Raw genomic sequence first — 72089 nt, 5'->3', positions numbered from 1 at the left:
TTATTTTTTCGCGAAATGCGCACGACTTAATCGTTCTATTCTCTGTCGCTTGCCGCTTCAATTTCCGGTCTTAACTTTTATTAAACCAAGCTTTTCAAGCGTTTTGTGACGATTTTCGTCCTAATAAATCTGTCGATTTGTGTATAATCCGATCAGATGGGTAAGTTTAAAAGATTTTCGAGAATATACAAATACTTGGTAACATTTTTAAATAGGCTTAAATGTGTTTTGTACCGTTATTATACTTTAACTAATCTACAAAACGATGGTTAAATTTGTTGATGAAATTTTATTACAAGGGTTCGTCTCATTGTTGAATAATTTTCGTAAGTTGTGTGCACATGCATTTATCATAAAAATTCCCAAACTTCGCATCAGCTCGTTTGGTCGTGGGATCATAAAAATTTTATTTAAAAACAATAAATTATAGTTGATAATTTATTGAAAGTTTTTTGAAAGGAAATTTTATTTTTTAAACAAACACTTTATATGGTTATTAATAACTATATTATTTACTTAAAAACACCCATTAAGCGTTATGCTAATGAAATGTTGTTATGTTACAATATGGTTGACTAATCTACTGAATAGACATTCCTGAATGATGATGAGAGGTCATTCTATACCTAGATTAACATGAGAAACTCACTTATCAGTTCATAACTGAAATAAAACCTTACATTAGCTGTACACTTTCTGTGAGATGCTGGTAAATCCAGTGATAGTACTAAAAAATTTGTGTATTTTATTTTTATTATATTTACAGTTTTTGTGAAATATTTTATCAAATTCAATGATAGTGCTCAGAAATTTGTGTAGTTCATTTGTTGTTGTTTCTTAGTATTATCTTTATTTTGTGATTAAATATGCAATACTAAACAGCAAGACAGCTCTAAATAATAGTAAAAACTGGATTGTTTTAGTTTTTCTACGTCTATGCATAATGTTTTACTCTACATCATGCACTTTCACCTTCCCAGCATTATTTTTCAATAAAATTGATATTAACACTTGAATAGTTGGTGGAATTACAGAGTTTGGAAATGTGGCCCACGGAAAGCCAACAGACATGCACAGATTATATAAAAGCACAGCAGCATTTGCAGTTAACGGAGGAGTAAGGAATTTTTGTGACTTTGCAAGGTCAAGAACTTCTAAGGATTGGTGGACAGTTAATTTGCAACGACTTTACAACATTCGAAGAATTAAGTTTTACATTTCAAATGATGCAAGTATGTGGAAATAACGGTTATGTTTAGATACTATGGTTTCTAGAGAGAATATCACATAGGTTTGTTTTGAGTGCAAAAACATTCAAAAACTTTTTGATTAATTCTGCTTGTGTTCAAGTGCAGTTATTTATTCCTTGCTAGCTACATGTATAACCTATATTTGAAAGGCACATTAAACAACAGGAAGTTTTGATTTACTGGTTTCTATTGACGAGAAGAGGAAATAACTAAAACTTGAAAATTAATTTTTGTTAGAAAACATTTATATTGCTTTTAAAATTAATTTTAAAAAATTTTAAATTTTTTTTTAATTATTAAATAACAGGAAGTTTTGATTTACTGCTTTCTATTGACGAGAAAAGGAAATAACTAAAATTAAAAAATTAATTTTTGTTAGAAAACATTTATATTGAATTTTAAAATTTAAATTTAAAAACTTAAAATTAAATAAAACTTTAATTTTAAAATTAATTTAAAATTAAAGTTTTGATTAACAGATTTCTAATAATAAGAAATAGCAAAAGATAAAACTTGAAAACTAATTTTTGCTACAAAACCTTTAAGGTGCTTTTAAAAATAAAATTCCCTTTATAATTTCACTAATTTTAGAAACTTGTGTTAGTTTCAAGTGGCCTTTTGAAAATACTGCTCTTATGACTCACCCGGAAGTAAACTGGCCAATCATTAGGCAGTTTGAACAAAGATCTTTATTGACTAAAAAATCTTTTTTCAATTTTATCTTTATTCATCTGAAATATCACATAAAATGGGCTGAAATGATCAAAACCAAACCGACAGCAAACTGAGTGCAGTTGAATTCTACACACACAACAAACTGGCATGGACTAGCAACCAATAAGAATGGCGAGTCTGTTTGCGCCTGTAGTATGAACTTAAGTGTACACTTGTACTTAGGATCATGTGCAGAGAAAACTGGTAGTCAGAAAATTGGCTAAAATAACAACAACTAGAAAGCAACAAAGAACTGTACACTTACAATTGTCTTTGGTCAGTTTGTATCTGCGTAAGGTTGCAGCTCAGAACTGTTTGTTGCAACAGTTATTAAATGTTTACTGTAATAACTCATATCTGTTTACTGTGATAACTCATATCTGTTTACTGTAATAGCTCATATCTGTTTACTGTAATAACTCATATTTGTTTACTGTAATAACTCATATCTGTTTACTGTAATAACTCATATTTGTTTACTGTAATAGTTCATATTTGTAGCGGCCACTGACTTTTCGGTCATGAGCCACTATTGGCATGTACACGGGAGTGGAGGCCCCGGAGGTCAAAGAGGACGATTCCTTACTGTGTGACACCGGTCCGACCTCAATCAATGGAGTGCCCGCTCACCTTGAGGAATTGTTCAGGTCGGCCCGGCCGAACTGTGAGGACAGGGACAAACGTCCAGGCTGGCAGCCTTGCTGCGTCGGTATGTCACCGTATTTAGTGCGGGTGATGACGACGTAGAAAGGACCTCGGATGTGGAACATTTTATTCCACTTAAGGAGGGTACTCGGCCAATCCGACAACCCCCTCACAGACTCGGACCAGAAAAGAAGGCAGAGGCCGAGAGGCAGGTCCAGGACCTGCTCAAACGAGGACTAATCGAGCCCGCCAGAGGAGCTTGGAGCTCCTCCGTAGTGTTGGTCCGAAAGAAGGATGAGAAATGGCGCTTCTGTATTGATTACCGGCGTCTCAACGCCGTCACGGAGCAGGATGCCTACCCGCTGCCCAGGATCGATGACAGCCTGGACGCCCTGTCCGGCAGTCGCTATTTTAGCACGCTCGATCTGGTGAACGGGTACTGGCAGGTGCCCCTGGATGCAGAGGCGCAGGAGAAGTCAGTCTTCTCGACACAGTCCGGACTGTGGAAGTGGAAGGTGTTGCCTTTCAGACTGACGTCCTCCCCCGCCACCTTCCAAAGGATCATGGAACGCGTCCTACATGACCTCCACTGGAGAACGCTACTGCTATATCTAGATGATATTATCGTCATCGCATCAGATTTTGATACGCATCTACATCGGCTGGAGGAAGTCTTCCAGAGACTCCACAAGGCCAGACTAAAGCTGAAGCCCTTCAAGTGCAAGCTACTACAACCTCAGGTTTGCTACCTGGGGCACATAGTAAGCCAGAACGGAGTCTCTACATACCCCGATAAAGTTCGCACGGGATAAGGAAACTCCAAGGATTCCTCGGGACGATCGGTTATTACCGACAATACATCCCGGAGTTCGCCACTATAGCACACCCCTTGCACCGACTGACTGCAAAGAGCCCTGGAGATGGACGGAAGGAGAGCAGGCCGCCTTCGACATGCTGAAGGAAAGCATCAGCACCACCCCAATCTTGGGCTATCCGGATCCTCGAGGCAGTATATCCTGGACACGGACGCCAGCAGATGTGGAGTAGGGGCCGTGCGGTCTCAAGTACGAGAGGGCTGCGAGCGGGTCATTGCCTACTACAGCAAGACCCTCACCCCTTCGGAAAGCAATTACTGTGTTACTCGACGGCAGCTACTTGCAGTAGTGAAGGCGGTCAAGCACTTCCGGCCATATTTTTATGGCCAGGAGTTCCTCCTGCCGACGGATCACGCGTCACTCCAATGGCTATGCAGGATGAGGGAACTCTCAAACCAAGTAGCTCGATGGCTTGAGATCTTGGCGGAGTTCCGCTACATCTTGGAGCACCGGTCAAAGACTCGCCTCGAGAATGCGGATAGATGGAGCAGGCAGACCTGCGAGGACTGCCGGCATTGCGCGAGCATTGAACAGAGGGACGCAGGCCCCTCACGGAAGGAGCTAGCAAAGGAACAAGGGCCATTAGCCGCGTGGGTACCGACCAGTTACCTGAATGGCACTCTTGCCCTTGATAGAGCGAGATCGACCTTGGGCAACATTGCATACCCCGAGGGGCTGGTCGACAACTCGCATGGGACTCCCGCCCCAACAGTGGCGGGATTGAACCTGGGTGCCGGAGGTTCTCCCGAGGGGCTATCAGACCCGCCAGGGTGACAGGACCAAAAGGCGAACTGGCGAGGACACAGGCTACCAGACAAGGACCAGTGGCCATCATGTACTGCGCCATCACCACAGGAGAGGAGGTGCCATCAGAACACCTGGAGGTCAGGAGCAGAGAGCTGGACATCCTGCATCGCATGCGGGGCTTTCGGCGCATACAACAGGACAGCATGCTGGAAGCACGCGTGACCCCGCAGAGCCACGCCAGATGGTGCGCCATCTGCCCTTTGGTCATGCGGGAAACCATGGTGTGGCAAACGCACGCCCTAGCTCACTCTGAGGTGAGAAGGACGATAAGTCGCCTCCAACTGACATGGTACTGGCCCGGACTGATGTCCACAGTCAGACGGCTCATCAAGAATTGCGAGGTGTGCCGGGCCGCAAAGCATGGAGGGACAAAGGCGGCCGAAGGAAAAAGGAGGCTCTAGGCAGGACGACCCTGGCAGAAGGTGGCTGTGGATCTGGTGGAGCCATTTCCTGTCACGCCAAGGGGGAACAGTCGGGTGCTGGTTCTCACCGACCACTTCATCCGGTGGCAGGACGCCTTGGCACTACCTGACGCCACGGCCCCGGTGTTGCCAACGCACTGGATGAGCGGGTCTTCTGCTACCTGGGATTGCTTGAACAGATCCACACGGACCACGGGGCGCAGTTCAAGAGCCAACTGATGGCCAAACTGTGCCAACTCTGGAACGTAGAGAAGACCCACACGACACCGTATCATCCACAGGCAAATGGAATCGTGGAGCGGAATAACCGGGGACTCAGAGACTCATTGAGGGCGCTGCTCCTGGCTCGGGGACAAGACAAGTAGAACCTACTGCTTTCCCAGCTGATGAGGGCATACAGAGGCACCCCCACTCCGCGATTGGAGAAACGTCCAACATGCTAATGTTGGGACGGGAGCTGAGGTTGCCAGACCAGCTGGAAAGTTACCTTCTACCGACCGATTTCTTTCCTATCCACGAGCACGCTCTGGAGGTGCAGCGGAGACTGCAGACAGTGCATGAGGCACTACGGCAAAGCCAGATGGAGGTGTAGCAAGAAGACAGGAAAGAGCCTCCACTGTACGCCCCAGGCGACTGGGTATGGCTCACGAACAAATGCCGGAGATGGGGAAAAAATCCCAAGCTGCAGGCAAAAGTTTGTGGGACCATACCAGGTCCTGAAAGCCTGGGAGAACCACACATATCTGGTGGAATGGCAGGGCCAGTCTTCCATCCAGAGTGAAGGAAGGCTACAACCCTATCATGCTTGCCCAGAGAGGTTGGGACAGGCCCCAGCCACTCTGGAGCTAAGGAGGTGTCCCAACATGAAGGTAGCTCGACACAGCAGGCCCGAGAACAGGCAGGAAGAGGCCAGAGTGGACCCTGTGCCAATAATGCAGCCCCCAACTAGGAAAAGTTGCTGCTGGAGGCTGCTGAAAAACAAGAACAGGAAGTAACTCCAGAAGAAAACCTAGCCGGACCGGAGGAAAGAGAACACCAGGGACGCCAAGGACGCTCTCCAAGTTTGGTAGAAGCCAATCCGGTCCCACTAGAAGAAGTTCCGGGAGAACCGAAATCAAACCTAGAGAAAACTGGAACGGTTCCGACACCAGAGACTCCATCGGAACCTATCTGTCACAACCCAAGGCCGGCTCAGACTACTAGAAGGCTGGACCAGTACGGGAACGGGGTGTGCTACTCGATGGAGTCACTGGAAAATGACCCGGAGTTGGGGTAAGAGGACAACCAGGCAGTTCTCACGGCCGCTACCAGGGCCTTTCTGTTGGAGCATTCGCTCATCCCGGACGCCCTCGGTTTGTGGGAGAACTTGGATGACGCATGTTATGAGTCTTTGCCTGAACTATTGGCTTCAGTCACCAAGAGCTTGAAAGAAGCTGAGGAAGCCCTAAGTGCACCGAAGCCAGTCGATATGGCAGCAGACCAGGGAGATCGGGAGTGGGAGAAGGCAGCCGCCGAGGCTGGCACGAGCTGCCCCGGGGCAGCTGCCTCAGACACGGATGTAGAGAACCTGGGCAGAACCCTGACAGGAGAGAAGGAGGTATGCTGAGTGGCTACCATAAGCTCTCTCCCAAGGTCTTGATTAGAGACCGTGGTCACCAATGGAGGGGAGAGTGTTGTGGAACGTGATCCACTGAGAGCTGTGTGTAGGGCTGAGCTAAGCCAGGGCTGTGCTCATTTAGGCAGAATAATGAGTTGAGAGTTAAGCCAGTCAGAGCCAAGCCGAGTAGAGCCAAGCCGAGCCGAGTTGAGTAGAGCCTAGTCATAGCCGAGTTGGGACAAGCCTAGCCAAGCAGAACAAGAAGCGGAGCCTACCAGCTATATAAGCATGACTATTTGCAGTTGAGAACAGAGCTGTTCTGGGCCTGTTCATTGCTTGTCACTTGATTCATTTCTTGTACACCTTGATCAACAAAGCAAAAATATATGTATTATACTCATGCACGAGTCTTGTGCTAGTGGAAGAAATTGAAGGTTGCACAAAATCCTTACAATAATTCATATCTGTTCACTGTAATAACTCATACCTGCTTACTGTAACAACTCATATCTGTTTACTGTAGCAACTCGTATCTGTTTACTGTAATACCTCATATCTGTTTACGGAAATAGCTCACATCTGTTTACAGTAATAACTCATATTTGTTTACTGTAATAATTCATATCTGTGTACTGTAAAAACTCATATATGTTTACTGTAACAACTCATATCTCTTTACTGTAAGAACTCATATCTGTTCACAGTAATAACTCATATCTGTTTACTGTAATAATTCAGATCTGTTTACTGTAATAACTCAAATATGTTTACTGTAACAAATCATGCCTATTTACTGTAATAATTCATATCTGTTTACTAAAATAACTCATATCTGTTTACTGTAACAACTCATATCTGTTTACAGTAATAACTCATATCTGTTTACTGTAATAATTCATATCTATTTACTGTAATAACTCATATCTATTTACTATAATAACTCATATCTGTTTACTGTAACAACTCATATCTGTTTACTGTAATAACTTATATCTATTTACTGTAATAACTCTTATCTATTTACTGTAATAGCTCATATCTATTTACTGTAATAACTCATATCTGTTTACTGTAATAATTCATATCTGTTTACTGTAATAACTCATATATGTTTACTGTAACAACTCATACCTGTTTACTGTAATAACTCATATCTGTTTACTGTAATAACTCATATCTGTTTACTGTAATAACTCATATATGTTTACTGTAACAACTCATATCTGTTTACTGTATTAACTCATATCTGTTTACTGTAATAACTCATATCTATTTACCGTAATATCTCATATATGTTTACTGTAACAACTCATACCTGTTTACTGTAACAACTCATACCTGTTTACTGTAATAACTCATATCTGTTTACTGTAATAACTCATATATGTTTACTGTAACAACTCATATCTGTTTACTGTAATAACTCAAATCTGTTTACTGTAATAACTCATATCTGTTTACTGTAATAACTCATATATGTTTACTGTAACAACTCATATCTGTTTACTGTAATAACTCATATCTGTTTACTGTAATAACTCATATCTATTTACCGTAATATCTCATACCTGTTTACTGTAGTAACTCATTTCTATTTACTGTAATAACTCATATATATTTACTGTTATAACTTTTATCTGTTTACTGTAATAACTCATACCTATTTACTGTAATAACTCATATCTATTTACTGTTATAACTCATATCTATTTACTGTAATATCTCATACCTGTTTACGGTAATAACTCATAACTTATAATTTATATCTATTTACTGTAATAACTCTTATCCATAGATATATAAACCTAGATTGGCCAATAGGGAAAAAGCCTGTCAGACTTAACGTCTTTGTATTGTACCTCATGCTTGACCGCACTCTTATTAACAATGGAGCTCATCAGGAAAAGTTGACAAAATCACATTTATTTTCACATTAAAACCTTCTTGGATACAAAATCCAGTAAACTAAAGCGATTCTGTGATAATATCTGAAAACCACCATAGATTAAAAGTATACAAGCTATGAAATGTTGCACACAAATCAAGAGCCATCAGGGCTTTATTTGCCTTCTCCTATCCCCATTCTCTCATTTCCCTTTCCCAAAGAAGAGGTGAGAAGGGGAAAAGAGAGAAGGGGGAAAGGAGAGGGGGGCAAATAGCCCGCCCACCCGAAGCGCCAGACCCTGGCTAGGTGAATAGACTAATATCATGCTGAACTAAACATTACTAAATAAGATGAGCCTGTGAAGTTTTGATCTGATCAGGGAAATGGAATCAATGGCTTTCTTAGCTAAAGCTGGAACGAGATCAAGGAATGCAGGGTCAGACCAGACTCAGGCTCAGCAATGAGGGCCAAGATCGGGTCGGACCGGGTCAGCACGGCACGCGATTTTTTATTCATTTAAGGTTAAGAAATAGTTATATTACAGCCTAATGTTGTTACATCAATATACTAAGATAAAAAAAACCATTATCACACCAATCATTATATTTTGTGGCTTGGTTTATAGATGCATTCTACAATTTATGGTTAGACATTGGTGGATCAATGCTATTCAATAGGTGATAGATTAATGGCATGATTTGGCTAGTTTTTTTTACAGATTTTATTTTCAACTGCTATTATAATCAACAAGAGATTAGTTAAGAAATACTTTCCAAATATAGAAATAGATAACCCAGCATAGTAGAAAGCAAAAATCCATCACTTCCCTAAAACTTCTGGTATTAGTGAAAGAACCTAAAAATAAAATGAATTTGCTGGATTGAAGGTTCTTAGGCGCGCTTTTAAGTTCCTCAGGATGCCCTCTTTGTAAATGCCTCAATAGTATTGAGGTGGACCCTTCTTTGTAGCTTAAAGGTTGACTTGCAACAAAATTCACATTACAGTTATTTGGTATCAAAAGATTCACCATGTTTTACTCTGTTGTGTTGTAGGTGCCAAATATGTGGAAATGTGATTACAAGCTCTTAAAAGCTCAAAAACGAAAAGCCGCCGTAGATTGGAATCTGTTTATTTATCTGACGTAGTCATTAGAGTTTGGTTATCGTCTTGTCACGTGATGTTCTCACATGAATTGAAAAGCGAACAAAAAGCTCAATATGAAACTTATCATAGCACTAGTTTATGACAAACACTTCGGGTTTCACCGAATACCCCGTATCAAATATAGATGTTCGCTACTTTACAGTTTTGTTTTGGCATTATTCAATCGTCAATTCGTAATCTGATCAAGTGACCCAATACTTCGAAAATAATTTTTGCAGCATTTTTCGATTATCATAGGTGACCAACAGGCTCGTCATAATTATTAGACAATGATATGTACTCCTTCGAGCTAAGGTTAAAAAGTTTAACGATTTTTTACGGTAAGTTATAAGATATCAGTGCTAAAAGTGACAGCATTACGATGACGATAAAACTGACGCGTAAGAACAATAGACATGGTTTTATTGAATGTGTGAAGTATATTTGTGAAAATTTTTTGACGAATGAGGTTGCATGAAAGTGTAAACAGAAACCATCCTGTAACAACTACAGCCCATTTGAGCCATTTTGGAAAGCGAATCCAAACTACGGCGGTCTCGTGTGGCTGCGATTAACAGTTCGTTTTTTAGCTTTTAAGAGCTTGTAATCACATTCCCATATATTTCACACCTAGAACACAACAGAGTAAGACATGGTGAATCTTATGATACCAAATAACTGTAATGTGAATTTTGTTGCAAGTCAACCTTTAACTTGTTTTTGCATATTGTACAAATAACTTGGTATTTTCCTTTCGTGACTGGCTTCTTCATGAACTCCCAGACCACCGACATGTTGATTATTTCTTGCCGAAATCTGTTGTGAAATCTATAGTTCAAAGATTATTGTCACAGACGTAAAAATATAGTCTTGACTCACCTTGTTTTATTTCGCCTGGTCCTTCCACTCTAGGACTATACGCGACTCAATTTCAATCGCACTTAAATAGTGATATACAACCACTGTTGTTTAGCCATAAACCTACCTGTGTCTTTATATAGGAAGACCCGAGGATCAGGTGGCCCGACCCGGGCACCTCTGACCTGGTGGGTCAAGACCAGACGAGCTACCCGTGCCAGCTCTATTCTTAGCTTCATAATGCGCCCTAATCAAAATATATCTCTTTGCTATCTCACGAGCTAGGCTACTAGCTTGATGATTACACATAAACATTAGCATGATGTTGAATCTCAGCAACTTTTCCATGGTGGCAATTAGTGCTAGTCTTGCAAAGTTTTTCACCAATCCAGCACTACTAAGCAACACTCTCAGTCGCTTTCTCACTAGTTGCAAACCTCAATCACGGCCGGCGAAGACAAAGTCAAGCCACCAAGATTCTTAACTGTGATTAGGGAATTCGTTGCTTGGTTTACATCATAGTTAGTAACATCCACGATGCTAGTGAAACAATCATTACACTTCAGCTTTGGTGACCTAGCCAGCTACATAGCCAGCTGTAAAATAATAATTCTGTCTCATTTTTGACTTAAGACATACTTGCATACTCATCATATTTAGTCATGTTTAGTTCAGCAATATTGTAGTCTATTTACTTAGCCAGGGTCTGGCTCTTTGAGTGGGTGGGCTATTTGCCCCGCCTCTCCTTCCCCCTTCTCCCTTTTCCCCTTCTCACTTCTTCTTTGGAGAAGGGGAAAAGGGAGAATAGGGATAGGAGAGGGTGGCAAATAAAGCCCTGATGGCTCACGATTTGTGTGCTACAATTCATAGCTTTTTTAGTTTTAATCTATGGTGGTTATCAGATATTATCACATAATTGCTTTAGTTTATTGGATTATGTATCCAAGAAGTTTTTTATGTAGAAATAAATGGGATTTTGTCAACTTTTCCTGATGAGCTCTATTGTTAATAAGAGTGCAGTCAAGCGTGAGGTACAATACAATGATGTTACGTCGTGCTATTTAAGCCTGACAAGGCAACCGATGGGAATAGCTATTATTGGCCAATCTAGGTATATATATCTATGCTTTTATCTATTTACTGTAATAGCTCATATCTATTTACTGTAATAGCTCATATCTGTTTACTGTAATTTATTACATCGATTTGCTACAAAAACTCAATGCTCTTTACTGAATCCTTTGAGGATTGCGCAGCAACAAAATTCAATTTTTTTACTTCAAATTCTTACATTCGTGTTTTTTAACCACACATTCATTTCTGTTGCCTTCATATTTAGCTTAACTTGGTACTCATTGAAGTTTACACCTCAGTTTAAACTTGTCTTTTGAAAATTATGTTTGTCATTATATTCATGTACAAGTAGCATCAGTATTGCATAGTTAATAGAATAATTCCCTAATGGATTTGAGTAACTTAGCTGGAAACTAGAGCTTTACTAAAATCTTTACAAAAGCAATACCTGCATTCACAAGTGCTAGTTATTAACCCAAGGCAAGTTTTTTAAGCTTGAGTATCTTACCCAATGTAATTACTGTTTGCCTAATGAACTGATTGTATTCTGTGTAGATAAATTGTTTAGTTCATCGCATCTACATAAGAAGGCCCCGAGAGTAAATTCAGTGCTGCGCAGATTTTTCATTGCCTGATTTTAATTGCTTCAACTGCATGGATACAGGATTAAACAAAAAGACAAACTCTGAGATTTATATATATAGATGCACATATATAATAAACACTATTACGTATATACTATATTATCAAGTATATGTTACATAATACTGATTAATCTAATATAATCTAATGTATAAAATATATAATATGCATCATATACTCTGTATTATATATTGTTTCTCCATTTTTATTGCTTTCTCTTAGACTGCCGCACAAGCGTTATTTCTTTATTAGCCTAACTTTACATCTCTTGTCAGTTCTGTTCAAATCAGTCAATTTTCTCATCTGTTAATTCTTTTGTCATTAATCATCACTCATCTATTTCTACTGCAGCAACTTAATTGTCTCTGCTGTAACAGTTCATGCGTTTACATAACAGCATCGGTAATTCCCGTCATATTTCTTTTGTTGTAACTTTTTAACTAAATTTTGTATTGAAGGACCTCAACACCAATGGACCAATGGAAAACTGCTAAAAAGCGAAGTTGGGTCACCCAATAAAGTTCCATCACCATCAAATCAAGGATGGATCAGTGTGCGACAGTTTACTCTGCCAGTTGTATCAGTTCGAACAGAGAATTTCAATCCTTTCTTGAGAGCACAACACCTCGGTGTTACCGGGAGAGTAATAATCTTTGAAGAAGTAATGGTGTTCAGTAAGTTGGTATTGTTTCTTTCAGTTAATACTCAAGGTCTTACAAAAAAGGTTTCATTAAAAGCGTGAGACAAAAGAAATATGAACAGTAATATCATTTCTGTGACTTAAACGCATGAACTGTTGCTGCAGAAGTATTTAAGCAGCTAACATAAGTGATAGTTAATAAAAAGCCTTGAGAGATGACAAAAAACTTAGCTAATATTTTATCAACATTGTCTTTAAAGTACTTGACTATAATTATGCAAAATTTAATAGGTTGCAACAGTTGTTTTTCTATTTGCGGCCTCATAAAAACTTTCTAGCAATTTTTGAAGATGTCTCATTAAAATTTAAATTTAAATTCATTATTTATGCTGTTATTTTTGATAGAGGTTAATTGGACTCGCGCTCCTTCAGTTCACGGCGTCTAAAGATGTCAGTACTTTTTTGACCCTTTACCTATAAAGGTATTAGTATACATTTGAGCCTGGTCATCAAATGGTCTCTGTACTTTCATCTACATGCATATGCAACTACATGTAGATGTGTATGTATAACTACATGTATGTGTTTGTATAAATCAAAGCACTAAAACTTAAGAAAACTTCCGATGCCATGTTTATTTCTATTAGCTTTGTTAGGAATACTTTCGTAGAGCCAACTATTAAAAAATTGAAAGATTTTGCAAACTCTGTTACATAATTTTCTTATAGTTTGTTAGTTTTGTTCAACTTCTAACTTAAGAACTGCTTAGTGTGTCGCTCATCCCTGGAGCTTTCTGACTAAATGTTTTATTTTTGAATGACTATTTGGTTGGTGCATTTCTGACCACTTGGTTGAAAGAGATAAGACTTGACTCATATAGAGTTGAATCTGCTCTTTACTGTTTATAAAGTCACAAGAGACTGATATTTTACACACCCAACATACATAACTCTCACTGGAACTACCTGAACTTTTCTAAAAATCCGTTTTTTAACTTCAGTTACTTCTTAAACCATCTGTTTCAATTTAAGTTCAACATATTCCACAAATGTTGTTCATTGTTCACCAACAATATCATTTTACTTTAATTGGTCTTTTCAAAACTGACCCGCTTCAGCCATTCAAAAGCATTTCTGGTAAGGTATGGTTTCTGGTCAAGAATAAGAAGTTACTTGAGTTATTAATATTCAAACATTCGTAAAACAAAATGAAACAATATTACTTCAGAGAGATATTACTTCACTTTGAAAGGTCACCAATCTTATCAACAAGGTTATACTGTTGTTTTATCCCATTAGTATAATATGACTGTTTTACATGTTTCATGGCCCAATGTTGGCACAATTTAATTTTAATCTGTAGTGCCAGATAAATCTTTTACAAGTATTAAACTCATATTACTTTTAAAAAAATATCTTTATTGCTTCTTGCAGAAGCTTCTATTGCCTCAAAGCTCATTTCACCATTCTCAAACTAGAGTTAGCAGCCAGACCGATTAACTAAGCAACATTTGTAGCAGTAAACAAAAAGTTTGCTTATGGACGTTTGTATGACTGGTTCTACCAACTGCTATAAATGTGATTGGTTTAAAATTGGGTCTTGTCTTACCACAGCTGGTAGGTTTAGTTGGGTCCATTGCCTTTCTGTGTTTATAAAATACCAGAAATATAAATGATTAATAAAAGCTTTAACATCTAGCCGTTTTTGTAAACCTGCTAGCTGTCCTAACAGTCCAAAATTATTCTATGGCACGATTGCATAATACATGATCTTGTTTTCATATCTGAGCTAAGAGATTGGGTAAGCTGAGCTTACTCAGTACCAACCATAAAGGGCTCATCAATTTCAACTGTTTTATTCTTATGAAAACAGAATTTATATTTCTCAAATTTGCTTACGTCCGCAAGCAGAGCAAATTTTTGGCAATCCTGAATTAAATGTTTAGGGTTTTTACATTTGAAGCACTAAGCTGGCTTGCTATAATTCTATTGAAAATACCAGTCATAATGGACCAAGTTTCATTTACTCAGCATGCAAAACTGCAACAGTTACAACTCAAGTTACTATTTTACTGTGTATCAGAGGCCACTGAGAACAATCAGCTCATGATTGGACTTCATCTGATATCTTTCCTAAAAACACTCAATTCATTCAACGTATGTCCTTTCTCGAACGATAAGAAACCTTAATTAAAACCTAAACCAACGGCTCACTCATTCAATATTATTTTCAGTGTCTTTCAACTGCTGTAATCAAAAAACCATGCAAAAGTGATTTATTCATGGTTATGCAGGGTTATGAAACATAGGTTATGCAGAAACCATTTTGTGACCTTAAGTTGACGGTCAACAAAACTCTGTTCTGTATTCTGTAGAGACATGGCAAACTTTAATACTATCACTGTTAACATGGCATTCTATAATATAACTGTCACACTCTCTTACTGCAGAACTATTCATCTTTATTTAACTGCATATAAGAAGCGCTCCTAAGCATGCACAAAAATGAGTCACTCTCATCAACTTGCTCATTGATGTAAAATATTCAGCATTAAGTACAATACCTTTATTGATGTGTCAACAACAGCAAAGGCCTTCATCTGTTGGCTAATTAAATCTAAAGGAGACTCAGTCCAAGCCTTTAACCAAATAACAGACATGAAATTTTTGGTTGAGTTAAGTGCACAATCAGTCAGTTATCAAAAATCAATTATCTTATTTATGGCCAGATATATTTAAAACTCTTAGTTTTTCTAATGTTGTAAACACAACAAAACCAGTTACAGCTGTAATAAGTGCTTTTATCCTTGTATAGTGCACCAGCTAACTTGACACCAAGACCGCTTGTATTCGAATGACACAATAATATGTATAACATAACGAATGACATAACGAATGGCGTAACCACTAGGTAGGAAACACAGAGACAGCAATCCATGAGACAGTAATTACTTGTACACAGAATAAGTAATAGTATTACATGCAGTAGCAAGAGTAAATGATATAGGCTTATAAAATAATACATGCATGCATAGGTTACTATATATACATAGACTACACTTCCCCCTGATCTCCAAGATCAATTAAAACCAGCTACTTAAAAATCTGGGGGTTTCCTAGCCCTAGCTGGTCTAGTGGCATTGTTAGCTGCAGTTGAATAATTGTTGTGACTGTCTTTAGTTACAGGTGGAGTTTCAACGTTTATTAAACCCTCAGTTGACTCGTTAGTATTAGTATTAGCTATGTCTAACTCACAGTTTAAAGTAGCTGGCTGTTTATCAACTCTCCAACAAAATCTTAGGTCTCCTATATGGCGAGTCATGTCATCCACTTTAACCGCTGTGTTGGAGACCAAGGAAGTAACCTTACCAGTTTTCCACACTGATGTGCACTTGGCGTTACCTGGTTTTACATACACCTGGTCACCCACTTTGTAAGGGTTTAAATTAATGTCCCATTTAGCCGATATTCTAGTAGTTTCTTGTTTCTGAGGATTGTAATTACACAATCTCCTAAATGGCACAACACCATTGGCATTAGGAGAATTGTTGTACCAATATAGCATGTCATTGACAGTACCACCAGAGCGGGCAAGCATGCGTTTAATAGTACGATGATTGCACTCTATCATTCCATTGCCAGAAGCTCTATAAGCACAGCTGTAGATATGATTTACACCCCATTTGTCAAGAAGAGGCTTGAACAATCTATAGCAAGGTCCATTATCTGACAATATTTCTACTGGAGACCCGCGCTCACAAAATATGTGGTCTAACTGTTCCATGACAGCGGGAGAAGTTTCGTTTCTTAACTTTCTCCAAATTGCAAACCTGCTCGATCCACAGTCAATAATAGTCAAGTACGGGATTCCCTGGTAGTGTGTTATATCAGTTGCTAAACGATACCAATCACTTTCCACGTCTACTTGACCAGTTTCCCAATGAGCTGGTGCAGGATCGACTCGTTTGCACACATGACAGTGGTTCACTACTTCTTCAATGTCTTTTTTTTACAGTAGGCCCTCACCTTTCTATGGCTAGATACCATGTACGATCAACGCCTAGGTGATGAGCTTCATGTAGATTACGCAGTTTCCCTTCTATACTGTCAGAAGTCGTTAGATTGACAGCACATACTCGTTTCTCTAACCATCTGCGGGGAGCTCTAGTCAGTTCATCAGCTTTATTGTCTTCAGACTTTACAAGAGTTATTTGTAAGACCAACTGATACTCACTGATTAGATCATTTAGTAGATTGAGGCGTCGTTTCACCAGCATTTCACTGAGGCCGCTCACCTTTGGTCTTTTACAGTCCTGTAATACAGATTTCACCCATCCAAATACTGTGGCAGAGTCTGTCAAAATTGTCACATTTTTGAGATTCCATTTCATAGCCATATTGATTGCTTTGATAACTCCTTCTAACTCTGCCATATTGATATGGGCCCCATCATTGACACCTCTCAACCAACTTGCATCCTCTACTATCTGATTATCAATCTCGACACATGCTCCTATTGCCAAGCTGCTAGCATCGCACCACATTTTACCACTCTCAGATGCAGGTACTTTCCATTGACCAGTTACAGGGTCATGGCGGTGTATGCTGTTATCAATCTCATCTAATTTTTTCTTGACATTACCGGGTACCTGTCCCACCCATAAGCGTTAATTTCTCTTTTGAGATAGCTACATGCTACTCGCAACCACCTTGCAACTGGATAGTGACCAATATACTTGCCACATATTGAGTACAGTTCTCGTTTGGTCACAGTGGAATGCACTTCTGGCAGCTCAGAGTCTCTACTCCACTTGAGAGTACCGCTGTTGGAAGCCTTTACTCTCAAACCCAGTACTCGTGCGCTTGACAGACTTTCTGGTTTTTTTGACAGTAAGCCGTACTTCTGCAGATGATCCTTCACTTTCAACGCTGACACAACATCTTCATTTACCACAATATCATCTATGTAATGATCTTTGCCTTTGGCTATCTTCTCATCCATTGACAGAACCTTCGCTAAGATACGAGACATTATCTTAGGTGCCACATTCAAGCCAAGCCCTAACCTTGTCATCACATATAACTGACCATTAAATCGAACAGCTTGAAACCGTTGTAGTGAACTGTCCACATGAAGTTGTAGGTATGCCTTTGTCAGATCTAACATACACACATTGTTCCCTAATGTTCTCCACTGCCTCAGTTTTTCTTGACATATAGCTACGTCATTTCCAGGATTGCTGTTCACATGCTTGTTTAACTCCCTGCTATAGTCCATCACTGGTCTCACCTTTCTACCTTTATTTGGCTGAAAAACTGCCATCAGTGGAATTATGCCACTTACGTCGCCATGAATCTTCACATCATGTGGCTCCAGCCAGCCATTAGAGATCCACTGCTCAATCTCACAGCTGTATTGTTCTTTATAGTCGGAGTTTATAGCATACTCAGCGCATTGATTTTTCAACTCTGGTTCGTAGCTTTTCCATTTTCATACTACAGTCTACTTAGTTCCATCAAATACAGCTTTGAAGTCAGTATCTTCGATAGTCAAACAGTCTGTCTCAGGCTTTTTCAACTCGGAGTTATATTCATATAACATAGCAACCACAGGTTGTGATGCACATCCAAATGTTACCCTGTCTCTTGCACGTATTGTCACACCTTTAAGTTTGTAGATTCCGTCTACACCAAGAATCAACTCGCACCCACATACTAACTCAGGTACTACCAAGCAACGTAACTGAATAGTGTCACAATGGTCTATAGCTACATTGATGTCAGCTTCTCCACAGCATTGCGTGCTATTTCCATTTAACATCTTTACTGTCCTTTGTTGCCCTCTTATGCCAAGACCTAATTTACGAACAACACTAACTGAGATTACCGACTGCTCACATCCACTATCAATTAGAGTTTTTATGAACAGTCTATGAAGCCTCACAAATATAATTGGCAGCATCGTTTCTAGTGTTGGTTGTTGGGAAGAGCATGCGATGCTGAGGCTCCCCATTCTCATTTCCCTGCTGCTCCTTAGCTGTCCAGTTTCTGCTTATATAACCGATGTTATTGCGGTTGTAACCACAAATTGGCTTAGTAGAAAAACTTTTTGTTCTTCTTCCTGTAGGACAATGTCTTGAAATATGTCCAAAACCTGAGCAAGCATAGCATTGAACACCCTTTGCTGGTTGATTACGTGTGTCATGTGTAGCAGCCCAGCATTCATAAGATGACGCACCTGAATTTGAAGAAAGAATTGCTCGAGCTCTAGTTACAATTTCCCTTAACTCCATCTCCTCTACGGCAGCCGTAGCTTTAAGCTGGCATGCTATCTCAGATGGCAGCCCTGACATAAAAGCACATTTGAGAAGCGGTTCTAGATTAGTCTGTCCCATAGATTCTACAAGCTTTCTCAAATCTGCTAGGTAAACGTCTACTGTTTCGTTATCTTGCAAAGCTCGCTCACGTAGTTGACTGTAGGCACTGTATATATTTATGCTGAATGCCGTCAGTAGTTCTTTCTTCAGCTTAACATAGTCACCCTTCACATCCTCAGACAGCTGCTCATACAAAGCATTATTATTATTATTATACTGATATTATTGTCCTCGTAAGATTTGATTAAATCAGATAGTTTTACTGCCATTGCTTCATATTGCCGAAATAGCTTGTAATAAGTGCTTTTATCCTTGTATAGTGCACCAGCTAACTTGACACCAAGACCGCTTGTATTCGAATGACACAATAATATGTATAACATAACGAATGACATAACGAATGGCGTAACCATTAGGTAGGAAACACAGAGACAGCAATCCATGAGACAGTAATTACTTGTACGCAGAATAAGTAATAGTATTACATGCAGTAGCAAGAGTAAATGATATAGGCTTATAAAATAATACATGCACGCATAGGTTACTATATATACATAATCAGTTACAGCATAATGATTTAGTCAAGCAAGATTCATTAGAGATAGTTATAAAGAATAAAAACACTTGAAAATAAAACTTTTGAAAGCTTAGTACATTGTTTGAAAGTAAGTACATAACGACTACTATATATCTTCAAACAAATGATAGTAATAATATGGTTGTCTGTCGGAAATTGACAACAATTTGCATCTTAGCGATGGATACTTAGGTCGAGCAGTATAATAGAAAAGAAGTGACCTGGTTGTCAGTATCTACCACTGCCAAAACTATCAGATTAACCTGAAAGGATGCCAGTGCAACATGCTCAGTCTGACAGAGCCAGATAGCTATTTCACTTGCCCAATGTGCGAAGGAAAGAGGTGGATCTTTAACATGCCCACATTATGGCCTAGATCCGAATGATCCAGCAATTTAGGATTGAACACCTGCTGAGAGCTTTTCGTCAGTTTGACATTAGGCAGAACTCGAACCACCAACCTCATGGTTGACAGTCAAAAGCATTACAACTAAACCACCCTGACATCCTTAAAACAAATGACAAATATGTATAAAAACATAAAGCAAGAGCATGATTCATTAACCAAGCCAAGAGTTAAAACAGATATGAGAAGTCAAAAACATTTTTTCATGGTCTTTGTGATGTCCAAACATTCTAAACTTGACATTCCATTCTTGTTTGCCAGTTTCACTATTAAAAATTCATCATTCTTCTATTTGTTGAATTTATGATTCATTTTACCTACTGAACACTTTGATTTTTTTGCTGCATTTGCCATTGATCACTTGCCAAAACTCACTGCCGCAGAATTGCTGAATATTCTGTTGTAGAAGAGAACCGTTGGAAAGGGTTTCACATGCAAAAAGAGATTTCATTTTTCTGCAGTACAAGCACTGTGATAATCCACTAGTGCTGCAATATTCTATCATTTAAAGAGAAGCAACTTCTTTATTAAGCTACCTTGACAATCGATATTTGCAGTGATCAATCTGACTGATCAATTAGATTAAAAAATACATACTTTTTTTGTGTTTATCCAGCAACCAAAAAGCTGCATTGAAGCAGCTAAGAGGCTAAAGTGGCCTAAAGGCCGCACATTTATCATACCTGGTTCAAATTATTTTCACATTTTACTACCTCCTACAACCATTTTTGGTTATATGGATTAAAATATTTGTAGCATTTATTTCATTTAAAGTTCTGTTCATTTTTGCACGAAGCTTAGCTTCAAAACAACAGATGAGGTTTCAAAATGTAAAAACTCAACAATTGGTTTAAAGAGCCATGTTTCAACATATCAACAACAATAATTGTCTATAGACTAAAATATATAAACCACTCAAAAGCAATAGTCATGATAGTTTACCAAAAACTAAAGATCATCTGATTTGATCAATATTCATTACAGAAGTTGTTGTTATTCTGATATGCCATGAGACTTTGGGAGACCCTAATTGTTTACATTTTAAAACATCGCTAGATATTAAAGGATTAATAGAGTGTATGAAAAATGGCTTCTCAAAAATCGAGTTCAACTGTCACTGCAACACTTTAGGCAGTTTGTGGTAATCTGGATTGACAACGGCAATTGCTGGGAACTGTTCCCTTTTCTTCAAAGGTGGTTATTCAATTTGGGAAGGATTTTCTAGAAGTCAGCGCAAAAACTCAGCAAGATTAACAAGATCATGGTGATCAGGTTATTCTAATCCTAAACAGTAGTAAATTAATTACAAGCAAGTTTTTGTATACAGTACATTAGCTCACAACAAAAATTTCAAGAATGAGTATCTTTAGCCGAAAAGCCAAGTATAAACTTCAAGGTGTCTCAAGTTTTTAGATAAAACTATCAGCACCCAAAGCATCAAAAGCTAGTTGCTCAATGCACTATTAAACTCTCAGAATAATTTCTTCAAGTTCTGTAGCATATAGGAACATTAATTTTACATGTCAACCCTTTTTACAGCAGACCACACACTGATTGAGCATAATGGAAAACTTATTGCTCAGTGTCCAGTGCTCAGTGGAATATTGATACCTGGACTAACCTATGAAGTAAAAGCCAAGGCAAAATCAGCAACTGTTTTAAGCATACAAAGTGCATTTAGCTCTGGATCATTTATAGGCATTGGTAGGTTCAATAGCTTTTATATTATATTTAAGAGTTTTGTTATGTTTTTCTGTAATTACAGTACATTGTTTTAAAACTATCATAATGTATTAAATTGGTTTCACAGTTAGCATGATTATTCTCTCTTAGCTCCCGATGATCCCAGAGTAACAAATATTACATTAAGTCCTTATTCAAGTGGAGACTTGAGATTTCAAGTAAATGTACTCTTAAGGTTCAAGGCTAACTCATTTCACAACACAGTACACCTGAGTTGCTACTCTGTATCTCAGAATCTCTCTTGCGCTACAAATGATTTCCGGATTCAACTACCACGTGCCAATTTTCAGTCTGCTGGTAAGCTTGTTTACTTATTCCCTGCAAAACTGTTGAGCAGTTATATGTTCTTGATCAAGTGACACTAAAGAACTGGTACCGTGCATACAATAAAATTATATTTCTTCTTTTACCTTAAAAAATCTTTGAAACATAAAAAAACGTTATTTATTCCTTTTTTTATTTCTGTGTATAAATATGTAATGGAGTCAAGTCTTTCATATTAATTTGTGAGTCATAATTATTAAACTAGAATAAACATAAAGATGTTGAGTCAAGTCTTTTTTATTTATTCCAGAAAACTACACAGCAGTCTATGATATTCAAGGATCTGAAGGCAATAGTTACACAATAGCAGTAAGAGTCAGCACTAGTGATGTTGTTTCACCTGGTGATGACACTAGAAGACGCTACTCCGGATTCACATCACAGAGTATATTTATACCCCGTAAGTTCTGATAAAAAATATCATTGTATGTGTAGAGCTTTTGTTTAACATGTGGGTATCACAGATCAGCAGCTTCATATTAGAAACCTACTTATTTAAAATGTGCAATCTTTGCTCATCATAAAGGCATTATAGCTAAAATGTTCAGCTCATTAATGTCACCTCACTTTATTCTACTTTTTGGTTATTACCTTTGAAATAAAAATATGCGTATTTCAAAAAGATCCCAATTTGCTGTTTTAAAATTCAATGAAAATCAGTAGCAACTGCAAAACAGTTTTTTCTCTGCGCTCAAGCAAGCAAAACTGAAGAACTGTAAAAAATGTTGTTATGCCACGAGCAGGTTATTTATCCACAGCAAAGTTTTACATGGCAAACAGTACATACAAAATGATAGGGCGTAGTGGACTGACTACAGTGTTTCGCATCTCTGCTTGGCGGTTTTTCCTATTCTACCATTAATTTGCCGCCATCGCCAGTTCAAACTTTTGTAGATGTGTAGATGTTATTGTACAGTTTCTTGAAAAAAATAAAGATTATTTACTGTATTTTTCCTGGCTATTTGTTAACTATAACAATAAAATTTCAAAACCAATAATGAACATGATTAAATAAAGTGACTTGGAGAGAAGAATAACTAAAAAGGCTTATTTAAATAGCACTGTTACTGAATCTATATGGTACAGCCATGAGGTGTGAAATACATATTTAAATTTTACAAAAAGTGCAGAACTGTTATGTACGTATGGATACAAAGCATTGATACAATTAAATATAAATGATATATTATCAAGAGTAATATGTATTAATTTAGCTAGTACAGAATAGCACAATACACCAACAACCTTTGTAAACCAAACCTAGAATAGTGATGAAAATAATAAGTCTCAACTGGTACAGCTTTTCAATTTATTTTATTTTATTCAATTATACAAATAATATAAAAGTTAACAATACTAAATATGCATGAGAATTAGTCGCAACACCATTTGCTATTTTTCTACCCATATGTTACTTTTAGTTGATTGATGAGCTGTTACTATTTCAAACTACATGTATGTCAAAATTATTTTCTAGTATCCTAATGTTTTAATAAGCACCATAAAGCAGTAATTTACCATCTCAGAAATTAAATAACACATTACCTGTTTTTGTTACAAAAGCATTTTATTATTACAGGTACTTTATAAAAACAGCTTAAACAAATCTTTAGTATTCTCTGCCTACAATTACCATCATCAGCTCACTGTAATTTAATAATAAATGATTTATAAGCTGTTTAAACAAAACCGCATTGTGACCCAGTTTTACATTCAGAAACAAAACAGCAACATAGTTTGAACAGCTTTCAAAAAAGCAATTTTTATACATCACTTCAATAGCTGCTAAAGATATTCAGCCATGAATTCTAATCTGAAATGGCAACTCAACTGTTTCCAGCTTATAAAAATTTGATTTTTTCCAAAACCTTGTGTACGACAACACTTACTGTACAATTTTGTATGATGTATGTAATGAAGAGAGGTTATATTTTTTTCTACACATTAAATAATTAAATTTTACATACTTGCTGTAAATATTAGTACACCATTATCTTCTCACAGCTTTCATGACACCACAACTGTTGTTACCTCAGCCATCAATGTCGCTTGGGCTTCTCAAGCCAGCTTAACATGCCCGTTTTGTTCTTCTGTTTAAAGCAATCAAAAAATGATTCACTTCACATGTCCATGTTTCGTGGCTTCATTAGGCTTCCTCTATGATTAGTTCATCTCGCTTGTCAAATATTGTGCCAACTGCAAAACCACCTTCCTCTCTACAACCATCAGTGCAACTATCACCACCGGTACTTCTCATACAACTACCACTATCATGACCGCAGTTATCTGTATCACCAACAACACCTTCTTGACTACCATCCTTAGTGCTATGATCACTTTCATTACTGCAGCCTAATTAAAAGACTGAAGGTTTGATCAATGAAGAATCCTCAACATCAGCTACTTTCTCTTTTTTTTCATTAACTCTCTTTCCCTAAGAGAATTGGGCATCATGTGAGAACATATCTCTTGTGTCATGGCATACTGTGTAAAAGCTGGCACCACAGATCTGGGCATTGTAGTAAGCCAACTCGAACTTGTCCTAACTTGATTCTGACCGAAATATTCTGATTCTGACCTATTAGTCCAACTCATAGTGATCCTCCTCTGAACCTTAGCCCAACTGCTCTCTAGCAAAAGAGGCAAAAGAGAGAAGGGAGATAGGAGGGAGGTGGCAAATAAAGACCTGATGGCTCATGATTTGTGTGCAACATTTCATAACTTTTATAGTTTTAATCTATGGTGGTTATTAGATATTATCATAGAATCGCATTGCACCATGTGAGGACATACCTCTTGTGTCATGGCACACTGTGTAAAAGCTGGCACCACATATCTGGGTATTGTAGTAAGCCAACTCATAGCAACCCTCTTCTAAACTTTAGCCCAACTGGTCGATAGAGACTTTGAATTCCTCAGTATTCTCTAGCTCAGTGGCGGCTGCTTCACGCTCGATTTTCACCCTCATTCTTTTCAAGCATGCTTTTTTCTTTGTTTCCTTGATTTCAGCTATTCTCCTTTGCTCAGGTTGCCCTCATTAAACACCTAAGCTAAAGAATGCTTACTTTATCTGTAAAACTTGTTGGTTCAGCTACATTGTTAGCACTCTGATTGTCTCGGTATAACTTTTTCCACTGAAGATACTTAGTGAATATAAACTTTTTGCATGGCTTGAATGGCACTTCCTTGACTTTCAACTTTTGTAATAGTTGATTCGCCATCTTCTTTTGGTTCTTGTTACATATTCTCAATGTACTTCCTTCATTACTTTTTACCCTATCTCCAGCAGTTCTATCAATCTACAACTCTTTATCTGTAAAGCTTTTTCCACTACCTTTCTTTTTGCCAGACATATTTGTCAAGTTTTTCAACTTGACCAATACAAAACATCACGATGTAACCAAACAGAAATAGTGTTTATTGGAAACAACCTGACACGTTTAAACTTTTTAACAGGCTCAAGTTCAAAATCGCATTATGAAATTGAAACAGCTAACGATTTCAGCTGTTTTAAATCAGTTCTGCCCAAACATTTTATTCTCAATCTTTTCAACACAAGCACCTTAACTTCCATTCAATATTTAACTAATTGTTTCTATGCCAACTACATGTATGTCAAACTCACTATAAAATGAGCACTTTTTGAATCTGTTTATAGTTTCTTGAACTGCAATTCTAACCTATTGACTGTTTTTTTCAACCCCAGTATTAAACTTAAATTCAACACTCTCCCATTGACTTTCAAAATACTAGACAGTTTTTTGGCCTGCTAATTGGTTTCTACGAGATATCTCTAAAATCTCTAATTGACCGCCACCTCTACTTGAACGTCATTTCTTTTTGACTGCCACTTTGGGAGAAAGGTTAAAAAATACAGCGCCACTCTCTAAATGAACACTTTTGTTTGACCACCACATTAAAGGTTGACTTGCAACAAAATTCACATTACAGTTATTTGATATGAAAAGATTCACAATGTTTTACTCTGTTGTGTTGTAGGTGCAAAATATGTAGGAATGTGATTACAAGCTCTTAAAAGCTAAAAAAGGAACAGTTAATTGCAGCTACACGAGACCGCCGTAGTTTGGATTTTCTTTCCAAAACGGCTCATATGCGACGTAGTTGTGGTAGATGGTTTCTGTTTACACTTTTATGCAACCTTATTCGTCGAAATATTTTCACAAATATACATGTACTTTACGCATTCAATAAAACTATGTCTATTGTTCTTACGCGTCTGTTTTATCGTCATTGTAATGCTGTCACTTTTAGCAGTGATATCTTATAACTTACCGTAAAAAAATCATTTAATTTTTTAACCTTACCTCGAAGGAGTACATATCGTTGTCTGATAATCATGATGAGCCTGTTGGTCACCTGTGATAATCGAAAAGCGCTGCAAAAATTACTTTCAAAGTATTGGGTCACATGATCAGATTACGACTTGACGATTAGTTCAAGCCGAAACAAAGCTGTAAAGTAGCGAGCATCTATATTGGATACGGTGTCTTCGGTAAAACCCAAAGTGTTTGTCATAAACTAGTGCTACGATAAGTTTATATTGAGCTTTTTATTGGCCTTTCAATTCACGTGAGAACATCACATGACAAGACAATAACCAAACTGTCATGGCTACGTGAGAGAAATAAACGGATTCCAATCTACGGCGGCTTTTTGTTTTTGAGCATTTAAGAGCTTGTAATCACATGTCCACACATTGGCACCTACAACACAACAGAGTAAGGCATGGTGAATTTTTTGATACCAAATAGCTGTAATGTGATATTTGTTGCATGTCAACCTTTAACAATATTTGATCTTTACCAACCAATAGTATTAATGGGTGTCCTACCACACAAAGTTGTCATGAGAATAGTCACTTTTAAAATCACTGTCGTCACTTTTAACATCACTGTCACCTTTTTCAAGTTGGTAACCAAAACAACCTCTTTTTTCACATTCGTTATTTTAATACAAATATCCATTCTGGTGGCACTGGATTGCGTTAAAAACCTGAAACTTGCTCAGTTTGAACTTCTGCTAACCAAAAGCATGGCTCAACCAGCGACCTTCACAAACTTATTAGTGATGTTTGGGAGCGTTGCTGATTACTCCGCGAAAAGTGACAGCCATCTTAGGTTTTTAGGGCTACATTTCTTGAACTGAAAATAGACCGAGATTGTCTTTAATAATCACTGTCAGTCACAGAATTGGAAACGGATTTGCTGTCAATGTCGTGGCATTTCATTGCTGTTTACTCTAGTTATTTGGCAGTCTATAAATGCTGAGCTAAATGCTTCAAACCAAAACTAGTGAGGTTTGGTTGAACGTGTTGATTTATGGACAAATAATAAGTTAGTAAAAGTACGGCTACACGTAACAAATTTTTCTTTGGTTTTAACCGAAATCACGAAATGATTGAAACACAGAATTATGCTGCGCTGCTAGAATCGTGCTAGCGAGCACGATTCCAGCAGATTTTGCAATTAGTATAGTCCAAGAAACGTATAATGACACACAATAAAAGTATAAGTGCAATTCAACATAGTACACACAATGCAACTGCTTAGATTGCGTTATTGTATGTATTTATTGTTTGGACGCTATAGCTACAAATTGTTTATTTTTTAGTTATATTTCCTTTTTAGCAGCAGAGGTTGCATCGTATTTACTATGGTGAATTTCCTTAATATTTTCCTTAATAAATTCTTTTCGAATTTTATTTTCGGACTACATATATCTTAAAATTTGCTAGAGTCGTGCTCGCTAACCAACAATAGTGCAACTTAAACAGTTACATCGTGTGTTCTATGTTGAATTGCTTTCGTACTTTTATTGTGTGCCGCGATACATGTCTTGGACTATACTAATTTCTAAAGCTGCTAGAATCGTGCTCGCTAATAATTTGTTTAATCTGTTAAAAGTGTTTCGTCGATGAACTCCGTGAGCATGCACAGCTCATATAATTCTGCTCTAATAATTTCGACTGATTAATTCTGTGTTTTTCGTGATTTCGGTCAGAACTCAGAACCAACGAAAAACTCGTTACGTGTAGCCGTACTTTTAGTAATCCTACTTACACAATCATCGTCACCTACATTGATAAATGGTCGTCTCGTCTGTCAATTTTTAAATATCCCTTTCGTCGGGCCGTCAGAATCGTCACAAAACATGGGAGGACCCCCATTAATTGACCAGTAGAAAAGTGTCCACAAAATCGTATTAATAATAAATCGATTACACCAATACCAATCAATTTTCTTGTTGTTTAGCTCAAAAGAATTTTTGCATCTTTTTTGTTGAAGCTTTGAAAGCAACACCGTAGAAGTAATTATTATCTGTTTCAGGCTAATAGAAGTTCTTTGTTTAGGTCTTGATACTTTAAAGTACACGTATATGAAAACGGTTTGCATTTACATTTACGCGATGCATTTGCGCTAAATGCACTGAATGAAAGTTTTGGAATGCCAAAAAATTGTTTGGAGGCGAATATTGACTAGTTATGCAGCACAGAATAGAGTTGAGGTCCGAAGGCATTGTGGAGAGTATTAGACAACCAAAAAACATTTGTTCTATCAAAAGAACCAACCAGAACACAGCTGTCCAAGCAAAGGATGCACATATTTTTGTTTTAAAACGTTAACTTTTGTTTCTGCATGTGATATAAGTATGATTTGTTTATGTCACTTGTTCATGAATGTGTATTTGTAGCATTTATGTGAATTTATGTGAATTCACGTATGGATTTATGTGAAATTATATTAATTTATGTGAAAACAATGTGAACAATGCAACAATGTGACATATACATATGAAGTAAAAATACATGTCTCCAAATTTAGAATGAAATAAAAATTGAAAACTTCAACGACTTCTGAAGCAGTACAAAGGCTATAATGTGATCGCAGGCTATTTGCAAGCAATAGATATTTACTGGAAAAGGTATTTCTCGGTTGCTCAATGCATATTTAAAAAAGACCTTTGACAAGTTGTAGTTATGTTGGCAGAGTTATTGCATTCAACAGGTTTAACATCGCTCTTCCAGAAAGAGAGGGCAAAATATAGGTGACATTCGCTTTGCCAGTAAAAGGGCTAAATTTATCGCTCCGAAATTCTGATGAGGCATTTGAAAAATACAATGCCAACCTCTATTTGAACCCTGTCTCAAATCTACTGCCACTATAAAGGAAGGGTTAAAAATAGAGTTCCATGGCATTCAATTAAAGGTTTTACGGTATATATCTAAAGCTAAACAATTCAACATTTTTGCTCATACTACTACATGCATCTTCACTATTAATCTGGTTTTTGGAAAGGAATTCCTAATACTTCCATAGCCAAAAAATCTCTTTTCACTTCTACTCATGCTTCCTTCTTTATATCAACTGCTGTTCTCTATTCTAGAACACCACTACACCATTAGGACACTTCACTTCTACATGTGCCTTCATTATTGTCACTCAATCTCTTACATTTGTCTCTCATATCATTAGGATTGTCTCTGGCCCTATATCTTTCATGCTAATAATTCATACCTTTTTCTACTGCATACACTGCAGACATATTTTTTACAAGAGCTATCACGGCTACTCCATTGACCATTACTTTCATGCCCTCTGTTATAACTCACATCTGCATACCTATCCATGCAGTCTCCAAAGATATGACCCGTCTGGCCACAAAGAAAGCATTTAATAATGAGACAAATGTTCATTTAATGAACATTATTTTGTAATTGCAGCAAATTCTTTTTTGCTATGTCCCCTATTTTCTGCTTTACATCTAGAGGCAATGATTTCATCTCTACTATCTCTTTACCTTCTTTTTTCCTCTGCCTCTTCCTTGCCTTTTACTTGTTACTTCGTTCCTAAAAACGCTTCTCTCATTAATATTATCTCTTCACCTTCTTTCACTGTCTCTTACTTACCTTTTACTTGTTATTCCTTTCCTAGAAACATTTCTCTCATTAATATTATCTCTTCACCTTCTTTCACTGTCTCTTCCTTATTTTTACTTGTTACTCCATACCTAAAAACATTTCTCCCATTAATATTATCTCTTCTCCTTTTTTTACTGTCTCTTCCTTACCTTTTACTTGTTACTCCGTACCTAAAAACATTTCTCTCATTAATATTATCTCTTCTCCTTTTTTCACTGTCTCTTCCTTACCTTTTACTTGTTACTCCGTACCTAAAAACATTTCTCTTATTAATATTATTTCTTCACCTTCTTTCACTGTCTCTTCCTTACCTTTTACTTGCTACTCCGTACCTAAAAACATTTCTCTCATTAATATTATCTCTTCTCCTTTTTTCACTGTCTCTTCCTTACCTTTTACTTGTTACTCCGTACCTAAAAACATTTCTCTTATTAATATTATCTCTTCACCTTCTTTCACTGTCTCTTCCTTACCTTTTACTTGTTACTCCGTACCTAAAAACATTTCTCTCATTAATATTATTGCTTCACCTTCTTTCACTGTCTCTTCCTTACCTTTTACTTGTTACTCTGTACCTAAAAACATTTATCTCATTAATATTATCTCGTCACCTTCTTTCACTGTTTCTTCCTTACCTTTTACTTGTTACTCCGTACCTAAAAACATTTCTCTTATTAATATTATCTCTTCATCTTCTTTCACTGTCATCTTCCTTACCTTTTACTTGTTACTCCGTACCTAAAAACATTTCTCTCATTAATATTATCTCTTCACCTTCTTTCACTGCCCCTTCCTAACCTTTTACTTGTTATTCCTTACCTAAAAACATTTCTCCCATTAATATTATCTCTTCACATTTTTTCATTGTCTCTTCCTTACCTTTTACTTGTTACTCCGTACCTAAAAACATTTCTCTTATTAATATTATCTTTTCATCTTCTTTCACAGTCTCTTCCTTACCTTTTACTTGTTACTCCGTACCTAAAAACATTTCTCTCATTAATATTATCGCTTCACCTTCTTTCACTGTCTCTTCCTTACCTTTTACTTGTTACTCTGTACCTAAAAACATTTATCTCATTAATATTATCTCGTCACCTTCTTTCACTGTCTCTTCCTTACCTTTTACTTGTTACTCCGTACCTAAAAACATTTCTCTTATTAATATTATCTCTTCATCTTTTTTCACAGTCCCTTCCTTACCTTTTACTTGTTACTCCGTACGTAAAAACATTTCTCTCATTAATATTATCTCTTCATCTTCTTTCACAGTCCCTTCTTTACCTTTTACTTGATACTCCGTACCTAAAAACATTTCTCTCAATAATATTATCTCTTCACCTTCTTTCACTGTCTCTTCCTTACCTTTTACTTGCTACTCCGTACCTAAAAACATTTCTCTCATTAATATTATCTCTTCACCTTCTTTCACTGTCTCTTCCTTACCTTTTACTTGCTACTCCGTACCTAAAAACATTTCTCTCATTAATATTATCTCTTCATCTTCTTTCACAGTCCCTTCCTTACCTTTTACTTGCTACTCCGTACCTAAAAACATTTCTCTCATTAATATTATCTCTTCACCTTCTTTCACAGTCCCTTCCTTGCCTTTTACTTGTTACTCCGTACCTAAAAACATTTCTCTTATTAATATTATCTCTTCACCTTTTTTCACTGTCTCTTCCTTACCTTTTACTTGTTACTCCGTACCTAAAAACATTTCTCTCATTAATATTATCGCTTCACCTTCTTTCACTGTCTCTTCCTTACCTTTTACTTGTTACTCTGTACCTAAAAACATTTATCTCATTAATATTATCTCGTCACCTTCTTTCACTGTCTCTTCCTTACCTTTTACTTGTTACTCCGTACCTAAAAACATTTCTCTTATTAATATTATCTCTTCATCTTCTTTCACTGTCATCTTCCTTACCTTTTACTTGTTACTCCGTACGTAAAAACATTTCTCTCATTAATATTATCTCTTCATCTTCTTTCACAGTCCCTTCTTTACCTTTTACTTGATACTCCGTACCTAAAAACATTTCTCTCAATAATATTATCTCTTCACCTTCTTTCACTGTCTCTTCCTTACCTTTTACTTGCTACTCCGTACCTAAAAACATTTCTCTCATTAATATTATCTCTTCACCTTCTTTCACTGTCTCTTCCTTACCTTTTACTTGTTACTCCGTACCTAAAAACATTTCTCTCATTAATATTATCTCTTCACCTTCTTTCACTGCCCCTTCCTAACCTTTTACTTGTTATTCCTTACCTAAAAACATTTCTCCCATTAATATTATCTCTTCACATTTTTTCATTGTCTCTTCCTTACCTTTTACTTGTTACTCTGTACCTAAAAACATTTATCTCATTAATATTATCTCGTCACCTTCTTTCACTGTCTCTTCCTTACCTTTTACTTGTTACTCCGTACCTAAAAACATTTCTCTTATTAATATTATCTTTTCATCTTCTTTCACTGTCTCTTCCTTACCTTTTACTTGTTACTCCGTACCTAAAAACATTTCTCTCATTAATATTATCTCTTCACCTTCTTTCACTGTCATCTTCCTTACCTTTTACTTGTTACTCCTTACCTAAAAACATTTCTCTCATTAATATTATCTCTATAAATTACTTATACTTTTTTGCACTATATGTTGAAAAACACTGCATTCATAATTATACATTCTATCATCACTTTTAGGGTACTGTGTATAACTAACCTTTTTTATCACCCTAGCTATCTCCGTCTCAATTTCCCTTCTCATTTCGTTTTCAGTAATTTCTGCTCTCATCAATTGTTCCAAGTTATTTTCCATCCCATTTACCCTCAATTCATCATTCAACATATTCCATGTTAAATTAACATTCTTTATCACATTTTTAATTATTTTTTTTCTTTTAAACTATTAACAGCTTTAAATAAAGTAGATCTTATTTTCTCACAATTATTTGTAGCTCTAGTATGTCTACTCAGACTCTTAAAAATACTCTATAATTTCATCAACTGCGTGTTTAGCTGTAAATGTTTTTTTATTCACAACTAGGTTTGCCTTCCTAACATAATACTCTAGTAAAACCTCTATAGCACTATCATAAATAGAATGCTTTTTATCTACATGTAAATCGAACCTTTTCTACCCCTACCAATGACTATCATCAATATCGAACTCTGCACCTCTTGACACTTCTGTACTACTACACCCAACAGCTCTCAGTAGTGACACCAACTGACCTTTAACCTTTATAATAAGTCATCTATTAACGCATACACTTTCATAGCAGTCTCTCTTAAGTTCACTCTTGATGCACAATAATTGTGCATCAAGAGTGAACTCAGGTGAACAATTATTGATCTCTTCTACTAACCCTTTTTTACAAACCAATGCCATGCTGCCTAAAAACAAGGTCTGGATAGCTAAATTGTATTACACTTGCTGGCAGGTGCCATTTTTCGTAACAACCCAAACTAATCTACACTCCCTCCAAATTATCTTCTTTTTTTCTTACTTTTTTACAATTATTACACAAATCCAAATATTTCGCTTCACCCACCCTTCCTTACACAACATCTACACCTTACATCACCTCATGTTCATGTCTCTGCTTCATCTCAAGTCATCTCTTTTTAACGGTCATGAAAAGTTGCCAAAAGCTTTAAATGAGATATTTAGTGTTGATAATAACTAATCAAAAGTTTCAATAAAACTTCAAGGCAAAATAGTTTACCTAAAAAGTTAAAAATTAATGGGAATTATTTTTCTGTACTGTCACTGCATTATACCAATGACGGAACAGGCAGTTGAGCCTGAGGCACCTACTGTTAATTTTTAAAACATTAATGAAGAGGATAACAACAACATCAATAACGTACCATATTGATGCTTTTGTATACAATATTGTACTTAAAAATATTTTAAATAGAAAAAATGTGTTTGACAAATGTTGAAAAACTCATAGTCTTGTGTTCTAAAGAGCCTGATCAAGAAAACACAAGTTAACTACTATTGCGATTGGACATCTGATCGTAAACACTAAACAGCTCTCTCAGTAGATTCATGAGAACGATTAGTTTATCGAAGCTACCTTGAAGATGGGCTATTGAAAGGTCTTTTGCATCAAAAGGGTGTGAGATAATCTAGCAACGTAAAGAGCAGACAACTCATAAACTCTGGCACTCAACTCTTCTACATAGGCTTACATGTATGCTGCAGTACTATAAACTGAGCATTTCTACATTTAAATCTCCTAATTTTCACAGGTTGTTAGTTTAAAGTTCAACTTGAACAGCATTTTAGTAAATTTTGTCATAAAGTATCAGTATTTTTTTATCATTTGCAACTGTTTCTGATGTCTGAGGTTATCTGACTGCTAAGATGTTTAAAGATTAAAACTGGCAAAATTTGATTGGTTGAAACGCTCAGAAGAAAAGTACATGTGAAATGATGTCACTAGTTGCTATTATTGGTATAATTGATATCAGCTATTGCAACTACTGTGGCTATATAAAACTATAGACATCATAGTTGCACTTTTGCTTGATCTGAACATTTAAACTGCAATTAAGCTCTGTCAATTTTAATTAACGAAACTCGAAACAGTCTAGTAGTCAGATTGTTTCAGACATCAAAAAATGTTGTGAATGATAGAAACGTATTGAAACTTTCTGATAAAATCTACCAAAATTTTGTGTAGGTTCATTTTCAAAGTAGACACATGATAAAAAGTTAGAAAAATTGGAAGTAGGATATTGGTCTTGTTATTCAGCCTCTTCATTGGTCTATTTTTGAAATGAAAGCATCATTTCGTTTTACATAATTCTCACTACTTCGCTGTATGCGGTTTATTGATTGTATTATTTTATAACAAATACACATGATATGGTTAGTATATATTTGGTATATAGTAAAGGATTTAAACAGTTGTAAAAGGTTTAGGCTCTCCTCTAGTAAAACTACAGACAAGAGCGTTGTCTTTGAAGTTTAGTTTGCGTTTCTCTAACAAATATCAAAAAAATCGTTGCTTTTTCTGCCACCTACTAAAAGATAATCCTAAAACTGTAAGTTTGTATTTAAATATGTTACAAAAGTCCTGCTGCAAAAGCTCTTGTTAGAAATCTTGTCAAGAATTTACTTCAATTTTGTACAAAATAAAACTTTTAACTATAAAGCTGAAGTTTATAGTGATATTAATTTTAATGATATTAATTGAACAATTTGAAATTTTAATGATTGGCAACCGTATGTATTGAAAGAGGCAAAGTGATTCTGTCAAGTGTTGAATTGAATGTGTGAAATAGTGAAACTAATCAATGTGTGAACGTGTGAAGCCTCTAGCTGCAAAGTAATGTTGAAGTTTATAATGATAAAACGCATTCTAAAATTTATATTCAAGTTTTTAACCAAGTAATGTCTTATTATTTATTTGCAAGTAAACATACCTACAACAGTAAAAAATTAGATAAAGTATTTGAAGTAAAAAATATTTTAGATGAATTATACTAAAAATACTTTTCTAATATATTTCTGAGCAATCTGTCCTTCTGTAGCTATTGGGCCCTAACTTCTAGCAAAAACCCTGAGTTGCCCTGACAATTAACTTTCTATTTTACTGTTAATAGTTTTACTGTTTAAGGCAAGCCTACCACAACACCTACCACAACACCTACTACAACGCCTACCACAACGCCTACCACAACGCCTACCACAACGCCAACCACAACGCCAACCACAACGCCAACCACAACGCCAACCACAACGCCAACCACAACGCCAACCACAACGCCAACCACAACGCCAACCACAATGCCTACCACAACGCCAACTACAACGCCTACCACTACGCCCACCACAACACCCACCACAACACCCACCACAACGCCGACCACAACACCCATCACAACGCCGACCACAACGCCGACCACAACGCCTACCACAACGCCAACCTCAACGCCTACCACAACGCCCACTACAACGCCCACCACAACGCCTACCACAACGCCTACCACAACGCCTACCACAACGCCCACTACAACACCCACCACAACGCTTACTACATCATCTACCACAGCGTCTACCTCAATGCCTACCACAATGCCTACCACAACGCTTACCACAACGTCTACCACAAAACCCACCTCAACACTTACCGCTACACCTACTTTTACACCAACCACTTTCGTAATAAAATTTACATCAGGTACGTGCTATGAACGGTAAAAATTGGCGTTATCTGTAAAAGCAGTTTTGATAAATAGATACTATCTCTTTCCTGACTAATATTCTATTACTTTATTAAGTATAATCAAGTACTCAAATGTTCACCTGTTTTCACCCAATTTCATTCTAGAGTCATATACTTTGTTTGTACAGAACCATTCTGCTCAGAAGTGTGAAATGGTTAAATGCGACAGCATTGTCTTTAGAGTTTGTTATGCGTTTTAAATGTTTGTTAACTTATTTTTCAAAATTTTTGAACTATATAAAGCAGCATTTTAAAGTTGATGATTTAAAATTGAAATAGTTTTGCTGTTTAAGGTAAGCCTACCATAACACAAACCATAATGCCTACCACAACGCTTCCCACAGCATCCACCGCAACACTTACCAATACGCCAACCCCTACCATAATAACATTTACATCAGGTACGTATTATGATCGGAAAGAACTGACATCTGTGCAATTAGTTTTTATAAACAGATACCGTCTCTTTCCTGACTAATATTTTAACAATGCATTGAATAGAGCCAAGAACATTTATATTTACTAGTTTTCACTCAAATTCATTCGAGAGTCATGAACTTTCTTTATACAAAACCATTCCGACTAGAAGCGTGGTATGGTTAAGTGCTACATTGTTGTCCCTAAAGTGTGCCGTGTGTTTTAACTGTTTTTAGCTTATTTTTCACAACTTTTTGTTATATAGTGCAGCAATTTAAAGTAAGTATAGAGCAATCTTACATTTTAAGCTAGCTTTAGAGTATTTAGTTTAAAATACATGATAGTAGAATTAAATTAAAACTACAAAGTTTAGAGTTGTTAAGCTGTTAAAAATAGAGAATATATTAAAACTAAAAAGTAAGACTAAAATAGGTTAATACATATAGATCTAGTGAAATTTCTACAGTGTTAAACTTACCATAGCAACATCACAGAAAGCTGTGATGACTCTCCAGAAACTATGTTCATCCTTCTCAAAGATACTGTAAGATCTGTTCAACCTTCCTTGTGAAAAAGCTCTTAATATACTTGTTTATCTTATCAGTTGTCTCTAGAGTGTGTTATGTGTTTGAACTGTTTGCTCACTTATTCTTTACAATTTCTTTGTTATTTAGTGTAGCGATTAAGTAAAGTAAGTATGGAGCAATATTACATTGGAGGCTACTCTTGAAATATTCAGTCTAAAGTACATGATAGTAGAACTAAATTAAAACTACAAAGTTTACAGTTTTTAATCTGTTAAAAATGGAAAACATATTAAAAGTGAGAAATAAGACAAAATTAGGTTAATAAATTTAGTGAAATGTCTTCGGTGTTGAACTTACCATAGCATCAGCACTGAATGCTGTGATGGCTCTTCAGAAACTATGTACATGTAGTTCCTACTCTAAGATACTGCAAGATCTGCTCTACTTTCCGTGTGAAAAAGTGATCAAGCTGTTATTGTACTTGTTTGTCTTATTATTAGTTATATTTATCCTCAATACAATGTACAGGTATGTATATAAGTATATATAAGTACACTACAATGTACGGTGACTATAAAAATTATCCTAGTTACATTTTACTTCAAATATATAATTGTATATCAGAAGTTGTATTTGAAAAGTTTAATTTTCAAGTTTCAATTATCACATCGAATATAAGCTGGCTAAGCTTCCAGGGCTGAAGTTTTTGCCAGGATCAATCTTGAAAGCTATATCGGTCGGATTTGTGTTCATACTTTGAGAGTAGATCAGCAAGTTTACAATATTTTTACGTTTAGCTCATATAACTCAAAATAAAATGTAATCACTTCTTGAAAGTGTTGCTAACCTTTTAGAGCAAAACTACTACCATAATAATGTTGGTTGTAATAATCACTAACCTTTTTAAAGTCGTTAGTTTTTAGCTTGATACTGTTTTGAAATCTTGGCTTTAATTTTATGTTTGAAGATTTTTGAGATATATTGTTTTATGATTAATTAATTAGCTGTCGAAAAACAATAGTTACGTTACATTCTTATAAATTCTTTGTTGTTGCTGATTTATTTTTTGTATTAAATTTACATTAACCCATAGTTACCACACTTTGAACAATATTTTCATCAATTTTGAAAGTTTACGTATATTTAGTATTGAATCAAGATCATTCTAATGTCTACCTGCAATGTATACCCCTCACATGCCAACAGCAGCAGAACAAAGGCAGGCTGAGGCCTGCCTTTGTTCTGCTGATTTTGGCTTTTTTAAGGGCTTGCGCGACATTGGCTGGGCTACAGGGCACCTATGGCTCCATCATCATTATCTCATGCTCAAGTTGAATGAATTTTGCTATACTTTTTTCATTTTTTCACTAATTTGTATTTAACCTGATATATTTACTAATATGCAGATTATTTTTCTGTATTGTTTCTGTTGATGAAAATAAATAAATAACACACACGCACGCACACACATAAAATATGATTATTGAGTACAACAAAAAGGTCATGTAAAAGTTTCAATTCATTTACAAATTAGCCTATATTTGTACTGAAACTTTGTTTAATGCTACATAAAATACCGTATTTTGTTTATAGATTCTTATAAAACATTGTAGATTCTTCAGTGGAAGCGAGAGTGAGGTTGGATGGTTCTACTCGAGGTAAATTATGCTGCTTAAAATCTTACATGAAGGAACTAAATGGTTCCACCACTTGTTATCATTGGACTAGTACTTTGGTAAATCAGTGTGCTGCGAGAGATCATCAGGCTACTTAAAATATTAAATGCTGGTATGGGCATAACCAGTTAATATTATTGTAGTTATTATATTAACTATTTGCTACAGAAAAATCTGGAAAAAAATTGGGACTTTCTTACCAAGAAATATTCTATTGAAGAAAAAAGTCAAAACTTTACTTTGAGCCACAATCAAATATGTGAAATGGACTTTAAGATTTTCATTTTTAGTATTCAAAAATTTTCAATGATTTTTTTTGCTATAATATATAAGGTACTTTACTATTTGTCACAGATCAAGGAAACTATTTAACCATCATTTCACTAGCTACTGCCATACTGACTTGAGGCACCTCAAGTCATGAGTTCTCATCTTTTTAGCTAGGAAAATTGACTTGAGAATTCTTTATTGTTATGTAAGTTGAATGAGATGCACAAATCTCTTTAAAACTAGATATTGCTAAACACATATATGTATATAACATTACTTGAAGTGTTAAAGCTTACAATGAGCTAAAATGAGCATGCCCTTTTGGGGCGATAGACGGCTGCCTTAAAGATCTGACACTGACAACCAGCCTGTTTTACTTAGGCCAGACGGTCAGGTGGTTGTGCCAGAACCTCACGGAATAACTCCCGACCTTGAAAAAGTCTAGTTTTACCATTGGAACGTACACAGGCATAGAAAGCCAGCAGGTAGACAAAAAACGCCTCTGCAACGAGGACTTATGAAAAACCTGCATCAAATGGAAAAGTGTCCACACACCTGAAGGCCCTGTTCTAGACAACAGTACTAAACTGCCAGAAACGGGCCAGGAAGAAAGGCTAGTCGACCTGCTGACTTGATACATTACTTTAGTAATGTACATATATATATACATTACTTTTCATACATTCATCTTTAGTACTGGTAAAGGCAATACGGGTCAGACCTTTAAGCTCAAGCACTCTATCTAGCTGAAGGAAGAAAACAGACTCATCCAGCAACTTGTCCATTGGCTAGAACCCAAGAGGACTGTAGAAGATGAGCAACAGGTTTGGTGCCTCCTAAAAAAGCTCGTAGAAAGCTATTAAGAGCTTGATCCAATTGGATGAGCGTGCTGCTCAGAAGTGGTGCTGGTCTGGAAGAAGGACGAGAAGGCATTTTTGCGATTTACCGACATCTGAAAGTAGTTACCAAACGGGACGAGTGCCTCTCCCATCAAATAGATGACAGTCTGGATGCCCTGTTCAGCAGCAAGTCTTTCAGCAAACTCGACCTAGTCAGCGGGTACTGGCAGTTGCGCTTAAATAAAAATGCTCAAGAGATATCACTCTTCTTTACCTTCTCCAGTCTTGCGGCCTTTCAACGATCTTTGGAGAGAGTCTTGGATGGCTTGCACTGCAGCACTCACTTGTTGTATCTAAATGGCATTGTTGTATTTGCTTTAAAATTCGAGACACATTTACTCTATTTTGAAGAAGCAACCCAAGTCTAGTTTTGGACCACAAGGTAGAGGTAATGATGAAGTGGTCTGTGCCTCAGAGAATCAGAGGAGTTCAAGGACTTTTGTGTGTCGTTGGCTACTACTGCCAGTATATCTCCAAGTTCACTTTCATGACAGCCCGTATACAAGTTGCCAGCCAAAGGAGAGACATGATGACGGTCCAAGAAGGAGCAAACAGGTGTCAAGCATCGTTTTGGAGTACTTCAATCAGCAACCACAATATATCCCAGACACCACTATTTGAAGACACAGCTTAGGGAGGATACTGTTCAAGACATAAGAAGGGGAAAGATCGCATACAGCATCAAAAATCTGGCACCTTTAGAGTAAAACTATCATGTCACTAGGAAGAAATTGCTATCACTAATTGAAACCATAAAACACTTTAGGTCATTTCTATATGGTCAGGAATTTTTCTGACAAATAGATCACATCTTTTTTTAATGGTTACTCCAGAAAATTCAGCCATGCAATCAAATAGTTTGATGGCTGGAGATTCAGGCCAAATTTTGGTATACTTTAGAACACAGAATTGGTCAAAAACATAAAAATGCACATGGTTCAAACAGATATACCTGTGAAAGCTGCCATCAATGTAAACTCATCAAGCTAAGGAACGAAAAGCCCTCCAAGCAAAATTGGTGACCAGGCACAATTTAGGAGGACCAACGCACATGGACTCATTCTCGAAGGCACTGATCGGCTGTCTAGAAGTTTCTCCTACCTTGAAAGTGGCTTAATTGACCTTGGACCCTGCCAGAGGTCTGTTGTCAACCACCAGGGGCCAAAATGAGAAGTTTCAAACCAAGTGTTCAAAAATGTCTGCCATCCATGTCCGGCTGAGGGCCACAGACCCAAGGCAATCATGTACTGAGCCGTAACTGACGGGAAAGAAATGTCCTCAGAACAACTAGAGCTAGGAGATAAGGAGCTAGAAATTCTGAAAAACATGCAGAGCTCTATGCGGATCCTATGAAGTCATGGTGGTCCCTAAAACTATTCGAGGTGGTAAACAGTATGCTCACAATCCCGTGAAAATCTACCACATTGCAGATGCACACCCTGGCCCACTCTGAAGTGGGAAAATGGTGAATCGCTTCCAACCAACATGGTACTGACCTGGTTGGACAGTAACCATCAAGATGCTAGTAAAACATTGTAGGGCTTGCCAGGCTGCTACAAGAATTACTAGCCGAAAGCAAAGGCCGTGCGCTTGTCTCTTTTGGCAAAGGTAGCTGTCGACTTAGCTGACTATTTCCTACCATCTCAAAAACAGCTGACAAGCGTTGGCAGTCACAGACTACTTCATACCTTGGGAAGATGTCCTAGCCCTGTTAGATGCCACAGTGCCGGTGGTGGCCAACACACTTGATGAAAGAATATTTCGTTACCTGCAACTGCCAGAGCAACTGCACACAAATCAAGGGGTTTAACTCTGAAGCCAGAACTTTGACAGCTTCGGCAAATAAACACATGCATCACCCCATATCACTCCCAAGTGAACAGGTGGGTAGAATGAAAGCACCAGATGCTAGGAGACTCACCACTCGAGGCCCTGTTGTTAGCAAAAAGCTAAAGTGAGTGGGATATGCTCCTCTCCTAGCTTAAGAGAGCAAATTGTGATACACCAAACTGTACAACAGGAAAAATGGCAAACATGCTCATGCTGGCCAGAGAGCTAAGGCTGCTTTGCAGAGTTTTTATCAACCCATGAATATTTTATCTCGCTGCAAAAATTTTTAACGGCTGTGCATAACATGCTACAACAAGCGCAGAATAAAATCTGGCAAAAAGGCCAAGAGAAGTCACCTTGGTACGCCAAGGTGCGCTTGGAGCTAACTACAGAAACTGGTCAGCAACCGGTACGCTGGCTCTATTGGTGGGGAGCTGGCTTAATACTTAATCTCAAAAGGAGCAGCAACAGAGAGCCAGACAGCTGCTTCAGAATGCCATTGACTGGGAGATAATGGTTCAAGTTGTGCGTCGCATAGTTGCCCAGGATTCTCTCAACAATACCAAAAGGAGATTGGTACAGTAACAGCAGGTCGTTTGCCATCTTGAGTATAGAGATCAGCTGAATCTAACACTAGGGTTTTTATTGGAGAACATTGCTCCTAATGGGGAAAGTGTAGCAGGATTCAGCCAACCCAGTGTTTAAGTCGGCGAATAGCCAGACTTTCGAGAAAATGACTGAACAAAATAGTGCGAAGCCAAGCCAGGATATAAGGATACTAGCAAAAAAAGACAGTGCATCGTTATGCCTTGTTTATGTATTTGTATAGCTACATATTATTGTATACGTAAGTATACATATATTGATCTTGAGCGCAAGATTGTTAATCTAAATTAGGTGTGGTGTGTGGTTAAGGGGTTCTACCAGTTCAATTTACATCATCAGCAACGCCAGTTTGAATCTCTTTTGGTTTACCTAACAATAGTTTTGTTAGAATTTAGCTTGTACTAAATATGCTAAGAAGATTTTGTATAGAATTTATAAAAGAAAAGAAGTGAGTTAGTAAGATGTAAAAATGCCTAATCCTACTAAAAAAAATGTTGGCTGGTTGAACTGCATGCTTCTTAACTTGGAAGTATGATTTTTGTATTTCAGTTGATTTAGTTGATAACTGCCAAACTGTTAAAAATAATTACATGTATTATTTTTGCAAAGGTTGTGAGCTAAATCTAACAATTTCAATTTATCGGCAGACCAATATGGGGTACCAACTTAAAAGTTCAAAAAGGCAGCTTAAAATCACAAATGTTACTAATGATTTAAAACAAACTATTCTGCGAAGAAATATATTAATGACTTGGTATAAATTGCAGTTGACATATTGCGTATCGTGAAGGTGAATCACCGACAGAGAGATATTTTATACCTACTGTGGTTATTCTTAGGAGTCTTGACGCTGTTTAATGTACTCTCCGTAATAAATTGGTGTCAAAGACAAGAAGGTACGTATACGTCATATTTTATTATCTTAAAGTTTTAAAACCTTTTTATTACTACTAAGAACATATGAGAGTAATGCATGTTATCATGACGTATGTTAGTCTTTAGTTACCAATACAAAATTATTTAAAGGTTGACTTGCAACAAAATTCACATTACAGTTATATTTGGTATCAAAAGATTCGCCCTGTCTTACTCTGTTGTGTAGTAGGTGCCAAATATGTGGGAATGTGATTAAAAGCTCTTAAAAGCTCAAAAACGAACAGAAAATCGCAGCGAAACGAGACCGCCCTAGTTTGGATTCGTTTTCCAAAACGGCTAAAATGTGACGTATGTGTGCCAGATGGTTTATCTTTACACTTTCATGCATCCTTATTCATCGAACTATTTTCACAAATATACTTCACGCTTGCGATAAAAACCATGTCTATTGTTCTTACGCGTCTATTTTATCGGCATCGTAATGCTGCAACTTTGAGCACTGATATCTCAAAACATAGCATAAAAATATGTATAATTTTTTAAACTTAGCCTGAACGATTGCATATCATCCTCTGATAAAAATGATGAGCCTTTTGGTTCGCTGTGATGGTCGAAAAATGCTGTAGAAGTTGCTTGCGCCATATGGCGGGAATTGTAAGTCACATGATCAGATAATGTTAGTTTCAGTTGAAGTTTGATCTATTGCAAATAACAGATAAGCTTTCTCGTATTAAACTTGTTAATTTCAATTTGTCATAATCTCTAACGCGCCACATCGTGTTTGTGCAGCTGGCAAGCTGAGAAGCACCTTGTTTCTTAGCCAAGAGCAGAGAAAAGACCAGACCTTCACCGGGCGTGGAGCAACTGGGTGAAGCTGGATGTGACAAACTTTATTTATTCGCCTGCTTACTCTTACCTTTGTTTTCGCCATTTCAAAGACGACATGTTTTCTAATCTGTTTGCATACTCTACATTCCACCAAAGCATGTGAGTAATTTGTTTTACGAACCACTTGTACATTAGTAGTAGTAACTCGGATTATTTTCTAGTATTCTCCTAATACTGCTGTATTAATCTATATTTAATATTACAATATTAATGTCATTTAATTGTAATATGATATTATTAGTATTTTATCTTTTTAATTACGTGTATTATTCTCATTATAATAACAAAACTAATTCATACTGCATATCTATCTGTAAAACGTAATATATTAATCTATAATTGATAAAATAATGTTATAAGTTTCACGATTAATTTCCCCAAATTTCTTAACCCCACTCACTTATAGATATGTTATATGAAATATTTATTGTCATTTTCTGGTATCATCGTTAATAGCATATTAGTATTATTAGATGATTATTATTAGTATCAGATTATGAAGAGTTTGTGCCAACCACTGAAGACTGGGAAGAGTTTGAGTGCTATGTTGGCCAGCGTCAAACACTCTCCAATTACATGTAAGATAGAGCTGAACTTAACTAAACTTGACAAAATATAAAGAATATCCATAGAGTTATTGCTCACATTGTTATGTTTACAATATTATGGATTCTGATAAGGTTTTGTAAAATCTGTGTCATGATTGCATGGCTATATATTTATTCTTTTTCTGATCAAGCAAATATGATATAATAACAGGAAATGATGTTGTACAAATCTCATTGCAAGTCAGCTATTGTGTTGTGATTTCAGACCCGAATCCTTCAAAGAGGAGAAAATAATAGTAAGTGTGACAGCACTCCAGCGACTATTTTACTGTCACGCCTGCACCCTCCCCTGCTCATTCACGATGGTGCGAGAAGGCGGATAGGTAGAGTTCAAGGTTACATGTGCCTCCTGTCACCAATCGTACACTTGGGAAACAACTGCCAGGGTGAACAGAGCTTACGTCATCAACCCCCTGCTGGCAGCTGCATCACTCTTTTCTGGCGTATGCCTTACGCAGAACCTCCGTTTTCTGTCACTTCTGAACATCGCGATACCAAGCCACAGCATTTGCTTCTACCAACAAAGAGAATACTTACATGGTGTGAGTGTTAATATTTACCCATAAACTTGGAAAATGTGAGTAAAAGCTAGGCACACTAACTGAATAACGACATTTAGAAACAATTTTTTTTTTGAAATGAAAATATGTCATCCTTCAAGCGAAATATATTATAATTTGAAATTCTGATTCTTCATCATAATATAACACAAAAAGGGGGAAGAGGATTCTACATTCTTAGACTAATGATAATGATACAAATTAATCTTGTATAATGAAGTTTTACAATATTTTACAGTGTATTGCTGAGCAGTACACCCTGCATAACGAGGGACTGATGGCAGCAATCGATTGGGAGCTTGATTTGGCAGGTGACAGTAGATGTGATAGTCCGGGGCATTGCGCACTATACGGGGCCTACACCATGATGGATCAGAGCTGCGGCTTAATAGTCAGCAGCCATCTTGTCAAGGTAAAACTTTGACAGTTTTTATTTCACAGCCTGACAAAAACCCAAATTTTCTAGTAGTTATTAATACATAAACATGAAGTTGCTGATCTAGCTAAATAATTCATTCAAATAATGTGAAAGTGATTGTTGGTCGTAACTTTTTTACTTTGCAGTCAACAGAGACCACCAGCTCTAACGCCATGGAGCTGGAAGGCTTCAAGCGATGCCAGTCCGATCTAATTTCCCACGGTCTGAGAGTGAGAACCATCACAACGGATGTTGTTACAAAGGTTGTGTGCATACCGCAAGCTTGTGTTTTGGCTTATGCCGCAAATTCGTCGCGGTGAGCGACGGCCTCTACCTGCCTGCTTGGTGTCTAAGATTCGGGCTCTTTTCCCACCAACGGATGATGAAGAAGAGTTTGCAGACTTGCAAACAAGATTTGCGGCATAAACCAAAACACAAGATTGCGGTATGCACACAACCTTTTCCGAGCATTTGGCATGGCTCTCCAAATGGGAATAGATTATCTACCAAAACAATTATTGAAAAACAATAATTGCTGATCATCAAAATAATCTCGATCTTTATATAATAAAATCGTAAAACTAATACACTCTCTACTGTAGTAAGTGTACAAGCCAAATATAACAATTCTCCTTGTGTTCCACTAGTTCAGAATATGTGTGTTCAACCGATGCATTAAATGTGTAACACAAGAATTGTAGATAATGCATGACACATTAGCATAGCTTTGGTGTTATTGGCATTAAATGAAAATCCAACTCACTATGATATCGCAGGTAATTATTCCACACCAACTCAAGGGGTGGGCGCCACAAGTTCGTTCACACCAGGATGCATACACAGGCATTCATGCTCCCCGCGGTCATGGAGACGATGCGCAAACTCAGCATCATGGCAGCACAAACATTCAGGAAGAGATGGCATGTCTTGACAGCGCTTGCAGACACACCACTCTGTAGCCGGTGGTATTAGCTCCTAAAGAAATGAACAGATATGTCTATGCAACCATAGCTAATACATCAGGTCGATGTTATCCAACAGTATATCAGTGCAGCAGTAGATTTAAATATTAAAATTGTTAATGTTGTCATTCGAGAAAAATCTGTAGTTATTTTTTCGCACTATTGAAGCGATAATTATCATCATTAAAATCATATATATATAATTATATTCGTTCTATCACTCTCAAGCTAAAACTATTACTACTAGCTAGCTTGGCACATAAGAACTGGCTAGTGGCGGTGCTTACTTGCTGGGAGGTTTGATTCTGTTGAGTATCTTCTTCAGATAGAGCGTCAGGCTACAAACGCCAGGGTCTTAACTCTTCAGAATTTGACATTTTTTATGATCGCAACTCGGACATGTACACGTATGTTGAATAGCCGGACGAAATGGCCAAGCTGAAACTGTAAAGTAGCGAGCATTTATATTTGATACGGGGTCTTCGGTAAAACCCGAAGTGTTTGTCATAAACTATTGCTACGATAAGTTTGATATTGAGCTTTTAATTGGCCTTTCAATTCACGCAAGAACATCACGTGACAAGACAATAACCAAACGGCGCGGATACGTCATCGAAATCAAGAGATTCCAATCTATGGCGGCTTTTTGTTTTTGAGCTTTTAAGAGCTTTTAATCACATTCCCACATATTTGGCACCTACCACACAACAGAGTAAGACATGGCGAATCTTTTGATACCAAATAACTGTAATGTGAATTTTGTTGCAAGTCAACCTTTAATGAGGAGGTCAGTGTCAGTATTTAATTGGCTGTAATAATAATGAAGCACTTTTCAGTCGTGCCTAAGCATTTAAACTAATAAAGGTAATAATCAAGCACCTGCTAGTAGTCTCTAAGTATCTAAGCTACTGAGTCTAATGGTCAAGCACCTGTTAGCAGTGTCTAAGCATCTAAGGTTCTAAGTAAAATAATCGAGCACCTGCTATTAGTGGCTTGGCATCTAAGCTAATAAATCACTCAACGAAACTTACCATATTATTTAGCAACCCACTGCTGTAAGAGATAAAACAACAAGTAAACATACTTCTATAAGAATAGCATAAAGGTAACTAAACATAAAATACAGAGCTTGCTTTTATTATATAGTTTGTTTTTATACATGTAAAGTAGTATAACTGGCCTTAATATCTTAATGATGAATGCTTATGCTTGTTTGTAGTTAGGGATATTGACACTACTGATATGACTCCAAACAATATTGGAACAATAGTCCTAACTAGCTCCATGTCACTAGCTACTGTTGAATATTATCATAACTCCTTTACTACTCACTATTACTGACAATAACCTGAATATCAATAAGTAGACATTTAGCTGTACTACAACTACAGTTAGATGTGGGAAAGATAAGGAAATGGGTGCATTATCCTCTTTTGTTATCATCTTTTATTAAAATTATAATTAAACTTCACATACAGGTTAGTCTCAATTGCTTGTTAATTTCATCTTACTCTGATAGCTTCAAGGTTAAACAAGTGTCTAGGTGAGATTGTAAAAACCATTTAAAACACTTATTCAGATAGAAGCAAACAAACATTTTTATTATTGCAAACAAGACACTGATTGCCTTCTCATATTAATATATTTGGTACACTTTCTAATACTTAAGAAATATACTTCTGCTCAACTATTCGGCTTTTGCCAGAACTAATGTTAAATGTATACCTAAGCGTTCTCTTACATCTGAACTGGTTGATACAGCCTACCTGGTTGAACGAGTAGAAAACTCAAAAGGTAATCAGCGATGTTATCCAACTAGCTAACTTGTCATTGAACGCGTTTTTAAAAAGTTTATTAGATGTAACCAAAACATAATTTAAGCTGAGATCTTTTTAATCACTGCTGTCATATCTATATATTACTTTCAATAAGTAACCTAACAAACATGAACCAAACAAGAAGTTTTGCACCACTCAAATTGTAACCCAGTCGATTTAGCTTTATAAACTAGAAAATCTCTGTGTCATCTTTGCATCAGATATTGATTCATCTGATTATTTAAGGACAATAAGCGTGAGGCTCTAACAGAACTACACTCTTGTTCTTTGTGACCAGCTAATCAATCTTGCCATTATAAGACGCTAAAAAGTGTAACGCAAGTTGTGCATCCCAAGAAGAGAGCGATATGTTTGGGTAGAACAGGTCGTTCCATAAACACACCTTTTTATGTCTGTCTCGATGGTCAACTAGAAAAGTAACCTCCTAGAACAAAACACTTCTAGAACAGTTATCATCACTTATGCAGCAGTGTTTATTGACCTGTACCAAACTGTTGGACTCATTAAAAGACTGCACCAGTTTGATAATTGACAGTTTTGATATATTTAACAAGATACCATTACGGAAACACCAGCTTATTTGTTGTACAATGGCATATTTCAGTTGTGTCGCTTAATCGCTTGTTTATTCCTGAAGGTATTAGAGTAAATTAAAATCAACTTATATAACAAAACTTTAAAAAAATACAAAAAATATTATAACATTAGAAAAAATAACTGCTAAGTTAGTTTAATAAAAATTGGATTGATCTATCACATAACTTGTTAGTAAACTAACTATTTTTAAATAAATACATTTTCATAATGAGCTTATACTTCTACTTTTAGGTAAACGTCGAAAAATTCGGGAAGAGGTAGAAGCACTGACCGTACTGAATAGTATGCGCAAATTCCCTAAAATCATGTAAAAACACAAGTTGATGCGTTGTTATTATTATTATTGTTATTATGCATTATAGACCAAACTCATCAGCTAAGTTTGATTGTTTTTCACAATGATCTCTTATATGTTAAAAGTGTTTTGATGTAACATGTCTTAGTCTTTGTGATCATACTGATAGCAAAATTTTGCTAATTTAGTACCACTATTCTTTATGGCTTTTGAAAATCTATTGCTGTGATCTACTATCAGCATAAATAAAGGAATGATGAAACAAAGTTACTAAATTAATATAATTCTATATGATGTGACTTGATTACTGTTGATAGCTAGCAAAAATATACTGCTGATAAGTTCATATTACGTTAAAGATGCTTCTGAAGTCATCAGCTGAACTTAGAAGGAAGAAAACGTACAAACTTAGAGTAGGACACTACTAATGGTTCTATTACAATTATTATTACTATGATTGTGATTATCAGTATGGTTGGTTACTATGGTTACTATAGTTACTAGTTATTATGGTTAGTTACACACATCTAGCTGTACAACACATTACAGATTTCCATTGTTCTCCCCAACATTATTGACATATATGACTGCATATATGTATGCATAGTTCGATCAGGCCAACAATGTCAGTAGACTGCATATTTGGAGTTGTTGTACAGTATGAAAGACAACTCTCAATAAACCTCTTGCTGTATGTGAATCTGTTCTCGTAGGCGGGTAATGCAGCTAGTAACCAATATATTCACTGAATATACTGAAGTTGCTGCAGTTTACTAAGGTCAACATACTATGTTTACTAATTTTCAATATGCACACTACTTTTATATAATTTTGATGATTTTTACCTGAGTATGTTTGCATTATATAACTACTAAGGTCTTTATATAGTAGAGCAGGAGAGCATCAAAAAGCTGTCAAAAAAAGTGATTTATTCCTTTTGAAGGTGGGCTATGTGATAAAAGTGGCGTCTAGATCAGAATTTTGAGCTGATTTCAAATATCTAGTTTCTACACCTCTCAGATTGTTCATTTTCGAGCAATATAATTAATATATTATTTTAATTAAATAAATGTCTGTAATGTTTTATGTGCCTCTACCAACAATGTGATAATGAAAATGGCATATAAATACTAAATAATTAGCAATAACCTAAGTTGGATTCAATTCTGGTAACACTAAAATATTTGTTCTTCAAATATCATAATATTGGAATTGTATTATATAATATTATGTATTCCCATTTTGGTTGATATTGGGCAGCTTTACAGTTTTTCCTTGTTATACCGCAACTCCTATATCATTACAGATCTGCAAAACAAAATGAAAAGTATTTTTAAAGACTCAGACCATGTATATATAACATTTTAGTATACATACATGTATATTCATCATTAATGCTTATTCTGTTGAACCGTTTACTTGAGTATGCAAGTGAAATCACAATTAGTCAGTCTTTCATACGGTGTGGCACATTTGTATTCTAATCAAACATGAAGCGCACCTTTGGTTACAATACCACTCAAATACTAACCTTCTAATTCATAGTCATCTGAGTCTTCTGCATACCTGCTTTCATCTCCATCCTCTTTATTTCTACTGCTACAGCAGCTGCATCTGCACATGTCCGTACATTTGAGATCTGTATTGTTCACCGACAGCGACGAGACTGGAACCCAGTTTTACATCGACAAAACATGTCCACGAGCACATCAGGAGGTGCTAGTTGTTGTGTCATCCATCTTCATAAACCTCTCCATCTTCCATAAACCATCCATGTTGCTGGGGGATGGGGCATTGATGAGGATTTGCTTGGCTCTTCTCCATATTGCGGCCTGATGGGCAGCCCTAGATATATGGAAATTTAACCCATCTAGTGTGGGGGGTGGGTGTGATTGTGATGTGCGAGACGGTGAGCAGAAGATCTTATACCGTGCTTCATTGATGGAATTTGTCTTTTCACCATGTAATCTGCATATGAATGTCTCAATAGATTCTCTTATTGCATCATCAACTTCAAAACCTGTTCCCAATGATTTCAGTGGGTTACAGAATTCAAGATTGTTCTTTAGCAGCTTGAAGAAAGTTATCTTCTCTTTGGAATAGAATGCGCTTACACTCTCTCATCCACTTAGAGCATGGAGCCCGAGCAGTGCTTTGAATCGTTCATGTGTAAGGACGGTAGACAGACAGCCTGTTTACATATCTCAACTGCTCCTTACCACAGCTGTAAATGAGTTTTGTGATGGTAGCTCATCCACTAGAGATAGATAGCTTATGAAAACATCTGTGTCCTGGCACTTGACTAGAACTTTTGAGCTGGGTTTGTCTTCCATTATTTTTGTGAAATGTGATAACATGCGCTTATCTGCTTTGTCGTGGTCTGGTGTCAAACTATCTATTTGGCTTACAGCGATTGATCCATCAAGGTCATAGCTGATCATGTGGCATTCTTGAGAAAAAGCTGTTACAAGATCTAGTTTCTGCTTCACAGTTGACTTCATCCATGTATCCTTTAAAAATTTCCCTAGGGCAGTCTTGTTTGAGCCATCTGCTAAAAATTCCGACCTTTTTGGCACTGATTAGTTCGGACTAAACACAGCAACCTTCTGCCTTACTATCACACTTCTACGACTTCTCTCACCTTCGTTAATGCTGATATCAGGATATGTGTCACAAACAAAATCCATATGTGATACACGTTTGCAATACTAACTACCGGTATTCATTGCAAAAGCTGACTTGCAACCATGCCAAAAGTTGGAGGAGCTTTCAGGGTCTGACTTTTCTAGCATCAACCACAACAGCGTCAAAGACTGGTAGCTGATCCTGGTTAACATAGATTGAATGTTGATCATCAACATCTTCCTCAACAGCAGCCATCAGAGCTGACTTGGCAGTCTTCAATATAGAGCCATCAGAGTTAGCCAGGGACCAGCTGATGTTGCCAAGAGAGAATGATAACACTTTTCTCAAATCCAAGTTACGCTGTTGGCTGATCACTAACAAATTCTCAAACAGTCTGTGCAAAGACTAGGACGTTTTCTTTTGATTTTTTCTTAGCTGATGGTAGTGTGGTGAAGGTTTTGAGCTTGTTTGACTTGAAGGATGCATTGAAATCAATCTCTTGGTTGCTTAATCTCTTCTGGACAAACTCTGGAAGCTGTTTCTCTCCTATCACATTTGACATTTCAAGATCCTGCTTTTCTTCTATGGAGGCTTTCGCACCACTGGTAATATGTACTAGCTTGGTGGTTTGAAACTAAAATGGATTCATTTTTACTGTTATGAGTCTTTCATGACTTCCCTCATTTTCTCATCAGCCTTCCATGCCTTTTCACGCATCTCATAACTTGCTGCATCCGAATCACCAGGCACTAGCATCTTCTTCATGTCTGTATGTACAGCTGTTCGTTCCGGGTGAGATAGAGTCCAGCGTTAAGAGGCCGATGATTCCTGGTAAACCCTATGATTCCACGGTGAGACTTTGAGTCTCTTTTAACTGTTTGCTCAATAGATTGATCACAAGCGATAGAGCTGAATGGGCAGTGATGTCGTGATTGATAAATAAAATACTCCTTCTTCATAAGAGCCTCATACACCTTGCTCTGCGATACTTTCAGATTAGTCATCTCTGCATAGTACAGCGTGCCATATCTAGCGTAGTTTGTGTGGTCATATGCATAAAACCAAGGAAGGATCATACATGTGATTTATCTATAAATTTATGTCCAAATTGTAGGCTAAAACACGTCATGTAAACTACAAAAAGTTAGTTTGTTGCTCACAAAATGTGAAGACAAAAATGAAAATGTTTTCTTTTTCTCCCACCAATGTACCATCATCATGGAGTAATCATCATGATTTTGTAAAGTTATAAATATCTAATCTCACCTCTTCTGCTGTATCACATTCTTTCTGTCTCTTCTCGTGTCTTTTCTCAGCTCGCTCTTTCCATAACGAGTTTGTTACAGTACTTTTTATAACAAGCATAATGACATAACAAGTCTGAACTTTCCTCAAAGTTCTCAATGCTTGGCACTTTTTGAGCAATTTCATATTGAATGCTCTCTTCTTCCAATATCAACCATCTGTTTGAATACTTTTTGGTCGTCTCATATTGAAGTTTAGTCACTCTGACTAGGGTTTCATTCACAGACTGATCAAGACAGTGAAACAAGCAGTCTTGCTGCATCTTTGGCATGGGTTAAGAAATGCTGACAGTTGACTTATCTAATCTCAAATAAAAGCATTTATTAATTTTCGAGATTATAAAATAGTTTTCTTTGTCTGATATGTAAGGTTTTCCAAGCAAACTTGGAGTTGTCCCGTCCCATTTCAAAAGTGCTCTCTAGCTCAGAAATGTGCAAACACACAGGTGTAGAAACGTTATAAATGAATTCAGCATAAGTTTCTGACTATAAAACATTTTTGTTTGAGTAGCCCACCCTCCGAAGGAAAAGGCTGAAAGATAAGTTTATGTTCCTGCTCTACTAATACCACTATATACTAGAGTTGCCCCGATTTCAATATCGGAATCGGTATCGGTGCCGATATGGGTGTTAAGTATCTGAATCGGTATCGGCCGATATTTTCTTAAAAATCGGAAACTTCAGATACTTTTTGCAGATCAACTATTTAGCGGAAAACCGTATTTTAGCCTGCTGCACTAATCAAAAATCATCAGCTGCAAGTTCCTTACTTTCACCTAATGAATTCCAAGCCTGTCACACAATCTATTTCATGTCTATAGCCTGATAAACGTCAATCCAGCCGAGGAAAATTTTGGCTTTATACAGGACGTAATCAACAAGTGCAGTATTTCCCAATTACAGCGATATGATTTATTGCAGCCAATCACGAACAAGAGACCCATGATGGAAACAAGAATGCGTGCGTGCAGTGTAACATTTCTATGTACTAGCATTACGAAAGTAATTTGAGCAGTCAATGCATAAAGTTATTTACGTATCTCTCTTGATCCTGATGATATGATGTATCGTTTGCATCGCATAAAATAACCTGAGTGGCTTATCGGTATTTAGCCTGTCCTCCATCATCTGTTGCAAATGAATCCTTCTTCAGTACGACTGGCTACATCGCTAGTGATGGAAGATAAGGACGTCTCACTGAGATAATTGAATCACTAACGGTAATTTAGATAAACGTTTATTTGCTCTAAACTTGTACCGGTGCATCAGTTCGTTCAGCAGTAGAAGATAGACTTCATTATCACAGAGAAAGATGTACCGCTAACAGTAATTACCATTATTATTAGCAGATTACAAGAAACATGGACTGTTTTGTTACTAGATGCACGGTATGTCAGTATGTGAATTTAATATACATGTATATCTTTTTCCATAAATACAAACAAATAAATGCATCAATATTTATATTTTCTTTGCATTAAGTTTATATTTGCATAATAAAATTAATGATTATCTATGCAACACAAAAGATCTGAATCGGTATCTGAATCGGATTATTTTTCTATAAGAATCGGTATATCGGATCGGTATCTGAATCGGCTGGTGAAGTTAAAATCGGGGCATCTCTACTATATACGATTTATTCACCATTTGATGCCAACCCTGGAACAGGTTAAAATCATATCCTGATGGTGCACTGTATTTGTGTTTTAATCTCAATAATCAGAATTTAAGGATGATAAAGATAAGATCAATAAGATCAATAAGATCAATAAGATCAATAAGAACAATAAGATAAATCTAAGGAAGATAAATGAAAGGAGATATACTTATAAACAGATAAATGCTGAAAAAAACTTCAATTTAGTATAAGCATATAGGCATATAGACAGCATACAGAAACCTAAAGTATTAAAAGTTGAAGGCGATACAGATTAAAAGATCTACTGCAAATGTGCAGTTCATAAAGGTCACACAAAGGTCAAATGTGCTAAATAGGATGATGTTGAGTAAACAATAAGCAACATGCATGAACCCATTACCTTAGTTAGTTAGTTAGTTAGTTAGTTAGTTAGTTAGTTAGTTAGTTAGTTACATGAACAAGATTACTTCTAGTGTGAACATTTTGTAAATTTAATAAAATCGAAGGTTACTAGAATAATATAAAAATTAAAGAACAAAATTTGTTTTTATTTAACAAGAAAACATAACGAAATTTGTAAATTTCATACCCCAGATTATAATAGTATAAACAACCCTTTAAAATTAGTTGATTGTTGCTTTATTATAAAATAGTTCCATAGATTTTATAACAAGTCAAATGATAAAATGGATACTTATCTTTTTTAAGGTTTGATCGAAAGATACACACATATTTCTGCTACTGCTTGAAATATACAGCTGAGATTCATTAATAGTTGTGGATTTTATCATCAAGTCTTTAATGTAACTTTAAATTTGCAGGTTAGCATGTTTATATAGTTGAAAAACACCCTGCATCTTGTTTTGACATTCTGAAAACATAAATTCCCATGCAAATTTGATAAAACTAGCTTACCAACAATAGAAAAGTTTTATAGGCAAATTAACTGATTTGGTTATAATTGAAAATAGCACACGCATATGAAAAATATTTTAATCGAATATACATTTAAACATTTACATAAACATTAGTATTTATACCTAAACATTTGAGACTATATTTTAGTTTTTATTTACAAACTGTTGTACTTTAGAAAACTTTCTAGCTTTGCATAGCTTTCAAAACTCCTCACCTTATTACAATCTCGTTTCAACTGGATAACTCTATTTTAAAATGTTTTGGGTCAAATATGTAAAGTTAGATTACACTAATATACTTTTGTCTGCAAAAAATGTAATGTAGAAATTTTACTATTTTATGAATACATTCAAAACCATACAATAGGTAACTCAACAATTATCCTAAAATAAGTCTATACCATTATAAACCACTTATGAAGCGAACTGTTTATCAAAATGTGAAAAGTTTTTAATAAAAACGTTATGATGAGTATTACAGGTATAAACACGAACAAGAGGTTAATTTTGATTTAGTAAATTTAAGATATCCTCAAATGAGCTAATCAATGATAGGTGTCTAAAATTAAAACTAAAATTAAATTTAAAAGCAATCAAAACTAAAATTTTACATTGGGTCACAAATTTTTTTCTGAAAAATAGTTAAAAACTTTTAGGATAAACAAAAAATATGTTTCCATATTTGAAATATAAACTGAAGTAATCACTTATTTTAAGTTAGTTAGTATACACCAATAGATGTAAGTGAGAGCTGACAACATGCCAAACATATTTCTTTTATTACCAACAAATTCAAATAGTGTTTTGAAAAACATGAAAACCTCTTTTTAGAACGACAATAAAAAATTATCAAAAATACCAAAGTCAAGCTTATTACAAAAAAGTGCTGAAAACCGGGAAAAATAAATAAGTAAATCTCAATTTTTTGAAAGACGATTCATAGAAAGAGTCGTGTTCCCTTAGGACAAGTCTAAAATGCAACAAGTGACCTTTTTGTGACTTTCTTTTTTTGATTCATCAAGTACTTGAGAGTGCTTTTCATTATAGCATGATCAAACATAATCATCTATTTCTCTAAGCGACTCTAAATAAATAATATTAGCGATAGTCCATATTACTTTCGTATCATTAGAGATTCTGACAAAAGCTACAAAAAAGCAGAAAGATTATTTTTATCTTTTCAATCAAAATAAAAGTGTGTTTAATAATAACAGTAAAAATAAAAGAAGAAAAAGGTTAATTATATAGAAAGGTTTTAGAGCTTCACCATGATCGCAGAAATTAAACGATTAAGCGATCAATACAAATACAATGTCGCATAAATTGTAAAAGAAGTGAGTACGGTTTTTTGTTTGTTTTATTCTGAAGGAAATCAGTTGTGGAACTGCGACTACTCTGCTCTCCTAGCAAGAGTCCTCTCATATATATATATATATGTTCCCCGGACTGTATAATGGAACCGGGGAGGAAACCGTATAAGAATAAATTATTAATACAGTCGCTAACACATTGGCTTAATCACTGCCCAACTATCAAAGTATTAGCAATAAGACACATAATAAAGACAGACACAGTATGTAAAATATATATAACAGTAACTATATGCAAGTATATGAAACATCAGAAATAAATTTGTGGCTCGGCATCCGCCAAAATATAACATTAACATAACAGGTTACTACCATTTAATTTATGACAAGCAACACTTTTTTACCAATTAAATACAACCACAATTATTTTGCACTCAACTATGAAAACACTAAGTGAGTCACTAACGTAAAACTTGTTTATACAACGAAAAAAGCGCCGTGTCGATCTAGTTCTGAGTTTAAGATTAGAGTTCAGACAATGACGTCATAGCTGGTTAGCTGTGGCGGCGGAAATGCCACACCTCCAATTGATAACATATTACTGAGATACTAACTTTCACTTTGTGGAATATAATGTAAATATTTGAGGCTTTTCAGTGATTAGCCGGTAGTGCAAGAGCTGGCTATCTTGGGAAGCTAGGGCTATTTAAAAGCTGGCTTTTCACAAAAAAAAGCTAGCTTAAAGCAAGGAAAAGCCGGGGACTATCTAACGGGTATCGCTATATAGACTGGCATGTGTCGGATGCTTGACAGAAAGCTCAGCAAGAGAGCAAGTGGGTTGATCATCTGTATTGCCGGGCTTCTACTGACAAAGCAATCTGCCCTGGAGATTGAACTTGGTAGTCTATCAGGTAGCAGCGAGGCTGCTGATTTGGTTTGCCTACAGGTTGGCAGTAGAGACTGCCGAGAGATTGGTGACAGCATTTTGCTGTGGGCGTGTATCGCCTGTGGTGGTGGAGGTTGGTGTATCATTGTAGCAGCTTGGCAATGCGCAGCAAAATCCTTGTTGTTTTGCTGACACACCTTCCAATAACCCACTTCAAAGAGTAGCTAGGGTTACTGAACCAGAACAATTCTACTTCTCTATTCTCTACTTTGTTGGTGATTTCCATATATTGGAAGTTTTCCTTTCCTAAATTATTTTTTTAAAAACTCGCATTGTATACCAAATAATTGGTAAAACTCGTTTTTTAAATAATAATTAATTTGTTATTCCCACGACCAAACACAAGCGAAGCAAGTGTTTGGGAGCTTTATTATAAATGCATATGTGCACACAACTCCCGAAAGTACCCACCAACTGCCATATCCAAACCCTTGTACCGAAATCCCATCAAAAGAATTTAACCATTTTTCTTTGGAGTCGCTTAGGTATAATAATGATACAAAACACCTAATGCACCTATTTAAATATTTTACCAAGTGTTTGAAAATTGTCGACAATATCCTAAAACTTACCCATCTGATCGGATGATACATAACGAGAAAGATTCATTTGGCCTAAAGTCGCCATTAAAACCTGACCAGCCTTTTTAATCAAAATTGAGACCGGCCAACAAAACGCCCATAAAGCTGTGTGACAAATAGCAGAAAAATGTGCACATTTCACCAGTCTACGGCCAAAATTACCGCTGGAATATCATTTGTTGCTCTCTCTCAAGTTTGAAACATTAATGACTTACTTGTTAACAACTTCGCTAGGAAGCGCATCACTCGATTAGCTATCAATAACCCAATCCTACAACGTAAATAAAAGGAGACTAGACTGTGCAACTTGTAACAGAACACTGCACTTATCTAACAAAACTATTTCTATTATTTTCTATATGAACTTTTTCTAAACACTGTATATGTCTCCTTTTCTATATTTCTATCATTATATATTTCCTTTGTTATTAGTTTGTATACAAAATACTTTACATATACTTATATAGGGCCTACATGTACATATAAATTTATTTACAACATTATTCTATATCATATACCATTATTCTATTTCTATTACTTTATATACAACTTTACATTCCCCATATACTTTCCATTCACAACATTCCTAACATTTTTCCATACTTACACTTCTAAAATAGAACTTTTTCACCTTTATATATCTATTTATATTACACTACCAAATACAACTGTAATATCAACAATTAACCAATTACTCATATTATACCTGGTTTCAACCCAACTTTACCTCCAAAATAAATTGTAGTTGCACTTTTTTTGGAGTCGTGCTCCCTCAATTTTATTTTATATCATCTCGAACAACTCTCATTTACACTATACTCTGTCGATTCCTACTGACAACTACTTTTTCAACAACCAGCAGAACCCTTTATTTTTTTCATTATCACTTTGGTCGTGGGCTGTATGACATTGGAACTTCTAGTTATTATTAGAATTTAAACTTTTTTGTTATACTAATATAAAAGTTCTCCAGTCAATATTTATTTTTAGCACAGGTTCTAAGCTTCACAAAGTGTAAAAAAATTCAGCTCAATGCAAGTGTATGCAAATTTTCTGAGCGTACGCTGAACGTACGTCTTTTCTGAACGTATGATTGTTTGTACTCTTCTATGTTCTACTTTATGTTCTATCTAATTGTAAGCGGCCATGTTGTTAGTTGTTTGAACATGTTGCTAGGTAATAGCAACCAAAGAGATTTCATTATTATTTCATACCTTACAGTTTATTTTTGTTTATATTTAAGAACTTTTTCCGGTAAGTTATACATGCATTTTAATTTTTCAAAAAAATCACAATCATATTTCAGCTTTAGAATCATAGTAATATAAGATTGACACTTTATTGGAACATGAAAGCCGAAAAACCTCTTTCATACTAGCTGATGCATTTTCAGACGTTGTCGAAAGCTTAAACAAGAAAGTGAAGTGCAATATATGCCAGAAAGAATTTGCCTACCACCACTGCAGCGCATCATCATTAAGATATCATTTTACTAATTCTCTTCATACCGCTCAGAATTCATCACCAGCTCTCGCAGACAATAACTACTACTACTGACTACCCACCTACTGTCCCCTGTGAGCAGCTATTCTTTAAAGCTGGCAATACTGTACGTAGGAAGAGGGCATTTCTTCATTCGGATAATGTGGATAAACTGTATTGCCTCAACTTTTGGCTGGCTTAATAATAGACTTTCATGGACTATTTTCATACTCATAATAATTAATACAGTGTAACTTATGTACATTGTACATAACATGTACTCCTATTAACAATAATCGTTTCAAATATAATAAATTTATATATATCTGTATTATTTGTTTTTGAATATGCAGGTTTTTGCTAAAATAATTCTAAGATTATTCGAAGATTAACTGGTTCAGATCAGTTATTAATCGTGATTAATTTTTATAATCGTGCAGCTCTATAAAAAATAAATAGAATTTTCTGAGTGTGGAACTATAACCTCATCAAGTCAAAATTTTTCATCAATCGAAATATGCTTGAGTGTAGATGATGGTAAATAATATATGTTGAAGGCTAGCACAAAGCACTGAATTAGAAGTTGTATAATAGAATGTTCGCAACATAAAGAATGCTTTACATGTATAATTTGTACAAATACGACCATAAAAATTTAGAGTTGAACAACTTTACTACAGTATATATCCAGTGAATGATAATGAACCAGAAGGAAACAATTATGTAAATAGTAAAAACACTTACATCTGGAGATGGAACGAGACACGAGACATTTCGAGTATCAACCTGTCTCGTCCCGGATCGATCTCGTCTTGACCTAACTATTGCCAAACTTGAGACAAGAAATAGAACTAAAACACCTGCGCACAGCTGTAAAAACATGGTTTCTTGCGGTAAAAACAACTCTATATATTGTAATGAATTGCAGGCAACTGCCTTTAAAATTCTACCCGGTCCGTTACTACCTGTTGTTATTGATTATGTTGGCCACCGAGTCTAATCATGTAGTCCAGAGAACGGCCCTGTTAATATATTGTAGTCCGGTTCTGTGTCCTTAAAACGAGATACCGGGTCGTATCCAATTACCCTCCGATTTAATAAATAAGACTATTGCGAGTAAAATATCTGTATTTTATCATATCATGTCCAAACACCAACTGCCTTTCATAAAATTCGGGCCTCTTTTATATACAACTAATTGTGGGTAAAACTTGCCCAGACACGGAGAAACAAAATAAAGGCCGTGTCGACCATAGTCCGTGTTCCGCGTAACAATGACATTATTGTTAGTTCAATATATAAATATATACAGTAATTCATATAATTTCATGAGTATAATTCAAATATAATTCACATACTACTATTAATACACAAACAAAACAACATAAATGAAATAATAAGAATGAAAGTGTTTTCACTTGTTCTTTTAGTTGCGGTACTTCTTTGTAGATCGGCGGCTATCGGTTTCATTACACATTACATTACAATATAAAGTAAGACCTATTCCATAGATGGTAAAAATATACATGTACAAAGCAATATATTTATAATAATTATTATCAATCAAGCTCAAAACTCTTATAAATATATAACTTCGCTATTTTAAAGTAGTTTGTGCCACTTTTGTTTACAAAAAATACATGCATATTGCTATTAATATGTTGTATTTATATCGTTTACACCAAGAGAAAATTCAATTTGAAAAGAGGTTTATCAATTTCATATATCAAGTGTGCTAGTCCTTGTGTAGTGAAATCATCACCAAATGCTCATTATTTTACTATCTCGTGTCTCGAGTCTCGAATTTTTACAAGACTGTGTCTCGAGTCTCGTCTTGAACTTAAAAAATCTGTCTTGTTCCTCTACTTACATCTCTCTTGTATTTTCTTCATTAATAAAAACATTGATTTTGCATTCGGGAACTAAAGTATGAGCCCAAACGAGATTTATTGTAATTTACTTTTTGTAAATACCAAAAGGAACATTGTTTACGTTTAGAATTGTTGTGTGATGGGACGTGTGGGGCCTTGGTTACACTGATGCCTGAGGTCACGGCAGTTGCAATAAGCTGATGAGGCCAGGGATTAAGTAGTAATGCTAGTAGGTGAGTGCAAAGGGAGATACCGCTCTTTTCTGAGACTATCACATGGAGACTATCACTGTCACTATCAACTTCTCTTTTTACAACATTATGTGGAATGAGCCGAATTAATATTTGCAGATGTAAAGCAAACATTTACAACAAACTTCAACCCTCAAATAATGACTGTTTGTGAGCGGTTTAAATTACAGGTTACAAATTACAAGTTCAGAAGTAGGCTGAGCCATCTGGAAGCTTCTTGAAAGTGTTGTGAGATATTATTTTAACCTGTTACACCTATACTAACAAAAAAACATAGGACAATTGGACAGAAGAGTAGCAGGCATACCAGATAAGACAGCTCAAAAGAATATACTTATTGTTGTCAAGCAAGCCCACACTACAGGAGGCCATATTGGTATACCAATGTAAAGAAGCAACAATGCATTACCTCCAAAAAAGAACCTGCCTTTGGATGCTATAAATGTAATCAAAGGTCAACAACACCCAGGCAACAGCCTTGTAGTAGACTAATAGCCCAAACCCGCTAGTCGAAAACATCACAAAGCTAATGGATTGCCACAACTAAAAAAAATATAAATACTTTGCTATGAAATATTAGCAAAAGCTGGTAGGTGCCCAACTTTTGGAAATGTAAGCCAAAAATTTTTTGCAAGAAGGTTTTTGTTTGCTCAATAAAGTTTAATTAGGTAGTGTCTGTGTGATCCCCAAACGAAGACAACTATTGATCACAAATTAGAGACTTAACACTGTGCCATATCGCCAACGCAAAAGCTTATGCTTGTATATTGAGATAAAACACACATGTTAAGATACATTCCTTTGTATTTTATAGACACCATGACAGTCTGGAGAAACTGTGGAAGGCTAATTTATTCAATACTCTTCTACTTACCAGTTAGTACTATAACTATCACTTTATTTATTATCTCAAGTCAATGTGATACGCTTTTATTTATTTCATTATTGATTATTGAAAATACAATTTTACATTTTACAAATACACAAAGTATGTATGCTAAAGCAGAATAAAGGTTATGACAGCAAGTGGAATTCATGCTACATTGCGACACATTACTAAAAACGTAACATTTTCCATACAATTCTCAACTATATCTACTGCTAGATAAATGTTGTGATATTTATAAAATCCAAAAAATACCTCCAAGTTTAGACTATTGAAACCATTTATTGCTCTAACAAGTAGCTACTCAGAATATTAATCCTTTAAATTTTAAAGACAAGAAATAAATATGAAGATGAGGAACAAATAGGTTTATAGCAAAGTTGATTGTGACTCTTGTGACCCTGTTAGGCCCTGTGTTGCGTATACGAACATAAACTTTGTAGGCAATTTAGTACCAAGTAAATATTGCTGTTGCATTAAAACTGGATTTGTTTTATCCTAATGCATGTTTTCTACAAGGATTCCAAGGATTTTTGTTGGTTACATCAATCATGTGACCTAGGAGGGTGTTTCAAAGTTGCCCATGTGACTATATCAAAAAGAGGGAAAAGTTGCCATTTTAGCTTAGCTGTCCTTGCTTCTTTTCAGGTAAGAACTTTAGAATTTTTTTACATTAGACTCAAGTGCAGAGGTAGTTTAACTGTATAAACTATTTATGTTGCATAAATTTAGTCTATAACATCTTTTTTGTGTGTCAAACTATGTGTTGCGCCAGTGCAACATTGGGACTTGTGCACAACAAAGAATATAGTCATAGTGATAAATATCAGATGCTTTGTAACAATGAGGAAGCTACATTTTTCAATCATATATAAAATATTAGGTGTATCATGATACAGACATTGAGATTTCATATATAATAATAATATTACAATTTGCATTTTCATAAAGGGAAATTTGTAATAAAGTTTCGAATAATAATTATAACATAAATAAAATCACATTGAACATTTATAAGAAAGTATGGTCTGGCTTTAGAAATATATAGTTATATAATAATATCTTATTAGTATAACTATTTATAATACATGTATCTCTTTATTTTGTTATGTAGGTATACTATAAAATCATGGCTCAACATCGCAGGATGACTGTGGACAATGTATTAGATGAGATAGATGGAAATAGCAGTGACTATGAAGGACTAGAAAGTGATGACGATGATGATTTTGATGCTACCCAACAAACAACTAACTTGCAACTACAACAGGTATATGCATTTTATAACAAATTATTCATATATTCACTAATGTACATACATGTACAATATAAGTTATATAGGCCTCCACATATATCCACATACCTGCAACTGTCCTTATACAGCGTGCATACTAATTTATGTACATATACTACAGTATAATATAGTGTATACATCCATAATAAGCATATGCCCATGTAAATACATTTATAGACATTTGCAATAGCCTATGATACTCGGGGAACAAAATTTTACTGATACATGGAAGCTGACTTTGACATTTTTTTGCAAGGAGTCTGATAATGAATCAGAAGATGAAGAAGAAGAGGAACCAACAAATGGGAATGCAGTTCGGGGGCAGAGGAAAGAATATTAGTGGCTCAAGGCTAATTTCACACCATCTGCATTGGATTTCACTGGTCCAAAACCTGAACCACCAGTAGACAGAGCGACTCACACCCCATTGGAATATTTTAGGCGGTTCATTTCTACAGAAATGATTGACAATATTGTACAGCAGACCAACATTTATAGTGTTCAGAAAACTGGAACTTCCATTCAAACTGACCACAAGGAAATTGAAAAGATTTTTGGGGTGTATTTTCACATGGGTTTAGTTAGAATGTCATCAGTCAGACAATACTGGGAGATTGAAACCAGCTACCCTCCTGTCAGCACCGCTATAGGCAGAAATAGATTTCGTGACTTGCTCACCAAGCTGCATGTGGTCAACAATCTTACAGTCAGTGACGAAAACAAGCAGAAGGATAAACTTTGGAAAGTGCGACCTTGGCTAGAATCGTTTAGAGAAAACTGCCTCAAACTTACACCAGAAGAAAACGTCAGCATTGATGAAATGATGTGCGAGTTTAGAGGAAATACAAACCCCATACAGCAGTACATAAAAGGAAAGCCACATCCGTGGGGGTTTAAAATCTGGGGAAGGGCCGACCCAGCTGGCATTTTATATGACTTTGACGTCTACCAAGGTGGAACAGGTCAAAGAAGTGCATTAGGCCAAGGAGCTGATGTTGTTCTAAAACTCACGGAATCATTGAAATATAATTATAATTACAAAATATTTGCTGATAACTTTTTTACTAGTTTGGGATTGATAACTGCTCTAAATGAAAGAGGAATGAGATACACAGGGACAGTAAGAAAAAATAGAATGGGCCAATGTACGCTACTGCAAGAAAAAGAGCTAAAGAAAAAAGGGCGTGGTACCATCGATTATCGAGTAGATCAAAACCATAACATCATTGCAGTGCGATGGTATGATAATAGGGCCGTCAGCCTGCTTTCTTCTGTCACAGGTGCTGAGCCAACACAGCAAGTCAGGAGATGGGTAAAGAGTAAAAAGAACTATGAGTACTTTGCAATGCCAGCTATAGTAGCAAGCTACAACCAAAGCATGGGCGGCGTTGATCTCCTAGATTCTTTTACCGCAGCTTATCGATTCAAGCTAAGGTCAAGAAGATGGTATATGTATTTGTTTTGGCATATTGTAGCATTAGCCATGGTAAATGCCTGGAACATACAGTATATAGGAAAGAACATCGGCTGCTAGGACTACCCAATAAAGAAATGCTTAGCAGAAGGAAATTTCAGGTAAACATAAATGTAATTAGTTCATACTTGTTATAATACCAGATAATATCCTACATAAATGTACATATATTTATGTATATGATATAACACACCTATACCGCATTGTATAATAAAACAATTTAGATGTGCTGTAGATGTACCTATATGCTGATAGTGACTTCTGAATTTTGCATATAACAACAAATGCAACCCTTATTTGGGGTAAATTGTAATGGTACACGTTGTAGGTTGGTGTAGCTGATGCTTTGATAAAAGTCAATACAGTGAAGAGAGGTCGGCGATCCTTAGATGACTCAGCGGCAGCTAAGAAAATTTCTAAGGTGGTAGTTGTCAATGAGGATGTTAGATTTGACAACATAGGCCACTGGCCAGAAAAATGTGAGAGCAGGGGTAGATGTAGGCATTGCAAGCTAAAGAACAGTTATACTACAACTGTATGTACAAAATGTGAAGTTCGATTGTGTTTTACGGAGGATAGAAACTGCTTCACAAACTTCCACAAAAAGTAGTAGTGGAAATTATCAGACCTTTTGATATCATAAAATAATTTTCTAACCATCATGTAATACTATTTTTATTATCATTATTATTGTAATTATACATGTTCTGTTGGCATTTACTTTGTGGCTTTCAACAATACATTATGCTCGTTAACAATGAAAATAGCTGTTGTTTTCATTCACTTATAGCCCAATGTTGCGTACATGCAACATTTATAAAAAATGTATATTACCTATCATGAAAATTTTTTTTGGTAATTAGGTCAAAATCTTCCTTTCAGTTCATATAAACCAATGAAATAATTTTAGAATCAATACTTATACCTCTGGGCTTAACAGGGTTCTTTTTAAAGTCTTCTCCTACTGAAAGAATTAGAGCTGAAAGAGGGAGCCTCTCACGGATCAAATTTAACAGTTTCCTCATTATGAAGTTAAAATCTACATCTATCTGTCAATTAGTGTCACCTTGGTTAAAACAAGCTCTGAGATATTACGCTGAAAGGTGTCAACTTCGCTGATGTCAGTGAGAGTTACCAAAATACTGTAAACTCTCTTGTAAACATATTTCCTAAAGAAGAAAACAGTTTGATTGTCTGTTAGCTATAGTAAGTTTACTTTCATAGAGCAGTAGATTAGCTATAGTAAGTTTACCTTCATAAAGCAGTAGATTAGCTATAGTAAGTTTACCTTCATAGAGCAGTAGATTAGCTATAATAGTAAGTTTACCTTCATAGAGCAGTAGATTAGCTATAATAGTAAGTTTACCTTCATAGAGCAGTAGATTAGCTATAATAGTAAGTTTTCCTTCATAGAGCAGTAGATTAGCTATAATAGTAAGTTTACCTTCATAGAGCAGTAGATTAGCTATAATAGTAAGTTTACCTTCATAGAGCAGTAGATTAGCTATAATAGTAAGTTTACCTTCATAGAGCAGAAGATTAGCTATAATAGTAAGTTTACCTTCATAGAGCAGTAGATTAGCTATAATAGTAAGTTTACCTTCATAGAGCAGTAGACTTAGCTGAACCACCAATAATAAGTCATCACTCTCCTTTCCACAAAGTATTAAAAAAACAGATGAATCAGGTCAATGCACAGGTCTAAAGACAGGTCAAAAAACAGGTCAATGCCTTAGCACAAGTTATGGCTTTAAAGCAATATACAGTGAAACATGGATAACTCGCCCTCGGATATAGCGAACACATGGTTAACTCAAATGGATTTGTTTGGTCCGTTCCCACGCAATGATAAATGGCTTTATATAACTCGACCTCGGCACCATTAACTCGAACAGTTTTTTGCCGAATTCACAAACGGTTTCCGTTCAATTTATTTTGAAGGAGTTTCCACTAGTCGCGGAGCTGAGACTACTCTGCGTTCTTAACGAAAGCGCTTTTAGTACACGTATAGTGTACGTATAATTTCCCCCGTACCGTATAATGGAACCGGAAAAGAAATCGTATAAAAATGGTTAATAGGGTCGCTAAGACGTTCGCTTAGTTACGGCCAAGCTATAAACGTTGGAAGGTATTAGCGATAAAAATTTAATAAAGATAGACACAGCATGCAAAAAACATATTGTAACAGTGATTATATGCGGATACATAAAGATAAAATGTCACAAATAGGCTCGTGGCTTGGCGTCCGCTACAACAGACATCCGCTTTACGATGGCATCACGCAAGCAAAGAAAAGCGTAGAAACCTTTTGACAAACTTAAAGTACTCGAGGAAATCGAAGCAGGACAAAAGCTATCCGCATTATCAAAAAGAGAAAATTTTCCAAAAAGTACAGTGTCAACATGGATTAAACAAAAAGAAAGAATAAGATCGTTATGTGTCCAAAATTCATCAAGGCTAAGAGATCGTTCAACGTCGCACGATGATTTGGATGGTGTATTATTGACTTGGTTTAGACAAGTGCGTAGTGAAGGCGTACATACTTATCGATGGGCCAATTTTGTTAGAAAAGGCCAACAAGTTTTTAAGGACTATAATAACTGTTTAAAATCTATTTCTACAATAAGTCACACTGTTGATCTTTGTCAAAAAAATACCTTGTCACAGACTACACTCGATAAGTTTTTTAAATGAAACAACTGATCAGATGTAAAGCATGCTTTTTTGCATTGATCATAAATGTTTACTTATGTCCAGTTTTAAAAATTATCAGAAAGAATAGATGTTTTTCTATTGGGTTGAGATTTGTTTGCAGTTTTAGGTGATGTGACTGACAAGACGTTTTAAGATTAAAATTGGCAAAATCGATCTCGAGTAAAACACTCAGAAGAAAAAATGTCTTCTGAGCATTTTAACCGCGATTAGGTTTTGCCAATTTTAATCTGAAAAGGTTCTGGCAGTCACATCACCTAAAACAACACACAAATCTCAAGTGTATAAAAATATTTATACTTTCTGATAAATACTTTAAAACTCTACATCAGATGCCCTTTAACTTACAAAAAACAACCTATACTTTAGTTTTATATATACATGTACATGTAGTTTGTATATGTATCTACTAATAAATACATTCACTTGTGACTGTGCTCTGATAACTTGAACGCTTTGATAACTCAAACAATTTCGCTCGGTCCCGTGAAGTTTGAGTTATCCATGTTTCACTGTATAGAAATCTCAATGTTTGTCTGTCTGTCATCTATCTGTCGTCTGTTGTTCGTGTGTTCAGTTATTAAACTTGGAGCCTCTTGGTCTGCAGGCAGAAATTCTAGCCACAAGTCTACTAGCGATATAGTGGATTAATTATGCGCATAGTCATTACATCGGTTAAAATAAGCGTAAAGGCGTTGTGTAATGCCTAACGTCCTACGATCTGATTTTTTATTTTTATTTTTATATTATTTATATTATAAATTTATTTATATTTATTTTTATTAATATTTTTATCACTATTCTGTTGTTAGTTCATAAATTCCGCTAACATTTGATTAGATAAAATCAGCGTTGCCATGTAACATACATACTACCAGCGTTGCCATGTAACATCAACACTTAATCGACACTATTGGAACACAAATAATATGCTGAAACCTAAAAAGACAAAAATTGCTTTTAGATAATTGTTTTCGTTGAATCAATCGGCTATCACTTGTTTGTAAATATTGACAAGATCTAGCAGCGATTAATAAACTCATGTTACACTATTTTGGAGAAAGGGTAGCTAACCATAACATGAGTAAGGATTGAATATAACCAAGTACAATTCTCTTCATCTTTAGGGCAATTTTACCACTTTTAGTGTTAGCCTAGATTTTTGGTGGTGAAAAGTGTTTTTCATAAATTTTATATCCTCCATTATTGTTTTAAACAACACATTCTATAAACAGGCCTGATTTTATGATTTCAGTCGTATTATTGGTCTGAGTTGTGATGAGGTTTGTTCAGATTGTGATTTATGAGATTATTATGTTGTTCATTGATTGGCTCGCCGTTCCCAAACATTTTATAGATTATAAAAAATTTTTATGTCGAGGTTGTTTTTGTAGTGCTGTTAGAACCCTTTAACTTGACTTATATTTTGCATGCTCCACCCTCCATGTTTTGATGTGCTATATATGTATACAAAACTTTGTTTGTACGACTTCTTTTTTACCAAAAATATTAGAAAAGTAGAGCGTAAGGCTAAAATAAAACTTACCCTGACTCACTTATGTAACTTATGAGTGTATTGGGAGAATTTTGTATTAGGCCAAACATGGGCTTTGTTTAGTTGGTCCGCTGTAACTTATTACAAAGCGTACGATTAGTGTTACATCTATCACGAGTAATATCTACAATTGACGAAGTTGTCATCCCCTAGCAACACGATTGAGTTGGAGGTTAGCGAGCATTCTCATTGAATAAGGACTTCATTGTGCAGTGACTCAAGAATTTGATTAGGAAGTCCGTATTGAAGCAACACAATGCTAAAGTAGAAAGAAAAGCGGAACGTATGCACATTGTTCAGTTTTAAAATAATCAAGCCTTAGTAAGTAACTGCTGGTCAGTTTTCTTAATTAAATCGAACTCTAAAATAACCAGTAATTTTTGTAAGTAGAAGTTAAGTTACTTCTTTTTATCTAGGTTTGAATATTATTATAATTCTAACTGTACTGTCAATTTATATGTGTATACTAATAATATTTTTGACAGCACGATGAGTTAAGGTTAATAAAAAACCAAAACATATATCTTACCATCTGTTGACTTTACTGGATACGTACAGAGCTTCCAATACAATGAGCACTTAAATGCTGTTCAGCACACAGATAGTAGCAATATTTTCTACAGAAATGATTTGAGCAAATAGTACCAGCAACAAAATTAATGAAAATGATGACAATAGATACATAATAGATGTATCATTATTGCTAATTATGCAAAATGGCATAGCCAAATATACTGATAATTACCACAATAACATTAATGGTTACAATGGAACCATTAGGTAATGTCTTACACCAAGTTTGTACTTTTTCCTTTTTCTAAGTTCAGCTGATGACTTTAAATACATATTTAACATTAGATTAACTTAACAGCCGTATATCTTTGTTAGCTATTAACAGTAATCAAATCACACAAAATTTAAATTTCATGTCAATGACTTTTTTTCATCATTCTTTTATTCATGCTGATAGTAGCTCACAGCAATGGATTGTTTAAAACCATAAAGAATTAGGGCACCAAGTTAGCAAAGTTCTGCTATCAGTATGATCACAAAGAATAAAACATGTTACATCAAAACATTTTTAACATATAAGAGATAATTGACAAAAACAATCAAACTTAGCTGATGAGTTTGGTCTACAATGCATAATAATAATAATAACAAAAATGACGCATCAAATTGTATTTTCATAACTTTCGGCAGATCTGTGCAGCTTATTTAATTGGTTCATTGCTTGTATCTCTTCCCGAATTTGTTGACGTTTACCTGAAAATTGAAATGCAAGCTCGTTATAAGAATTAGTATATAATTATATTTATACAGTTTTTTAATAAGTTATATTATAAATCAGTCTAATTCTTGTTAGGCTAACTTTGTTGTTCTCTGGTCTAATGTCAAAAGAACATTTGTTTTTAATTTTTGGTAATAAGTGTAAGTCAATAAAATTTAAACTCAGTTCGAAAATGAATAGTATACTGATATTGTTTCTGTTGATTTCTTAGTATAAGTCAATTTTAATTTACTCTGATACCTTCAGTGATAGACAAGGGATTAAGTAAGAATACATGATAGCTAGAACAAAGAAGCCATTTCTTTTGTCTTAGTAACTGACTCATGTGTAGCCATTACACATGAGTCAGTGTCTGATACTGTTAAACCAAGTCATTGGTAAAACTAAGTTTATTTTGTATTTCACTTTATTGGTGAGTTATCAGGATCATGTCAAAGACTATCATTTTATTTATTGGATGAGATGATCATCCAATTGATTGATTATTGGCAATTCGTATCAAGATTGCATTT

General features: G+C 35.8%; 1 protein-coding gene across 1 annotated transcript; it reads right to left on the bottom strand.

Annotated features, from left to right (window-relative positions):
- Window positions 1–15648: 15648 nt before the first annotated feature.
- Window positions 15649–25199, bottom strand: LOC137390338 (uncharacterized). Its single transcript, XM_068076670.1, has 7 exons — window positions 25044–25199; window positions 18790–19111; window positions 18496–18672; window positions 18059–18236; window positions 17323–17962; window positions 16578–17200; window positions 15649–16258 (listed from the first exon to the last, which is right to left on the bottom strand). The coding sequence occupies exons 1-7, from the start codon at window positions 25197–25199 to the stop codon at window positions 15649–15651; spliced, it is 2706 nt and encodes a 901-aa protein (XP_067932771.1).
- Window positions 25200–72089: the final 46890 nt, after the last annotated feature.

Source organism: Watersipora subatra, chromosome 3 (genome assembly GCF_963576615.1).
Source record: "Watersipora subatra chromosome 3, tzWatSuba1.1, whole genome shotgun sequence".
Taxonomy (NCBI): Eukaryota; Metazoa; Bryozoa; class Gymnolaemata; order Cheilostomatida; family Watersiporidae; genus Watersipora; species Watersipora subatra.
Note: the sequence above shows the minus strand (reverse complement) of the source record. Positions and strands in the feature narration are given on the sequence as shown.

Excerpts from the sequence above, each read along its gene's own strand:
- LOC137390338 (XM_068076670.1), bottom strand. The coding sequence starts at position 25,199 with ATGGCGAATCAACTATTACAAAAGTTGAAAGTCAAGGAAGTGCCATTC. Across the intron at positions 18,673-18,789 it reads AATTCTTTCTTCAAATTCAG|GAAGAAGAACAAAAAGTTTT; the intron begins GTGCGTCATCTT and ends ATTGTCCTACAG. Across the intron at positions 17,201-17,322 it reads TGCCAGAAGTGCATTCCACT|GTACCCGGTAATGTCAAGAA; the intron begins GTGACCAAACGA and ends TGGGTGGGACAG.